The sequence below is a fragment of the Vigna unguiculata genome, chromosome 10 (genome assembly GCF_004118075.2).
Source record: "Vigna unguiculata cultivar IT97K-499-35 chromosome 10, ASM411807v1, whole genome shotgun sequence".
Taxonomy (NCBI): Eukaryota; Viridiplantae; Streptophyta; class Magnoliopsida; order Fabales; family Fabaceae; genus Vigna; species Vigna unguiculata.
This window is the reverse complement of record NC_040288.1, coordinates 15,675,234-15,747,322: the sequence shown is the minus strand read 5'-3', so window position 1 is coordinate 15,747,322 and position 72,089 is coordinate 15,675,234. Positions and strand designations below refer to the sequence as shown.

Below are 72,089 nucleotides of genomic sequence, written 5' to 3'. Positions count from 1 at the left end.
ATTCCTTTGCTTTCAAATAGTTTTGGGCCAAATACCCTGTCCACTTCAAATCAAGTATTGGCAATCATACCCCTTTTTTGTCTCATACCTTTACCAATTTTTTTTATTCAAAAGACTATGAAATTACCTTGAGAAAATCACATACGAGCCATGCATGAATTTCAAATGAATATTGGATACCCAGACCAACATGATATCCTTCTCCAAAGTAGAAATAAAATTTTCAATGAATTTCTATATAAATATGGTCAATCAAAACTCAGTCTCAACAAAGTAGTGTACTCCATCAACAATCACATTCCAATGCAAACTAAACTAAGTGATTATAAATAAATAGTCTTAGAAGCTTTGTAATCTCTTGTTCTAAATAAAACACATTTATCATCAACAACCAACATCAACACACAATCAGTAACATGAATTCTCAATCCAACTCTAAATTTCAATTCTTCATCCAATTTTATTTCCACTTTAAGTACTGCAAATGATTCAGAAAACTCAACACGACCAGAGCATTTCTTAAAGAAATAATCTACACCGGGCATGAATATTTTCATCCTTCATTCACGTTAACCCTTTTATTCTCCAACATTAGCATGCCTTAATAGTCAACAAATGATGAGATTGAGAACACTGCTTGAGATAAGTTTAAAAACATGTGCATATATAATAATATATACTGAAAACAATTACATAAATCACTTAAAGTTTTCTTATTTGTTACGAATTCGTGATTATTGAATTTTGTAACTCAATAGACATTCAAACTTTAATGATATTGAGTGGCATTGATATTAATTCACATCCACAAGACCCATCCCCAAACCAAATATGCCCATATTTTCTTGATATTAATTTTGTATAACTTTTCAAAACATTCAAGATACAAAAATCAATATGAAATTACAATGTTTAGAGAATTACCTCGAATTGTAGAAAATGTAGACTTTGGCAGCACCTATTACTTCTTGAATGCATCACAACCGTTAACTATGTCTTGTATTTCTTGCATCAAAAAGAGAATTTATGGTTATATAAGGCACCCTTTAACATTATCTGTAATTACCGACATCTTACCTCTCCCATGGATTGTCAAAAAGACTAGTGTTAATGAATTTTTTCCATTAAAAGAGTAAAAGAGAGGGACTCACATATTAAAAATCGAGAAAGGATTTCAAAGTATAAAAAAATTTATTGAAAAGTGACGATTTTAAATGGCATATTTTTCAATAATACTACGACATTTAATAATACAATAGTTAAAAATGCCATATTTTGCATGTAAAATATGATAGTTCTAAAAATGTCGTATTATACTGTAAAAAGTGACATTTTTAAAGAACCGCCATATTACAAACGTCGTTATATACACGTTTTTTTGTAGTGAGTCTTTCAAACCAAATTTGGGTTCAGGAGTCGGTTACATGTGGGAAAGGTATTAACACCCCACAACGTCCATCCTAAGACGATTCCCTTCAATTAAGTATGGAAGATAAAAAGTAAATGTTTCAAAATATTTGTTGTTCCCCAAAAATCAAACAAGATAAATACATATACAAAATAATAAAGATAAAAACAAAATTATTTTTTTTTAATTTTTTGGCCAGACAAGGATTGTACCTTGTTTCTACGCATTTTCATTTGGAAAATCAGGGATAACGTAGTTCTTTGAAAAAAAACTATTTGAGATGATGAGTTAAAATTTGAAATTTTAATATTTTTTTTAATTATCAAAGGAATCTGAGATTCAACATGATAAAAAATTTAAGTTATCAAGCAAATCCAAGACTTGACATGATATCCAAAAATCATATAAAAACCTATAATTTATATTTTATTTTTATTTTTTTAAAAAGGAGAATTAAAAGCTTACGAAGGAGTTTATAATGTTGTCATACGGCACATATCAATTATGAATTCAACCCCAGAATTACATAACATTAGACCCAAAACGTGTTTAGCAGCAATATATTAAGTCAATCAATACATTTGATATTGTAACAGAGTAAGGTCCAGATTCACAACCCATTGATTTTATTATGCTCACCAATACATGAATAACATTAGGAGAAAATAATAACCTACCTTTCAAGGCAACGAACTAAGCAAATCCTGACTAAGAGGACAACGAGGTGATATCCCTTGCGCGTGTGCTCTCGTAAAAGAAGAGAAGTATCAATTTTTTTGTGTGTCTTGCATTGGAGAGATTTTGTGCTTATATAGACACCTTGGGATACCACTGAAATCCTAGTCTTTAATTATAATAAAATATATGCGGAAGGAATTGGTCCCGATGAAACATATTATAGAAATTATATCGTTGCATAATATCCAGGTATTGATTATAATTATTAACAAAATATTTCCTGTAATTACTAGAATCATATATTTTCCGGTACATGAAGATCCTGATCAAATCATAACATATTATTCATATAATTGATTCTAATTATTATTATGAATATTTTCTTCCCATTATTAAAATCGTACCATTGTCTAAAAGGCATTATTATTAGGAATATTTGCTCTTATTATTAAAATAATATCTTGTCATTTTATTCTAATTATTAGGAAGAAAATTTCTCCTAATGTTATACCCTTCTTTAAAAAATAGAGATTATAAAATGTCCTTTTCTGACATGTCATGTGTGGAGTGTAAATAACAAACAATGGGGTGAAAGTATGTACAAAACATTTAGACTCATAGAAAATGGTGTGATAATTAAAAACAAATTAGATTCTCCCTTCTTTTTCTTTTTTTTTTCTCTTTTTCTTTCATGGTAGAATTAAATTTAAAAGCCTACCTACAATCAAAAACATATTTTTATTTATTTATTTTTTAACAAAACAAGTGCATTCACCCGGACGAAATTGGGTGTTGACAGATTGCATCAATAAATTCTTTGTCGTTTTGCCAATAATCCTAAAGCATAGCAAGCTTGTTGGTAGGTTTCAGAAAATTTGTCCATCAATTGTTTTTATGCTCTCATAAACAATACACCATTTTTGAATAGTCAATAATATCCTCAAATAATACATGTCTCCAAATTCTAGAGGAATATAAGTAAGTCTGCCAATGTTGTAGCCTTTCTTCCTTGGTTTCCATTCTCTTTCTTTAGCCATCCACACAAATTTGGTGGGAAATTCATAATAACTCAAATTTTGTCCTTCTATGTAACATCCCAGTTGGATATTACAAATTTAAATAATAAAATAAAGAATTATGAATAAAACCTCATTTATTATAACTTAATTTCCCAAAACACTAGAAAATTTAAACATTTATTTCATCATAAAATAACTCAAATCCATACTTTATAAATTCAAATACAATAGCCAAGTTCGATAATACAAATGATTACAAAGTCTTTAAAATCCATAAAAATAATAAAACTCTGTAGAAAATCCCCAAGATAGCCCATGCTCTGGCTCTATGCCTCACCAGATCCACCTGCAACATCATCTGCTCATGTGTAACGCAATACATGATCATCGCCAAACACAAGCAGATAGGGTGAGCTAACAGTATAAAACATATATGTAATTCAAATATATAAGCACACTCACATCAAAGGAACTCTATCCTTTGATTCCATACCACATCGCCACCACCATGTTACCCGTGTTCTACGTCTTTAGATGAATACCTCAAGATACACTTCCTGCCATACCTACAAGCCACAACTTGTAGAACAAGTGCGAGAAACCTGCTACGCAGCACACTCCATAATGGTAGATAGAGTTCCCAATACGAACATAGTTTGTAATGTCCCAAGACTACCAAACTTGTCGGCTAATACCGAGGAGGGACATCTTATGGACCCAACTGTATGAGCCACAACTCGTACACTCACACCGGTAACACTTGCCAATCTGAGCCACAACTCAAGGATTCCTCGTGTTCATCCACCATCCCGAGCCACAAATCAAGCAAAGTCATTTCGAGCCACAACATAAGGAATGCTACGTGTTTTCCCTCTATCCCAAGCCACAAGCCAAGGGATACCGTTCCAAGCCACCACTCAAGGAACACTCCACAAATCCATCTTTAATGTATAACCAAAGCATTGTAGACCACACACATCGAAAGCAAACATTCATTCTGCCTCTGCATTATCGTCAGACACTACTCTAAAGCCACTAGGAGAAATTTAGTTCCAAAACGCCTGGCAGAAGCCTCGTGTCGCCAAGCGCCACACGCCTTAAAACACTCTGCCTCTACAGGTATCACCTGGCAGGACGCAACTCACCGCCATGCGCCACACGTTAGATCAGCCCCTTGAATTGTAGTTATCGCCTTGCAGGACCTTCCCACCCGCCAGGCACTACACCAGTACAACATAATTTACTAGTTTTGGACAATCCTGAATAATTTGCTAAGACAACCAATCAATGCCAAATCCCATCCAAAATACTTCCAGCGTCACCAGCTAATTCCCAACATATACCAATTCACCATACTTCATCTCATATACCTCAATTCGCTAGATATTTAAATATAGGCTTAAAATCTCAAGTATTCACAACTTTTCCTAACTTATGGCAAAGCTAGTTAATCACTGTGTAATTCCTCATGTTCATGTTATAGAACATAATAGCCCTATTGTTATTTTCTTTAACACCCATAGGTACTCATAATAGTTATACTCTTTCACCCATGGATTTAGCGTTCTGCATTTCTAATATTAACCATCATCACTTACCCAAAGTTTCACACTACATTTTAATAAGGTATCCCAGCAGTGGATACCTAACTCTTAGGTCGCAAACTGCAATGGGTTATGTACCATTATTGGTTTCACAGCCTATCATGCAATACTTCCCATATCACAATTATTTCCATCAATAGTACCTCACAACTGTACCTAATAGCCATGCAGAACCACTTTTCCTACAATGGCGCCTAGCGGCACATAGCTTGTCGCTAGGCCGTGCATCCAGTTCTGGAAAACCCAGAATTCTGCCTTGCACCTGCGAGAACCCTAATTTTCCAATTCCATGCTAGTTTCTCTGTTTTCCACTCAATACACTTTCCGCATATGGAAATGTTTAATCTTATTACATTAGGTTTTCAAACACACCAGAACTGGGTTGGATTAACATGCATCGCCTGGCATCTTTGAATGCCCACCAGGCGGTTTCTAGAAATTTTCTAGAAACCCAGAAATTTGAGGTTGGCAGAATAGAAATCATACACCATATCTCATTCATAATGCAATTAAACAAAAATATCAAAATTTACTAGTTCAACTCCCTTAACCTAGATTCCTTTCTTAGAATTGAGTATGATATTGGTGCTCCTTGATTAACAATGGCTTCCCTTAGCTCTCTCCAGTTCATCTCCTCTGTTTCACTTAATAACCACATTTTTTCTCTGAAATTTCACTCTTCACAATGCTCGACAATGGCAGACACCAAAACCCTCTCTTCCACTCTTAATTGGACATTTAACTAAGCATTAATTGTGTTTAATGTCTAAAAAACGAAATTTACATTAAAATTTATTTTAATGGTTATTCAATAGCTATTTTTAGATGTGTAACTCGCGCTTGCAGCTGATCTCTCAAATGACTAGGATTTTCTGACCCTTCACATTAATGCCAAAAGAAATTTTTGCAAAAAGAAAACTTAATTCTTGTTTAGGAAGGTTTGAACACACAACCATCCTATTATATAGCAAATGCACAACCAATTCAACTAATTCATGTTTTATGATAATTCCTAAAAATCTAGGATTATATTATCATCCATCATGACCAATTATATTATCAAAAATAATATGATTAAAATAACACATAATTTGGCATACATAAGACTCGAATCCAAGTCCTCTCAACATGCCTAAGTACTCTCAACCATTTAAACTAGTATTATTCCACATCATACAAACTAGCATTAATTAATTATTTATTTAATTAATTAAATTTCTAGGGTCTTACAATCTACATAAATTTTATTAGCCTTAAACCAATCTAGAAACATTGTGTTACTATTTTTGTATCTGTTGAAGATAACATTAATATCATCATCATCTTTAAACAAAGTTGATTGTTCACTAGAAGTGGAATGTCAATCTTTGAACATGGTGATAATTAGGGAGGCGTCTTTGGTGGATGTCAAAACCAAATATTCTCCAAACTATTTCACATGGTGATAAATATCTACAATCATAATATTTCTTTATTTCATCAATAATGGTTGTTTTGTTACATTATGCAGAGGTGTTAGTTATTTTACCTATAGCTTTGTCAAGATCTTTGTTGACAAATTTGAACAAATACTTTATTGAATATGCCTTGTTACAATACTCTGTATTGACATGACCTTGGTACCTTATTAGAAGAGGAACAACACTAGTATTATCAAGTTTAATTCCATTTTTTTCAACAAATCTACCATTATCATCTGTTCTATAACATGGATATCCTTCTTCATCAATTGTAGTTGAAGATGTAAATTTCTTTGGATAAAATTTAGAATATCAACCTTCCTTCATGCATGGTGAATTAAATCTTGCAGGTCCAAATGGGCAATGAATCATGAAACTTGAAACAATTTTTTGCAATTTTGGGTATAAATCTGAATTAGGATTATACTGATGAAGGCTTGGTCCCTAACAAGGATGATGACCCATGACACATACCTAGTATAAAAAGGAGTTCCTTGATTCCTTTTCATTATTTTATTTCTTTAGTTTGAATTCCATGAAGTTGGTTTGCTTGAATATTTTAAGTTGACTTGTTGACCTTGATCTTAGGTTGACTAGTTGACCCAAAGATTAGCTCAATATAAAGCAACATGCTAATCTAACTTTATTTGTTTTGTAGGATAATTAAGGTGGTGGCGCACAAAGTGGACAAGTGGTGCATGAAGACAAGCCCGTGTGGAGGAGAAAGAGATGGTAAGGCTTTCTAGAAACATCTAGAAAGGATGATCACATGCCTTGGCCACCAAGAAGTCTAGAAAGAAGGAGCACCCACCTTGCCTTGGCCAAGAAGGCTTCTAGAATGTGTCCATGTGCTCCTTTGTTGACCTACTTTCTGGATACTAGTTTTGTTATTTATTAAGTAACCCTTTTGAGATTATTTATTTTTGCTAAGAGGCCCAGAGACTCTTATATTTAAATGACCTCTAACATTTGTACAAGGGGTTGAACATTTTGGAGAAATTAAAAACCTTTGTGTTTCAATCGTTTGTGAGAGTTTCCTCTTTAGGGAGTAAATAATTTAAAGTCTTATCTATCATAGTAAGTGGCGGTACACATCCACTCATCTTCAAGGTTTCCATGGCTTCTAGCCTAGCCTTGTAGTGGTGTGCTTCTCACATTTTTACCACTCCTTTCCTTTCCATTTTATGCTTTCTTTTTCCTTTCATTGTTCTCGGTTTTCTATGGTTTATGCACATTCCATTTCCTTTTTGTTTTGAATCAATCCATCATATTCTTCTCTTGAGCTTTGTGAAAGGAACGTTCACATCTAGATAGCAGGCTATCTTAATGTCTAGTGGGGATTTCACTTAGCTTTCTTAATCAACTCACACCATATTCAATAATCTTAAAAAAGGATCAAGATGATCCTACATCATTAACTAATATTACTTTCTTAATATTTGTTGGATTCTTCAGTTTGCTTTCTCTATCCAACCACAACAGTATACGAGCATGAGGTAACCCTCTTTTTTTAAATTCTACTATGTAAATTCCTGATTATATGAACAAAATAGTTGCAATTAGTTGTAGGTTTATAATTTTATAAATATGTATATGATTGTATACAAAACATACCTATAGTAGCTTTTCCAAGCAAATTCCTTTTTTTAGTTTGTCATCATTTCATCAAGTTTCATTTTGAAGACTTTACAAACAATATTAGGTTTGTCTGAAGTGGATAACCCTCTTGCCAAAACAAAATCACATATTTCACTTCAATTGACATTGCATGTTATAGTTATGAATAGATAAGGATATCCAAATTATTTACAAATCGCCATAGCATCTTGACAATTTTTGAACATGTACCTTGTTCCACCAGTAAATGAAACAGGCAAGACTATACGTCTTCCAATTAAAGAAGGATCGATCTCTCCTCTATTAACGACCGCTTGTAACCATTAAGAACATCACAACAAATTTACTTTTAATTTGCTTTGATGAAAGGTAATCATTGTGCTTCAATCATTGTTTAACAATTGACCAATTGTTGGAACAATCGACATGCATTGACAATGTTACCAAAATCCTTAGACCTTTCTTGGATTCTAAATGCAATAAATTCTCTCAAAGAAATATGAACTCTTATTCTTGTTTTACTTTTGGAATGAGATTCTCTTATTAGAATATTTTCTTGATAACCATCTTATCCATATGGAAACATTGCAATGGATTGAATGCAATATGAGTGTGATGCAATCTTGTCAATTCACCAGAACACTTATTGACAATTATATCTCTTCTTACATCCATATTAGAAAAATCACCAACTATTAGTGCAGTTATCTTGACACATGAATGTGTGTTGTAGACTCTAGGGTCTTTGTATCTACCTTTAAATAGTCTTAGTATGAAATCTAATTTTATATTGTCTTTTAATATATCATTAATATCTTATCTCTATCTTATTTTCTGTTTCTATTGTTATTATTCTTCATATGTATTTTAGGCTTAGCCTTTATTTTTTTTATTATAAATACAACCCCTATGTGTATTTTCTACATAAGGGAGATTAATCTTAAACCTAGTCTCACTATATTTAATATGGTATCAAAGCCATTGTGTAAAAAAAGTCTATCCTAGAAGGATTTTTTGGACATTATGTTCCACCCATTATTGGGCCACTATCGGACCACCTATTTCTAGTACCACGCACGAGATATATACACCTCGGTGTGAGGAGGGTGTGTTGGAAGTCTTACATCGACTAGAGATAAGGCAATTTCATAGTATATAAGTGAGGTGCAAACCTCACCTTACAAGCCTATTTTGAGGGGTTGAGTTAGGCTTAAAGTTCACTTCTGAACATGTTCTTACTACCTGTTATCTTATTAATCGCATGCCTTCAGTTTTAGATAATAAAATACCTTATTCCATTTTATTTTCTCATGAACCTTTTCATCCCTTACCTCTAAAGGTTTTTGGGTCTACATGTTTTGTGCACAATTTTAGTCCTAGTCTGGATGAATTGTCTCATTGATCACAAATGTGTTTTTTTAAGGTTTATGAGATCACAAAATGGATACAAGTGTTTTTCTCCTTCTCTTAACCACTATTTTGTTTCTGAAGATGTCATCTTCAGTGAGTCTTTCTTTTACTTGAAAAGTCCTTCTTATTCCATTGAGTCTCCATGGAATACAATCGATATTCCTAGTCCTGTCAATATTCTTGTGATTTGTGATCTTCTAGGTGTTCCTTGTACGCCATCAATTTCTACTCCACCATCGTTTCAAGTTTATAGTCGTTGCCATTCTCCTAAAAAACCATCGAGTGACTCAACTCAAGTGCCAACTACTGTGTCTCCTCCAGATCCGATAATTGAGTCTCATGTACCATAAAATGACGTTACAATTTCCCCCCAAAGAGGTATTCGTTCTACACACAATATTTGTCCTTATTGTATTGCTTTAAGTTACCATAGATTGTCTTCACCTTTGTATATGATGAGTCATTATTTTCCCTTATTTTGTTGTCTTTTTGTGCCATTCTTGAGGGTTGTTTAGTACTTAATTGTCTTTTATTAGTGCATTTTCCTCAATTGGGCTTCATTGGGCCATTATTCTGAATTTTGAGTAATTTGGCATTAATTGGTCTGATTATTATTTCTAACTATTTTTAGGTATTATGTGGAGCAAATTTTGGAGCTTGGACATTTATCTTAAGGTCAAGAAAGAATTACCACGTGATTTCGACATCATTGCCATGTTTGTGCCATGTTAGTCAGTTTGTCCATGTCATTGGGCCAACATTTTTAGCGTTTTTATGCACATTTGACAACATTCAATGTGAGTTTTACGTTTTGAACTCATTTTCTAGCTTGGGCATCTCGTTTTGTGAATTGTATTGACTTGGAACAATGCCCATGTATGGGGTTTTTGTTTTTTATATCACCGCAATCATTTTCGTTCTATTAAAGCTTTCGAATTCTCTTTTGCTCTTGAATTTGCGTTTGAATAATACCAAAGTTAGGGTTTGATGTTCTGTTTTGGTGAATTCCGTTTTGAAGTTTAATTGCTCCATTTCTATGTCTTGCTAAAGTCGTGTATTGACTCCTTGATGAAAAATACAATGAAGCTTTGAGGTTGTGCTTGTTTTTGTGAAATTTGTCATATCTTTGTCCTGAATTCGGGGAATGCATGTGGTTCATCTGTTTATGATTAATTTACAGATTAATTGCATATGTTTGGGTTAGGTTATGTTCATGCTTAATGTGTGTAGCTTGACTGACACCAATTCATGGATGTGTGCATTGCTTAATTGCATAATGAAGCTGGATTGTAACTTTCACTTAGTGGGTTATTATCTAGTGAATTGAGAGAAGGCAGAGGTGTTAATTTGGTGGCCTATGATAAGTGAAATTTTCTTTGAATCAAGGATGTCAATACGTTTTTAATCATTGTTGCATTTAATTTAATTTGTTGATTAACATTGTGAATCTGCCAACCCCCCTTTATGTGTTGAACTGCATTCGAAAAGCTTTTTGAATGAAATATTTGGTCATTGAGAGATGACCTTGGTTGAACTACCGAGTATACTGCATTTTCATGTTTTATTTGGTCGGGTACGACATCGATTAGTATACCTGTCTTTCGTCTATTTCTTCGGTGACCATTTCAAAATTTGTCTGTGACGCCTTAGCCCATCTTGGTTGGCATCAAGCCATACTCGGTGAACTAAGTGCTCTTAATAATAGTGGAACATGGGAGCTTGTCTCGTTACCGTTTGGGAAATCTTTTGTTAGGTGTAGGTTGGCTTTGCTCTCAAAGTGGGACTTAATGGTACTATCAATTGTCTCAAAGCACGTCTTATGGCCAAAGGTTACACACAAATCTTTAGGTTGGGTTATGGTGATACTTTTTCTTTCGTGGCGAATACGGCTTCTGTTTGTTTGTTTATTGCCATGGCGACTCTTCAACAATGACCTCTTTATCAACTAGATGTTAAAATGTGTTCCTCAATGGCGATTTGCAAGAAGAGATTTATATGGATCATTCAGCCTTTTATTGTCGCTCAAGTGTTGGATGTGTCTTGATAGTATATGTTGATGACATCGTTCTTATAGGCAGTGATAACCATGGCATCTCTCAGATGAAACAACAACTTTGTGATCATTTTCAGACCAAAGATCTTAGAAAACTTAGATATTTCTTGGGTATTGAGGTGCCACAATCCAACAAAGATAGAATTGTTATTTCCAAAAAGATGCATTGGATATTTTGGAAGAAACTAGGTGGATGAATTGAAAATCTGTTGACACACTCATGGATCCCAATACTAAACTTCTACCAAATCAAGGGTAGCCTATGTCAAATCTCGAACAATATACAAGATTAATTGGGAAATTGAATTATCTTACAATTACTCGTCCTAATATTTCCTTTGTAGTTAATATGGTAAGCTAATTTCTTAATTCTCCATGTGAAGATTATTGGAATGCAGTCATTCAATCAAACTAAGTCTTTTTTTAACCAATAATCTTCTCATGACATCCTAAATTTTGGGTGTTACATCTCACACTCACATTCTTTGTAACACGCCTCGATTTTGTCGTATACAAACCTAAACTAAAATAATAAAAACTTTATATCTAACAATTTTTATTATTACATTTGCATTAATGACCCATATGTTGATGCTTAAGAATGACCAATGACCACATCTATGTCTAGCATGTGAAATCAAAAGATGTTTTATTCTAGTCAGGTTTCCCAAACTATCTTTAATATCAACCGGTACTGCCACATATGCATCACATCTAGAACATGCAATTGAAGATCATAAGGTGGTTTTCCAAACTATCTTTTGGATCAGTGTGGACTCCCGCATGTGCAAAATTCATAGACTATGCAATTAAAACAAGAATAAAATATAAGAGATTATGGAAAAGAACTAAATTGAATGAAGAAGTCATAGAGAATTAAGAATACATTACACTTAACCCCTATGAATGGGGGAGTTAGCTACTCCTACGCATGTCGAATACTAAACTAATGTTGAATTTGAATGGCTTCATCCGTCAGTATTCCCTTCTACCTTTAAGTGTAAAGATATCAAGTTTCTTTATCTCCATGTGTGTGTTTGGCCTATGCCATATCCTCAATTTATAGACTTTTATAATTCGACTGGGCCTAAAATTTGGATTTGATTTGGTAATTGAATAAATTGAAAGAGATAATTCTTGATATATGTCTTTTAATCAATGGATATTCCATATGTTTGAATTATTCTTCAATTATTATAACTTGTAATTTGAGTAACCAATTTTGTGGATATTGATATTGTTGATAATCTTTGACTAGTTAATATTCCACTCACTATGTTGATAATCCTCCCAAATCTCTGAGATTTCCCTTTATTTGCAGAATATAATCCACACATTTATCTTTTCCACTTTCATTAAATAAAACATGAAATACCAAATAAAATCCTAATATAAAATAACAATTAAACATAAAAATAAATAAATAAAAAACATGATAAAGCTAATTATCAAAAATACCCAAACTTAAACATTTTCATGTCCTCATGAAAACTTAAAATTTTTGAATTTTGAAAACTTTCATCAATTGATTAAAACATTTGAAGAGCAACTAACTTTCAATCTTAATTATGTCATATCGAAGATTTTTCCTTGTTGCTAAAAGTTTGAGATAAAGTAGTATGATTTGCATGTATCCTCAATCATTTAAGAATTAAGAACCAGACTATTGAGATAACTCACATCAATTCAGTGGTTCACTCAACACTCAACATGTATAGTAAAAATAAATATTCACACTCAACATGTTATAAAATACTTCATCAACTTTTGCCCATCATCTTCGTTAAAATTCACATCATTGGTAAGATCAAAAGGTCTTTCATCAACTTTTGCCCATCATCTTCGTTAAAATTCACATCATTGGTAAGATCAAAAGGTCTTTCATAAGCTTGTAATGAGGCTTGGCTAGCAACAAAAATATTAGTTTTTCCCAGGAATTCAAAAGCACCAATAAGGGTATGAGCACAATCACATGTGAATGTTATTATAAGTATGTTCCACATTTTTCATATATTCCATGCAACCCTTTTTCATCACAAAAAACTGATATCTTTTTTCTTTTTTCCTGGGGTAGGGTTTTTAGAAAAGCCTACCCCGAACTTATTTGCTTCCCTAGGGTAGTGTTTGTTTACAAAAGCCTACTCCAAACTTATTCCATCTCATACCTTTATTTCACTCTACCCCAAACTGATCTCATCTCATACCTTTATTTCACTCAACATATTCTTGGTCGCTATGCTAAGGGGCGAGACAAGAAAATTTTTTTTCTTTAAAGGCTAAGGGTAAAAAATAAAATAGTTAGGCTCAAAGAGGGTAACAATAGACAATTAACTTTAAGGTTGGCTATTTGGCTCAATGATGAGTCATTATTTTCCCCTATTCCATTGCTTTTTTCTGCCCATCTTAATGGTTGTTTAAATCTTAATTGTCTATTGTTAGCGCAGTTTCATCTATTGGGTTTCATTGGGCCATTATTCTGAATTATTTTTAGGTAATTTTGTGAAGTTTTTGAGCTTGGCACTAATCTTAAGATGAAGAGAGAGTGGCCACATCATTCCCACATCATTGCCATGTTTGTGCCATGTCAATTCGCTTGTCCACGTCATTACGCTAACATTTTGGGCCCATAGGTGCATTTTTGTAATTTTGTTGACCACAAAGGCTTTTTGGTAAATATGTGGATTTGTGGTCATGTGACCACAAAATTTAGGTCTCATTTTTGTGTGGCATCCCCCTTCTTCTTCCTCATACTCCATTTTCACGTTTTTTTAGCTTTATATGGTGACTTTGAAGGTGGCCACCTAGTTTTCATGTTTTAGCACTCTTTATTCACGTTATATGCATTATTGACAACATCCATCATTGGGTTTTATGTTTTCTGCACATTTGGAAGCTTGGGCAATTTCGTTTTAACATTGGGACCTTGTTGAGTTCACATTTTCATCTCTTATTCACAGTTTCATCTTTTACTTTATTATTGTTTTACATTTTCTACACCATTTTACATTTTTTGCACCATTTTCTTATCATGTGAATGATTGTATTTCGTTCGAAATCCATAGAGAACTAATTCTATGTGTTGATTCCTTGTAGAGAATGAACTAAAACCTTGAGGTTAATGTTTCATTTGGTTGGGTTCTATCTTACTCTTCATTTAGATTTTTTTTTTGCCTAATGGATGAAGCATTTTGTTTATGCTTTTTTTGTAGAGTAGGTCATTGTGTTTTAGGGTTGTTATCATGCTTAATGATGCTATTATAGATGAGTGAATGTGTGTTTTGCTTAATTGCATATTGAACTAAGTTTTAATCTTTGCTTAGTTGATTACTTTATGAGTGATAAGTCATTATTTTTCCTTTATTCAATTGGCTTTTCGTGTTCATCTTGATGATTTTTTGGTGCTTAGTTGTCTATTTTAGTGCATATTCATCCATTGGACTTTATTGGGCCATTATTCTGAATTGTGATTAATTTGGGATTAATTGGTCTAATTTTTTCTTCTAATTATTTTTGGGTATTTTGTGAAGCAATTTTGGAGCTCGAACACGAATCTTAAGATGATTTTATCTCCTTTTTGCGTTCTTGGAGAGCATGGAAGAGCCATTGATGGTTGTCACCTATTTTCACGTTTTGGTGCATTTGCACAACACCCATGTTAGGGTTTCACATTCTAGTTTGATGATTTACATTGTAATTCAATTTCCTCTTGTTTATGAGGACTTTTGATTCTTGTTTATGCAATAACTCGAGTTTTATAATGAACTAATTTGGAGTATTGATTCTTTGATAGAATGTGATGAAATCTTGAGATTTTGTGCATATTTTTCGCTGTTTTGTGGTTTTTCATCATTTTAATATGTGGTTTGTTGTTGGTTACGAATTTTGGGAATGATTAATGTTTGGGTTTTCGTTCTTGCATTGAAACAGAATTGAATTCGTGCTTAATGACTGAGTGTTGTTTTTGGATGCTCTCATAAATGCTTAATCAGTGGATAAGGTTAAATGATGTGATGAAATCATGTTAATTATCACTTAGTGGTTTAATATGAGTTCACAAGAGTTTCTGGGCAGTGTATGTATTTTTGGTGATCTATGATAGATGAAATTACATTCGAATCAGAGAATCAGTGCGTTTTTTATCAAATCTACAATTACGTATTAATTTTGTGTTGAAATTGTGAATTTTCCAATTTCACCCCCTTTGTTGAATCTAGAAGGCTTTGATTGAAAATAATGGTTAGTGGGAGACGACCTTAGATTAATTCTTGAGTATTGCATTTATATGTTTATTTGGTTGGGTACGACCTCGATCAATGAGTTCATGAGAGTAGACAAAACTAATTAACTTTACGACCTGTGATTGATGGATTTTCATTTGAATCGAGGAATCAATCCATTTTTCGCTACTATTTTATTAAATTTACATTCACGATTTTTATTTTTGTGTTGAATTCCTAAAACTACCAACCCCTTGTTGTGTTTGCATCTAGAACCTTTGAATTAAAGTATTGGTCATTGAGAGACGACCTTGAGTTGATTCCTATGTATTGCATTTACACTATTTAATTTGGTCGGGTACAACCTCGATCACTCAACATATCAAACATTGTCTGATGAAGGCTTGATCCCTACCAAGGATAATGGCGCATGGCACATGGTTAGGAGAAAGGGACTTCCTTAATCCATTTTCATTACTTTTATTTACTTTAGTTTGACTTTCATGAAGTTGGCTTGGTTGACCATTTTAAGTTGACTTGTTGACCTTGACGTTAGGTTGACTAGTTGACTCAAAGATTAGCTTAACCTAAGTCAACATGCAAATTTAATTTTAACTTGTTTTGTAGGTTCATTAAGAGGTGGGACAAGGAAGGACAAATGGCGTATTTAGAGGGCTTTTTGGAGAGAACATATGGAGGAGAGAGAAGGAGTAAAGTTTTCTAGAAACATCTAGAAAGGATGATGACATGCCTTAGCCACCAAGAAGTCTAAAAACACCCAAAAGGAGCATCCACCTTGCCTTGGACAAGAAGGCTTCTAGAATGTGTCCATGTGCTCCTTTGTTGACCTACTATCTAGATTCTAGGTTTTGTTATTTGCATTGTAATCCTTTTTAGAATTTTATGCTTTTGCTTAGAGATCCCTAAATACTTCTATATAAGGGGTCCTCTAACACTTGTAAAAGGGTTGAACATCTTGGAGAATTTAAGACACATTTGTGTATCAACAATTTGTGAGAGTTTCCTCCCTAGGGAGTGAATACTTTTCAGCCTTATCTTGAACCTAGACTCAAGCGGCGACACCATCACTTCTCTCCAAAGGAATCCATGGCTTTGGCCTATCCTTTGTAATAGCGTGCTTCTCACATTCTACCATTTCTTTCCTTTCCATTTTATGATTTCTTTCTCCTTTTGTTGCTCTCAGATTCCTACAGCTTTTGGTCTTGGGTTTTCACATTTTTATGCGAGTTTCCTTTTCTTTCTTACTTTGAATCAATATATCATCTTCTTCTCTAGAGCTTTGTGAAATGAACCTTCACATCTAGATACCATGCTATCTTAATGTCTAGTGGAAATTTTTACTTAGCTTCCTTAAGAAATACTCACCATATTCATCAATGTTAAAAGGAACTAAGATAATCCTACATCACTTTGTACCTAGAGCTTTGGTTGCCTTGAATATGGTGTTTTCATGTTCTAACCTTCTCTTTTTGTAGTTATCTTTGAATGGTCCAAAATCAACTTCTCTTCCATACAAAAATAGTGTTGGCAGCAACGTGGGCATTTTTTTAAAAACAAATAATGCAGCTAGCTTAGTGGTCCAAAAATTATGTTCTTTATATCAAAAGAAATACATTTGAGTATAGTTTTTAACAAAAAAAATAATGAATGCATTTGGAGTTATGTGGAGAGAGTTATGATCGAAAAAGTGAACAAAGGTTAGAGTTGCCAAGAATACGTGAATCAACTTTTTTCCGGTTATGTGTGGCTGTTTTGGTGACAGTTTTTTGCCACTTTTTGCTCTTAAATGTTGTTAGATAACATGTCTTTGTATGCTTAATCATAGAGCTTCAAATCCATGAGTTTAAAGGCATGATAGCTACATGTTTGTGTCTTTGCGTGTCATGTTGAGTCCTTAAATGTGCCTAACTTTTACTTGAGTCATATGTCATATGTAACTTGAAGTTTTCTTATTCTTTTTATTCCAAGTATTTGAATATTGCATTCACTTTATGTCTTGCTTGATGTGTGTCCCATGAAATTATTTTTGGCCTAAATTTTTGGGAGCTAAGTGTCCAAGCCACCTAAAAACACCTTTCTCATCATCTTGTGAAACTAGTTTTGAAAGAAGAGATATTTTGTGCACTTTTCCCTAAAATATGAGAGCATTATTGCTCCTTGGTGAACAAAAATCGTGTTTTTCACTAGGTGTTATGGTACTAGTTTTCATACTTGGGTATTGGGTGATATTGGCTAATTAGTTCCATCTTTTGTCAACATTAACCAATTTGGTCTCTATCGAAGATGTGACAAAATTTAATTTTTATATCAAAGTTATAATGATGTAAATTTTAATATATTAAATAAAAATATTTAATAAAAATGTGAATTTTAATATAAAAATTAAATTTGATTTCAATTTGGAGAAGGACCAAATTGGTTAATGTTAACAAAAATTGGGACTAAATTGAACAAAAATAACAAATATAGGGACCAAATTCAATATAGAACATTGACTTTGACACGTTGTACGCTATTGAGTTGACATGTGGACATTTTAAAAAAAATAAAAAAAAATTCAAAAAACGATTCAAAAAAAAATAAAAAAAAATCCACGAAGTGACACATGGCACGTTACTGGGTTGACACGTGTACATTTAAAAAAATTTAAAAGAAATTCAAAAACAAATAAAATAAAATAAAATAAAAAATCAAAGAAACACAAAGTGAGACGTGGCAGTCATTGTTCATGGTTAATGATTTAAACGGTGTTAGCAAAAAAGGATCCAATTGAACAAAATTGACAAAAATTGGGTCCTATTTAAACACAAAATCAAAATTAGAACTTATTTGAAAAAGCTTGACGAAAATTGGGAACAAAAAGGTATTTTAACCTTTCTTTAATTGTATCAGCTATTGAGAACAAAACATTCTAACGAGGGAGATAATAATGGAAACCATGCAATCACAACCATTGGCTAAGAAGATAGAATGAAGATGGGACCTCGCAAAAGAGACTCAACACTTGAAGAGTAGAATACTAAGATTTTATTATTTCTTTTTAGTGTTTTACAAATTGTAAATGTGTGTTTTCTCTTGTATTCTTTGTAGCTTTTTTTAGAGACACATTAATTTAGCTTTATTTTGGATAGCCAAAAACCCTAGGAAAACTCAATTGTGTTGTTGAATAGAAGTCCTACAAAGTGCAATAGATCACTTTTAATGTAAAATAGAAAGGGTCTTGTTTGGTTGGATAGAGGTTGTGAATTGCTTTAGTTCAACTTCGTTTTTGTCTTTTTTTTATTTTTTTTAGTCCCACATTTTCTAGGATGTGAAGAGCAAAAAGCTTATGCATGTATATTCCATCTTGTATAAACAACTTTGAATAAGAATAGATTTGTTACTTTACTAATCTTCTTATCTAATAAAAGTCATTAAATAGAGTATTATTCTCTTCATTCTCTCTAAGGTATCTGTTTTGGTAGAGAAATATTTGAATTCCTCGAAAAACTTGAAAAGTTAAGATTTTTCTCCTTTGTTGTGTGGAAAAGAATATCTTTTCATCATCAACAATTATCGTTACAATCATTGTTGTATTGACAAGAAATTTAAATAAATAAAAAAAACTACCATAGTTTTTAAGAGAATTCTTATTGTATTTTGTACATATACGAGAACATTTAAAATTGTCATCATCGGATTACACGGACAACTCTCAACCATTGTTACGCGGCTATGTAGTTTATATATTTAGGAAAGATGTGAGTTGATGCACTATCCTAATTTATAGCCACGTACAGCAGCAAAACAAAAACAAAAACCGAATTAAAAGCTTCAAATGTATATAAAGACGCTACCAAAAGATAATACAGTAAAGTTCAATTGCAAAATATAGTCATCACAACCATGAGAATATTTTACAAAGTCCAAATTTTTTTACGTGGACTTAGTACATAATCTTGTTTAGTATGTATCTCGAAGAAATTGTACCTGTACACGGATTTTACAATAATAATGATTTTATTATTATTACGACAAAGAGGATTATAAGTAATGTAAGATAATATTTAAGTGTGTTCATTCAATTCAGTAAAGTAAAGGGACGAGGCTACGGTGTTATCCTAATAGTATAACATTATATTGAACCAAACACAGAAACTAATAGCCAACAAATCTAAACACATTTTAATAAGAAAATAACGAAAATGAACAGTGTTTGTTTCTTGACACAGTATTAATAATGTTGAAAAGGGGAAAAATTTTCAAAAATAACTAGTAAGGAAATACAATAAACAACTCAAGCAGAGCCAATGAGGTATAATGGAGTGAGAAACAGGGTAAAATAAACATTGAATTTCTTAACCATAAACAACTACTCAACAGAAACAAGAAAACGATGCAAAGAAAAGAAGTGTAAACAACGATACTAGGATTCAATTCCATAACTCAATGGATCCTGTTCTGTTCTCAAAAAGGAACATCAACTTACCAGACGTCACACATCACCATTTTCTTAATGAAATTATTTAAGGTATTTTCATTTGGCTCAGGACAAGACTCCATTTCCAAGTCATTTGATTCGCCACATATATAAGATAAACAGCTGTGTTATTGACCATCAATCCATGACCAAAAGTCAAAAAAATCTCCACTCTCTCTCCACATCCTAAATTTGATATTATAACATGCCAATCTATATCATTAAAGGAAATTAGTGTGTCATGGTTTTGTATCTACAATGTGCACTTTGTGTAATTAACAATTAAGACACTTCTAAGACATTCACACTACTACAAATTCTAATATTATATGAGAATTTTCTTGCAAATTTGTTAAAAAAATTTGAAAGAAAAGGTTTTTCCTACTATTTTTTCTAAGAATTTTAATTGGCAGGTAATTCTTTCGTGGATAATTATTTTCTACAAAATTATAAAATTCGCAAGTATTTCCTACAAAATTTATTGCGAAAAGTGTTTTATACAAAATATTTTACAAAAGAATTGACAGCAATTTCCTGCAATTTTTTTTTCATAAAAAAATTTATAACTATTTCCTAAAAAAAAAATTATAACAAAATTAACAAGAAATATGAGTTTTTTTTAGTAGTGTCAGCTGCCCCGATTATAGGGGTTGATAAATAAACAACACACAAAATCATTCCCTTCATGTCACAATCCTGAGGCACATTGAAATAAACTGAAGGTCCCTCACCCACATAAGCCAACCAATATGGATGATTGTCACCTGGAAGAGAAACTTCACAGCACTCACTGTTTGTCAATCCCTGTGCGAGTAGATCAAAGACTTACAGTCATTATTTTATTATTCCAAATTTGAAATATATGGGCACTTTTAATTCAAATTACAAAGTATTTCATAATACAAAAATAAACTTTTTAAACAAATTACAGTGTAATACACAGATCAAATTTAACGAAACTGTTAACAGTTTTTTGTACATTTCTGTTTAAGTATTGCAAGTGCTTGAACTAAGTGTAGCATGATTGTTTGGCTTGTCGATCACTAAAACCAGGTGCAAAAAGCTGAGTATTGTAGTTTCTTTTAAATACTGTATTAGGATCTGTTCACATTGTATTAACTAATGAATGGTGAAGATATGGACACAAAGGTAAGAGCTAGAGAACGAACCTTTGAAACGCCATCTCTGAGAGTGTTGAAGAATCCATTGTACCTTCCAAGACCAATCACAGAAAACCTCAAGCCATGATTTGACATTCTTGATTCTGTAAAATTTACTCCATATTCAACAAGAATTGTTTTTACTTGCTTAGATAGTTGAAACTCTGCATCACATTGAACCAAAATACTTGGAATATTTGCAAGGCAGTTATGCAATGGCGGAAGGTCAAAACTAGCCTGCAAATGGTATAGAACTTCATAATTAGGAATTATTTTTAGTTTTGAAAATACACTTTTTCAGTGTTCCTTTGTCCTACCACATAAATAGGAACCAAGAACCTCAAGAGCCAGTGGTAGTCCTCCACAATAAGCAACTATGTTTCTTGCAAATTCATCGAAGCCTTTTCTTGGTTTTGAATCTCTAAAGGCATGGCAACTAAAAAGCTCAAGGGAATCATTTTCGTTCATACCATTCATTTTATAAATGTAATTAACTTTGAGTCGGTTCAGCACGTGAACATCTCTACTTGTAATGATTATCACAGTTCCTTGACCGAACCAATCACGATTCCCACATAGGTTTTCTAATTGGCTAAACTCATTCACATCATCAAGCACAATTAGCAACTTTTTTCGAGAAAACTCATTCTCGATCATAGTTCTTCCCAACCCAACACTTTCCACCTCAAACTTGGATTTTAGGACATCATAAAGAAGATTTTCTTGCAAATGAACAGGGTTGTTATTCCAATCTTCTCTAATATTTCCAATAAAACTCTTACCAATGAATGGACGATAAATTCGATTGTAGATGGCTTTGGCTATGGTAGTCTTACCCGATCCTACCATCCCCCATATCCCTATCATACAGACTTTGCTGGAATGATTTTCAATACATTCAATTACCTTTCTCACATGAGGGTCTAATCCAACGGGAAATCGGGTAAGAGACAAGTCTGCATAATCCAGTATTGTCTGAACACGGCTAACAGTAACCTCCACAAGTTCAGCATCATGCCTTCAAGATGAATGGTAATGCATTACGAAAAATAAATCACATCCTTAAAATATGCTTCATTCACTCTCAAACAGAACAAAGTGCGAAGGATTCATTTGTTTACCTGAAATCTCTGACATTCCAACCAGTGATACCTGCAACCGTGGTGAGTGCATTGCTCCATCTAGAGAATGCATGTTCCACTTGTTCTCCTGAATAGCTTTTGTGTGCAGCTTCTTCCAACGCTTTCCTAAAATCACCTTTCTGATGACGTACATCGAATGGGTAAATCTCGTAAAATATTGGCAGAACTATTTGGCCAAAAGTTTCGCGGCATTCAACGATTTTTTCAAGCTCACGAAGACAGCATGTAGATTCAGTGTATGTTTGGGAGAAAACGATTATTGCGATCTTAGAGGCTGCTATTGCGCGCATGTGTTCTTCCAGCTTCTTTCCCTGCTGCAGATTTTCCTCATTAATCAAAGTTTTGACTTGAGCTTGTAAGAGCACAGAATGGAGATGAGAAACGAATTTTCTGCTCATGTTTTCTCCCCAAAAGTTGATGAACACATCGTATATGAATTGGGGTTCTGATTTTAAGAAGGAAGAAGATGATGACGATGAAGAAGAACCCAACTCCATCCAAGCAATTGAAGTCAAGTCTTCAAAGGTAAAAGCAGAAACAATTCTTTATGACCGATCCAATTGGGATTCAAAATAAAATTCAAAAGACTTTTCTATAGAAAAATATCGTGAAGTGATTTTTAAGAGGTCTCAATTGTTTTTTAAGAACGAGGAATAGTTGGTTAAAAGATAATAGACTCTGTATATTTAAAAAACCCAGGTTAGTGCTGCACATGAAGATTAATTTTTTATAAAATCGAACTTCGTTATTACTGACCCATATATGGTTTATATCCAGCTCTTTGCACACTTTTCTTTTAAGAAGCCTTCACGTTTTTAGAAACACTTTTAAGCGTCTTTTTTTTTTTTATTGGTTAAACGGATAGCAAGGTACTCTATTTCTGAAAATATGATTTACTTCATATGTACATTTCATATGAGCAAGACACTACAATTTATAAGACTTACATTTGGCTTTTTATCTGCAAGTCATAATGTCTCTAATTATTATAAAAACATAATGCTAATCACCGTTAACATCCGAAACATAACACATAAAACTTTTGACTTTTGCTCTCCTAAAACATCACAAATATAACCACTCATAAAGTCTGCTCAATAAATCCTAATTTAAGTTTACCCTAACAAAATTCCCCCATAAACTTAAATACTTCTTTCATCCTTCATTCCGATTAGATTTTTATAGTTATTGAACAACACAGTTGGCAATGGCTTTGTAAATAAGTCTACAATTTGATCTCTGCTTCCCACGTGCACCATTTCTACATTACCTTCCTTCACCTGTTCTCGGATGGAATGAAATTTCACATCAATGTCCTTAGTCCTTCCATGGTTGACTGAATTCTTTGCCAACACAATAGTCGACTTGTTATCTACTCGAATTACAGTCCCTCCTTTTTGTTTCATCTCCAGTTTGCTTAGAAGATTTCTAAGCCATATTGCATGACATACACTTAATGATGCTGCAACGTACTCAACTTCGCATGTAGACAACGTCACTATAGGTTGCTTCTTTGAGAGCCAGGTAAACGTCGTGTTGCTCATAAAGAATACATACCCAGATGTGCTTTTCTGGTCATCTACATCTCCACACCAATCACTGTCTGAGTACCCTACTAATCGGTAATCGTCTGACCTAGTGTAGTATAATCCGAGCAATGTTGTTCCCCGTACATACCTCAATATTCTTTTCAGTGTTTTCCAATGTGTGTAGCTCGGCTCCTCCATGTATTGACCTACTATTCCAAAGCTTAGTAACAAATCTGGCCTTGACCTCGTCAAGTAACGAAGACTTCCAACCAAGCTTATGTATTTGTTGGCATCTACGTGATCTCCTCCATCAAACTTTGAAAGTTTTGTACCTGGTTCAATTGGGGTTGAAATAGGGCTACAGCTCGCCATCTTGAATTTACTCAGAATGTCCTCGGCATACCTTTCTTGAGACATAAAGATGTTTGTCTCAAGTTGTTTGACTTCCAGCCCGAGAAAGTATCACATGTGTCCCAAGTCCGTCATTTCAAACTCTTTCTCCATGGTTCTTTTGAACTTCTTGATTAATTCTGCATTATTACCCATGAACACAAGGTCATCAACATAAAGAGCTATAAACATTATCCTACCTCCATGCTTCTTTATATATAGTGCGTGTTCAACCGGGCATTGTTCATATTTATTTTCCACGAAATAAGTGTGGATTCGTTCATTCCACGCCCTTAGAGCTTGTTTTAGGCCATAAAGAGCCTTTTTTAGCCTCAACACCTTCTTTTCTTCACCTCTCCTCATGTAGCCGAGTGGTTGCGCAATGTAGACCTCTTCCTTTAACACACCATTCAGAAAAGCTGACTTTACGTCCATTTGGAAAATGGGTCATTTGTTCTGAGCTGCTACAGAAATTAGTAGACGAATAGTCTCCATCCTAGTAACCGGTGCAAACACCTCGGCATAGTCAACTCTTTCCCTCTATTTATAGCCTTTTGCCACCAGTTGAGCTTTATATCACTTTATCTCACCTTGTACGTTCATTTTCTTCTTGAAAACCCACTTTACTCCAATGGGTCGAGCTCCTTGTGGTAACTCAGATAGTTCCCATGTGTTGTTACGTTCTATAGCAGCAATCTCTTCGTCCATTGCCTTCTTCCATTTCTCATCCACCATGGCTTCTTCAAAACTAACATCTTCCGATTCTGCCAAAAGACATAAAACATGTACCTCGTTAGTTGTATTATATATGTCTTGTAGGATCCAAGTTCTAGGCTGCAATGGTTCTTCTTCCTCATCAGAGACCTCCTATTGTCTTGCTGGTACATTGTCTAGATTTCTTCTTTCACTTGTTAGGCTTCCAAAGGTAGTTTCCGAGCTCCCACTTGTCGTTGCTAAGCTTTTAATTGTCACTGCCGAGTTGTTCCATTCGTTCTCCTAATATATTACAACATCTCGACTCACAAGAACTTTGTTTGTTATTGGATTAAACAATTTATAACCCTTTGTTTTTTCATCATATCCAATAAAAACAAGTTTCTTACTCATGTCCTCGAGCTTGGTTCTTTCTAGCGCTGGAACATGAGCATATGCTACACTGCCAAATACCTTCAAGTGAGATACACATGGTTTCTTTCCACTCCATGTTTCCTGTGGTGTCTGTCGATTGAGCTTTGCATGAGGAGACATGTTCTGCACATATACTGCATATTGCACTACTTCAGCCCAAAATTCTTTTGACATATTCTTACCTTTCAACATTACTCGAACCATGTTGAGAATTGTCTGATTCTTCCTTTCAGCAACTCCATTTTGCTGTGGTGAGTATGAAGCTATCAAAAATCTTCTAATGCCAAGCTCCTCACAGTACCTCATGAAATCGGCTAATGTGTATTCACCTCATCTATCTAACCGAACAACTTTAATTTTTGTGCCCGTTTCATTTTCAATCATTACTTTAAATTTCTTAAACACTTCAAATACTTCAGATTTCTCCTTCAAAAAATAAACCCATGACTTCTGAGAGAAATCATCAATAAATGTTCAAAAATACCTCTTACCACTTAAAGATACAAGAGTAATTGGTACATAAACATCTGTATGCACCAGGCCGAGCTGTTCCTTCACCTGATACTCAGTTGTCTTTGGCAACGAGGCTTTTTGGTGCTTGCTGAGTACACAATCTTCATAAAAATTCTTCTTAAATTCTATGTTTGGCAATCCACGCACCATTTCTTTTTGTACTAGCTCGGTCAACCCTCCAAAGTGCAAATGGTCGAATCGAAAATGCCATTTTATTGGTTCATCCTCGACATCGAGTTTCAAATACCTCAGCTGCAGTTTATACATTCTGTTTTGTTTCATTTCTACTCGGGTAATAAGTTGTCTGAGTTTATCCCTCAACTTCAACACTCGATCTTTCATGATGACTAAGTACCCCTTTTCCATTAACAGCCCCATACTTAATATGTTGGTTTTGAGGTCAAGTAGTAGTACAGATCTCGAATTGTCCCAATTTGTCCATTCTTTTGAGAAAAACATATCGTACCTCGTGCTATTACCATCATCTTGGAAGCGTCTCCAAATGACACATGTCCAGCTTCAATTTTGGAGAGCTCGTCAAACATAATTTCATCTCCATACATATGCATTACTAGCTTCAATGTCTAGATATCAGATCGAGTTATTTTCGACTCGCAAACCAAACTCGGTGTTTGTGCTAGAGTTCGGACCAAGCTCGATATTTGAGCTCCTTGTCAGCAACATCTCATCCTTATCAGTTTCCTCCTTGCCAAATTCTTCATATCATGTGCAAAGCTCTTCACATCATGTGCCGAGCTCGCTTCGCTACTGGTCATCAACAATATTCAAGCTTGTTCTTCAACCTCTTTTGTAAGAAGATTGGTTGATTCATTTCTCCTATTTTGAGATCGACAATCCTTTGCAAAATGATCGGTCTTACCATAGTTATAACACTTGACCGGTCTACACTCATTTGCATAGTGACCGGGCTTGCCGCACTTGTAGCACTCACCATTGTTGCCTAACCGACCTCTTCGGCCTCGACCTCGACCTCGCCAATTTTGCAGGCTAGGAGTGTCATCTTCGTAATCATCTCGACCTTGACCACTATGTCCTCGACCTTTGTTTCCAGGACCTCGGTTTTGACTCCCGTGATCTCTTCCTCCTCTACCCCGAGTGTTCTGAGTTTCAAACGCCTTTTTCTCCTTGAAATTTGTCCTTGCTTGGAGAGCTTGGCCAAAGTAGTCCTCCTTCATCTTTCTTCTTCTTTGCTCATAGGCTTCTAGAGACCCAGCAAGCTCCTCCACCGTGAGCTTTGAGAGGTCTTTGGATTCCTATATAGCACACACAATGTTGTTGAAGTCAATTGTCAATGACCTCAAAATTTTCTCCATAACTCGGTTTGCAGGCAACGACTCCCCATTCTTGGCAAGTTGGTTTGCCACAGTCTCCACCCAATATATGAACTCAGTTACCCCTTCGTTCTCCTTCATTTGCAACCTTTCAAACTCTCTTCTGAGAGCTTGAAGACAAACCTGTTTCACACGGTCATCTCCCTTATATGTTTTCTCCAAGAACTTAACCTTCACTTGTTGATTAACTAGCATGTTCTCATCATCATTAATCCATTGAAGTTTATAAGGGTTAAAACATGCTACACCTATTGGTAGTGAGTTTTGGAGTTTAAATTTGAACCTAATTTTTGAGTTGCTCATGGAATAGAATTGTGAAAAGGACAGGATGGCACCTCCTAAACTAAAAATAAAAAAGTGAAATATGAAAAAAAAAAATCATATTTTTCAGGGCATGTAAAAACAAAAGAGGAGAAACTAAAACAATCCACATGTAGTATAACTTCTTGATGAATTTGCTTGCTATTTTAGTTTTTTACATATCTTGAAATGTATACTTAGCATATCTAAGTGTGAAATTCTTTAAAATCCACATTGAAGATACAATGCTCCATTTTCATAGTTCTTGGTTCAACAAATTTCATTTTTTGTACTTAAATTCTAAACTAAATCACTTGGATTACTTTTGTGTTTTTACTTTTAAATTTTCTATAATTTTATTGTTTGTCATTTCATTGAAATTATTTTAGTTTGCCATCTTCATTATTTCATTTAAAAGTAGTGTAGTTTTCAAATTATTTTTTCTTGATTTTTGTTTATTACTCTTGATTGCTTCGAAAATAATTGACTTTTTCTTGAATCTTGAAAGAAGTCGCCTCTTGCTAAGGTATCCTTTTAGGTGTTGTAGATAGAACAAGAATGAAACTACTTATGAAGAGACGTTCGAAGGAAAAGACTTTTTGGAAGAAAAAACATGGAAAGAGGCATAATTGAGACCTGGACTAAAATCTACCTTCAAAATATATCAAACAGTTGAAAGTCAAGCTTGTGACAAACATTTGTCACTAAAACATAAAATCCATAGCATAATTTGAGGGTAGTTTGTACCCGTTGCTAAGTTATTTTGTCATGGAATTTCTTTTAAGTCTGTTATATTTTTCTTAGTTTTTAGTTTTCATTTTTTTTTCTTTAGAAAATATCTTTAGTACAATCTCATCTTCCACTCTAAAATATGTAATAGTTTAACCTTAGACTTTTGAAAGTGTTCCAAGAGACTCTAAGTGTCACTTGGACTTTCACCTTAGGAACTTGTCTAGTTTACTTTTAAACTTTTCTATGCTTTTAAATCTTCTAATTTTTACTATAGGTCTCCAAGGCAAATTAGGTTTTATCTCTCAAGTATTTAGAGATTTTCCTTTGGTTCTTAGGGGTGTGCACACACACACATAGATGAATATACTTTTAATTTTTTCTTACAAAATTTGTCAAAATAAATGTCTAGGAAATGTTTTTTCTAGGAAAGATTTGGTACTGAAACAAGTTTATATGTGAGCCACCTCTCGTTCTTGAGAATTTAGATATGTACTTTTACTTGTTAAAATCGTCTCCAAAAACTTTTTTTTAAAATCTCTATCTCTCAATTTTTTTAAAATCTTATTAAAACTTTGTGAAAATAATTTTGATAAAAAAATGAGTGATCATAATCATCATTCTAGTGTGCATGGTAGTTTTAGGGATTATCATGAAGAGGAGACCTTAAAAGGTTGAATGAAAAATACAAAAAGGAGATATATAAGATCTTAAGAACATTTGTGCTAGTTTATGAAAACCTAAGAAAAATCCAAGAGAAAACATAGGAAGGGCCAAGTAGAAGAGGACGATATTAAATGCATAAATTTACTTAGACATTTTATGTAGATTTTGTGCAAAAATTTAAGGCTTAGAGATTAAGTTTTTAGAATACTAGATTTAGATAAACTATGTTATCTCCAAGATATATCTTTAAGATTATCTACACGGTGTATCTTTAAGGTTGTCTAAAATTGTAATGTCTCTTGAATCTTGTGCAGAATAACCTTAATAAACATCTTTTATCTTGTAGAAAGCACAATTCAATAGATGATCTAATGGGCCTCAACATTCGGCTACACAAAGCATAGTTAAAATGCTCAAGGACATGTATACATTTTATTAAATAATGAAAACTCAATTCCGGGATGAATGTATGTATTTAAAGCTCATTTTATCCGATTTAAACAAAAGTAAATTAAAACAATAGATTTAAACATATTTATCCTTTAAGAAAGCTTATATTAGATTACGTATGAGTGCATATAAACATACTCATCACTGACCTTTATCTTTTCATATAAAAACGTTTTCAAAGTTAGTAAAGGGCATTGTTTATTTACCTTTCCCATTAGAAACATTTTTCTTAGCTTTATTTTAATAAAGAAACTTATATCACTTTCTTTTAATGTTTATTGTAGATTAATATTTGACCCTAGAGGAAAATAATGAAACAAATAATCAAGGTTGTTGTCACTAAGCATCAATCTGATCTTAGGAAAAATCCTTTTGAAGAGGGGATAATAATGGAAACCATGCAATCACAATCATTAGCTAAGAAGATAGAAAAAGATGAGACCTCACAAAGGAGACTCTACATTTGAAGAGTAGAATACTAAGATTTTATTATTTCTTCTCAGTGTTCTACAAAATTGTAGAGGTGTGTTTATCTTGTATTCTTTGTAGGTTTTTCTAGAGACACATTAACTGAGCTTTATTTTGGATAGCTAAAAACCTACGAAAACTCAATTGTTTTCTATCAAACATAAAAGATATTGTAGAATAGAAGTCCCACCAAGTGGAATGTATCACTGTTAATGTAAAATAGAAAGAATCTTTGTTTGGTTGGATAGGGGTTGTTAATTGCCTTTGTTCAACTTGGTTTTTGTCTTATTTTTTAGTCCCACATTTTCTAGGATATGAACAGTAAGAGACTTATGCATGCATAAATAAATTCATTGTCACCTTGTATAGAAAACTTTGAATAAGAATTGATTTGTTATTTTACTAATCTTATCCAATAAATGTCATTAAATGTTAGTAGTATTCTCTTCATTCTCTCTAAGGTACCTTTTTTGGTACAGAAAAATTTGAATTCCTCCAAATTTGAAAAGTTAAGATTTTTTTTTCTTTTGTTGTGTAGAGAGAATACCATTTTATCATCAACAATTATCATTATAATCATTGTCATATATTGACAAGAAAAAAAAACTGAAGTGGTAGTTTTTTAAAGAGTTCTTATTGTATTTTGTACATATACGAGGACATTTAAAATTGTCATAATCAGGTTACATTGATAACTCTCAACCATGGTTATGCCTATTTACACTAGTGCAAGAATGGCTTATAACATCACCCATTCCATGTCTGCCTAAGAAAAACCCAACGTTGAAAATGATCGGCGGTATTTTTGTAAATAAACACTAAAATTGACGTCAGAGCGCGAGAGTCAAACATCAAATGACATCGGTGCGACCACCTCCGACGTCAAGTAACGTCAGTGCACCCAATGTTAGACATCTAAAAATGTCGGGGCTCCTATGATTCGACGTCAAACTCATTTCCAGTTTAAAAAATACGCAAAACCCTTTTCTGTTTCCCTGTTCCTTTGCGCTCTCCTTCTTTCATAGCGACCCAATGGTTGCGACAAGTTTTCCACCACCATGAAAGGTGATTTTTATCTCATTTAACTCGAATGGAAGTTGATTGGCACCCTTGGTTTACATTTTTTAAGGTTTTCACTAATTGATTTGACCAGGATTCACGTGGCAGCATCGGCGAGGTTGTGCAACTCCTCCGGTGACGTTCAACAATGCCAGCGAAGTCCAGTAGCGGTGGCAACCCATTATGTACCATCCAGTAGCGACAACCACGCGGTCTCCCCTCTCTCTTGTTGGCAACGACTCCCCTCCACTCCACATCGACATTTTGGGACCCTCTAAGGTTAGTTTCTTGGTTTTGATATACACTACATTGACTTCATTGATTAGGATGTGATTTTGATTATGTTTCCTTATTATTAGGTAAATATTTTTACAAATTTGAGCAACTTATGTTGAAGAATGTTATTTTGATAAACTTTTTTAGATTGTATTTTTAGTTTCTATTAGATATTTGATTAATTTTAATTTTTTTTATATATTTGATTGATTTACTAGCTATATTTTAACTTTGTTTGTGTAATTTAATTTTAGTTTTATTGAGATTTGTTGTAATTTTAGTTAAACATTGAGCGAACCTTATTAGTTCTCGTTTTAGATTTCATAGAAATTATTAAATTTTTAATCGTTTGTATTAAATCTTGAATTGTTCGATCGAACAATTTGAAAAATATATTTTTCATAATCGGCAATAACATGTACATTGAGGTTTATGCATAAATTTGATAAAATTTTGAATGAGGAAATTTTGTGTTGTTTTGATGCATACTTGATTTTGATCATTAGTAATCACTATCCTTTTATGTGCTTCAGAGACCAATGCGAAATGTTGTCAAAATTTTGTCAAATTTATGATGTTTGACTTCTTTGTATATATGTTAGCAAATTATGAAAAATATTTTTTTTAAATGGGTAGGCCTCACCTTGTGAGAGTTAAAAGTTTGAGATTGATGAAGTTTTTTACGAACATAGTAAGGATCGAAGCTGGATGAGTGAATGTTGTGTCCTTGTGTCTGTTGTCTTTGTTAACAAGACATATTTTGGTCCTTGTGTCCATTGTCTTAATCAAATACGTCAAGACTTGGGCACAATGCGTGATCATTTATTCATCTTTAGTTTAGTCAAGAGTTATACACTTTGGACTTGGAATGGAGAAGTATTAGATAAGCCTACGACGTCACAAGGAACATATTATGTAAATGAATTGATGAGTAATCACTTAGAAGACATGGTACTTGATGTTGGGAGGGAAATTTTGGAAAAACTCATTTATATGATTCTCTTAAGTTTGATTCAAAGGAAGAGTTGTACCTAGGATGCAATAACTTTACGTGACTTTGATGAGTCATTATTTTCCCCTATTCCATTGCATTTTTTGTGTTCATCTTTATGCTTGTTTAGTGCTTAATTGTCTATATTTAGTGCATTTTCGTCTAGTGGGCTTTATTGGACCATTATTCTGAATTTTGATTAATTTAGCATTAATTGGTCTAATTTTCGTTTCTAATTAGTTTTAGGTATTTTGTGAAGCAATTTTAGAGCTTGGATTCTAATCATAAGGTGAAGAGAGAGTTGTCACGTCATTTCCACATCATTGCCATGTCTGCACCATGTCTATTAGCCTATCCACGTCATTAGGCCAACATTTTCAATCCATAGTGGCATTTTTGTAAATATGTGGATCTATGGTGATGTGACCACGAGTTGGAATAGGTTTTAGGGTTCAAAGACAGCCATCTTCTTCCCCCATTCAATTCTGACGTTTTTTAGGGAGCACCCACTTGGGGTTTTCATTTTCCTCTCATTATCCACATGTTTTGGAGCATTTTTGAGCATTTTGCACATTTTTCAGTCCATTTTCTTCATGGTGGTAATGTATTTTCGTTTACCTTTAATTTATAATTTCAATTCCATGGCTTTCTAATCTAGTACATTGACTACTTGAAGGAGATGCAATTAAGCTTTGAGGTTTTGTGTTTTGCATTTGCATTTTGCCTCTCTTCATCTTTATTTTGTGATAAATGGATAATCTTATTCTATTAATGCTTAATTTACATATTGGGTAATGTGTTCTTGGTTGATTTTGTTCTTGCTTAAGGAATTAGGTTGGCTGCCATAAATGAATAGATGTATGCATTGCTTAATTGCATATTGAAACATGTTTTTGACCCTCACTTAATGGGTTTGAACGAGTGGATTGGGTGAGACTAGAACCCTAATTATGTGACCAATGATAAGGGAAATTGCATTCGAATTTAAGGAAGTCAATATTGTTTTTAATCTATTATTTTTTTAACATTTGCAAAACCATTTTATTTATTTTCATAATTCTGAAATTTCAATATGAATCTGCCAAACCCCCTACCCCCTCCCTTTGTGTCAAATTGTATGTGGAACCTTTGATTGAAAACAATGGTCATTGGAAGACGACCTTGGGTTAACTCTTGAGTATTGCATTTAATTGTTTATTTGGTTGGGTACGACCTCAATCACACTTGCAATTCCTAGGTACGAGTTGTTGAAGACTGCTCAGACTAAGTTTGATGGGCAAATGAGATCACAATAAACTCAAATCATATATCAAAAAATAATAAGTACAAATCCTATTCGACTATCATAGTTCATATGTTTCACCTTTTTTATTAAACTTGCTTACGTGGTGCAGGATGAGTTAGTTGAGCAAGAGACTCAAGGTTCGTTTGTTGGCCATGGTCGGGACGATATAGTCACAATGAGAACTGGAAGGCCAGAGCACCCAGGTCGTGTGCATGGTCTAGGAGTTGTCATTGGTTTTCGAGATTACTTTGGTCAACCCCAAAGAAGTAACAAATCCCTGATCAAGAGACCTTGAGGAGGATGAAGCAACAAAGGGAGGAAAGATTCAACCAACGCATAAGAGTTATGGAACAATGTTTCATGGAATAACTTCAATAACAACAAAAATACAAAGAACACTTGAAGAAAACATTTAGTCCATCCAGTAACAAAATATGGAGTTACCAGCTCAAGCTCCAACAAGACAACGTGTCAGCACTAAAGGCTCATGCTCTGGTGCAGATCATACTACCTACATAAGTTAGTATGAGCTATTTGTTGATAGAGATCCCCCGCGCGTACTGGCCATAGGACGACAACTCCAAGGTAGGGAGACTATCCATGGTGCTCCTCTATTGTCCTAGTACGCGCGTGTCATGATTGATGAAGTTTGAGATCCCCATGCTTAAGTGCTTGTGCCAACTTTAGCAATCTAATTTGTTGGGGAGGCTTTAGGCACATTTATAGCTTGGCCTAAAGCATTGATCATGCCATACTTTAGCCCACCAAAGGTATTACGACATCACATTCCTAATAATTCAATCTTACAATTTATAAAGTTTTTTATGTCATACCTTTCCAAATCTTTATTTCAGTTATCCCGTTCTGAAAAGCAGCAGGTTTGGCATCCACGTATTATATGTGAAGATGATGACATGGCAGAAGTAGAAGATGATCATCTGAGAAAGCTGCTGACAAAATTACACAAGTTAAAGAGGGGACCAGTACAAGAAGAGTGGGAGTTAAGAGTATTTGGCCTTCATTGCCATATCCCATTGTACATAAACCTGAACAATGCACTAGAGATCATTGCGGGAGACAAAATGTTGAATATTTTAATCATACAACTATGGTGCATGTAAGATTTTTTATTGTATTCCATATTTAAAACATGGAATTGGTACCTTTTAATTTATACTTAACTGTCTTCCTATAGGTACATGGACAAAGTCATTGTAGACCAAGGTCGATCATTCGTCTACAGATTCATTGAACCTCAGACCATTAAACCTTCTAGAAACACACATGACCACATCAAACTTTATTTGCAAACATGGATGGCTGAGTAAAATAGAGAGATCTACTTTGCGCAATACATTGATGAGTAGGTGTTATTGCTTGTAATATTTTATGAAGTATTATTAATTATTTGACTAACTACTTGTTTTTTATGGTAGATCCTATTGGCAACTACTGGTCATCATTCCAAGACAATGCATAGTTTTGTTCATGTCATTAGAAGATTAAACCTACTTTGAAAAACATGTTACAAGAGTAAGTGTTACTTTTTTTCATATCATCTACTCTATTATATTAAAACTAACTTATGTATCTACTTAGTTACATTAAACTAACCTATGTTTTATGTTTCCACAATTTCATTAGAATTATGGGTAAGCCTAGATGCCAACAACTTAAAGTATTATATCCAAAGGTTGGAACTCATTCATTTTAAAGTTATTAATTTCGGCATGTCAACTTATGACTTTGATATGTGATTATTTTCTTTGTAATGTTTAGTGTAACAAGAAAGAAGATTCATGGGAATGTGACTATTATGTCATGTCTTGTTTAAGAACCATCACCCGAGTTGCAATTAAAGATGATTGGATATAGGTAATAATATATATACCTTTCCCATATGATAAATCATATCAAACTTTAAACAATGATATTCATACATAATGAAGTTGTATTATTTTTTCACCGATTCAAGAATTCATCACCTTTGTCAAATGACATTATCCAAATAATACGACAGGAGTGAGCAACATATTTATTTGAAAGATGAAGTTAAGACCACCAGCATTAGAACTTTTTTCAAAAAATTTGTTAGACAACAATTTCATGATGAAACTTTTAGTTTGGTGTTAATTATATTACTTTAGAATACTTTAGTGTTATTAGATATAACTATAAGTCCAAAAATGTATAAGAAATATTTAAAAATTGTTTTGGAATTTTTCTGGTTTTCAGGTATGGGAAAATTGTAAATACAACAAAAATTAAAAAAAAAATAGCACCGTTTGACGTCTGGCAAGACACCACCAAACATCAAACGGTGTTGTTTTTTGCCTCCTTTTAGCGCGAAAATGGATATCAGACCCTGCTAGCCCTGATTTCAACTAACGTCGACCCTCTAAGCCCCCGACATTAATGGACGTTGGTGTATGGTTCCGACGTTAATTTTGACATCACCCAATACGACGTCGGTGTTTGGGCATATGTCAAAGACCAAAAATATCGGACATTAAAAGTTTTTTTATGTTAGTGTTAGTTTATATATTTAGGTTTGTAATTTAGGAAAGATGTGAGTTGATGCACTATCCTCAAATAATTATAAAATGTTTCCTTAAACATTTAAAGCAACATAATATGCTCCTCCAAAAAATACATCAACTAACTCTTGAACACACCACTCCAAATATTAATTGAGGTGGTAGGTATTGTTTATTGATTTTAATCTCTTTTTTATTCTTAAAGCACACTAGAAGTATTTTTCTTTTCAACCGCATAGAAATTTTCGATCTTCATGTTACTTTTCCTTGGATTTTATTTTCTAAATGCTTCTTTCTAGAAACTTTATGTCTTTCTCTTTCTTGATCATCCCGTAACTTCTTATCCGACTATTTTTCGGTATTATATACAATCATCCCTTCATTAATCTTTCCTTCAATTCCTTCATTACCTTTGATTTCTTTACTTCCTTAGATTCCTTTATATCAATAATTTATTCTTGATACTATATTCTTAACAAAATGCCCAATAAGATTATCATTCATGACTCTAATGAAGGATATTCTCTTGATCTTCATCGAAATCTTGAAAATTGGCTAACCGTATGTATTTTGTAAACCTACACAAACGAAAGCATTGCTTAAACATAAAGGCCACATGGACTATCTTCTCACTAACCCTTCATTAAAAGGCACTTAACATGTGTACTTGAGTGTAACCACCATTGCAGAAGAAATATTCATTCTGTCAGCTTGCCATTTTAGGCCAAATATCATTTTGAATTTCTCAAGAGACTTTAAAACCCTTTAATTTTCTCTACCACACTTTACGCCCTCTTTTCTCTTTCAAAATCATTGCTTTACTTATGTTCTTTCCTGAGATTTCCCCATTTCCTCTTTGTCTCAAAGAATCATTTGTCCTCTTTTTTACTAATTGAATGGGTTCTGATTTAATGAGGAGGATCCTTTTCCTTTTCTTTGGTTGTTGTGGAGAAAAGCAACTGAATATTTTTCTAACAACCTTGACATATGTCATGGCTTACCCGTCATAGATAGGACTTCATTAATAACACTAATATCCTTCGGCTTTGTATTATCCAGTGCTTCTAACACATGGAAGTTCACCTCCTCGTCTTGATCTCGAACTTTTAGCTTGCCCATCTATGATAACTTTGGTAGTTTTCACTAATGGTCCTCCAAGGATGAGAGGGACCTTAGTATCTTCCTCTACATCAAGTATGACAAATTTACTAGAAAAGTGAACTTGTCCACCTGTATAAGTACATCCTCCACAACTCCATAAGGGCATTTGGTTGATCGATTCGCAAGTTGTAAAGTCATCCTTATTAGTTTGAATTCAAGGCCTTCAATTCTCTTAAGCATAAATAAGGGCATGAAATTGATGCTTGCTCTCAAGTCAATCAACGCCTTCCAAATAGCCAAATATCCAATTATGCAAGGAATAATAAATATATGAGGATCCTTGAACTTCGGAGGGAGAGCATTCTGAATGATCGCATTGTAGTTTCCTTGGACCTCAACGGTGTCTTCCTCTTATGTACTTTCTCTTCCTTGTCAACAAATATTTCAAGAATTTTGCATATGCATGCATTTATTTTATTGCTTCCAACTATTTAAAGATCTTTATGAATCGCTCAAATTGCTTCTTTTTATCTTTCTTGGATGGTACTAAAGGAAGAATTTTCTCCACATTTCCTTCTTTTCTTCTCTCGATTTTCTCCTCTTTTTTATTTTCTATTTTTTTCTTCTTTCCATTGTCCTTCTCTATCTCCCTTTTTTCTCTTTTTCTTCATACACATTCCCACTTTGCGTTATAATTGCATTACAATGCTCTTTGGGTTCACCTTTGTGTTGGCTATAATTTTTTTTCGAAACTTTCTTCCACGTTCTTTGCTAATTGAACCAATTGTGTTTCCAAATTATGAATAGAGGCTTTTGTGCACTTATGATTTAAAAAAGACACTTGCATGAATTGTTGAAATATCTCCTCCAATTTTGTTTGTCTCTCATGCAAGGAAGGTTCTTGTTATTGTTGCTTATTGGATGGTCCAACTTGTCCCATGCTTGGATGAGATTTCCATCCTTGATTGAAATTCCCACAGTTTCCTTATCGACCTTGATTTCCTATGTAATTGGCTTCCTCTTGTGACTGACTTAGCATGGCGCATTGCCCATTAGCATGTTGTTGGTGTTGTACTTCGGAAGTAAGAATTTCAAATAAATAACTATATATAGATTAGAATGCTATAAATAAATATAATAACAAAATTATAAATTAATATAAAGGATAAATACATAAACGAAGATAAATGAAATGAAATAAATAAATAGATCAGTGCGTAACTAAAGATAAATAAAATAAAACAAATAAATAAATAAATAGAATCAATACTTAACTGGAGATAAATTAAATAAAATAATTAAACATGATCAATCTGTAATCGGAGATAGATTAAATTGTTGAAAGGGAGAGCCTGTTCAATCCAACAAAGATGATTTTGATGATGTCCAAAGTCATACAAACACCTTGTATCACTGTTTTAGGCTTAGTCCTGAACTTATCATTTGTATAGGTGTTGTATATCTAGGATTACATGTAAGCCAAACTTGAACTGTATAGATTAGCTGTCAAACTCTTGAATATGTCAAATGCAGAAGTTGTTAATGGATTGGATATTTAACTAATGGATTATCAAAAGGTACTGCACTAATGTAGTGAAAATTCACCCACGATAATCGATTAGGTAAATTCCCTAATCCATTAATCTCATCAAGGTGCAATTGTGTGGAGGCATTGCATCTAGGAGGAGTTCTTGATTTGTGGATCAAGCTCCTTAGCCTTTAGGGTCTGAATTATATAGATGTTCTTGTAATTCTTGTAACTCTATTGATTTAGTGGAATCCTCCTAAGCTCGAGTTGCTTAGGAGAAGACTGAACATAGATTCATTTTGAATTGAACCAATATAAAAATTGTTGTGTTCTTTTGCTTCTTTCATCTTTTATTCATTTCCTAATTGATTAAATCAGTTTATCAAACACAAAGTTGGAAAATTGGTTATTGGGGTTATAAATATTAACCTTGTGTTTGGATGAAGATTTGAACAATTCTAAAAAATTGAAATGCATTGCATTTAAATTCCTTACAATTGAATTCCATTCATTTTCTAAATAATTTATTTGGATAGAGTAATTAAAATATTTATATTTCAATTTCTTGTTTGGATAAATTAATTGAATTTTTCTTATGAAATAAACTTTCCTTTTAAAAATATTTATTTTGATATATATATAACGTTGGTATTTGTTTAAAAATCATTTTTTTTATCAAATCATGCTTCCTTGATTTTCAGCTTGTTATCCTCTACCATAATTATTTTCTAATGACTTATTTCACACATTCAAAATAGATATTAAATGTAAACAAGCATAAAGCAACTAAAATAGAAAAGAAAATCCAAAAACAAGATCAAGTTCATGATTAAACAAAACAAAAGTTATGGAGTAGTTGATTTTATTCACAAAACTTAATACTAATAAAAGGTAGAAAATAATGTTATCAAGAGGTAACTTGGTTGAAAACTTTGTTTGTCCTCAAGTAAGAGGTAACTTGGCTTAGGAAGACAACAACTCAACAAAGGTCAAATAACTAAGATGCAAGTTCACACAACCAATTCAGATAACATTTATGAATGCTCTCATTTCAACACAAATCCAAAGTGAATATGTGAAACCTTGTAAATTGTAAGGCCCACTTATTATTCTGCCCTAATTTTAAGGGCTACCTGATGAGTTCAAATTTTTGCCCTCATTTAATATTTAAATTTGGGGATTTAATTGAATTTTCTGTGCTCAAAGATTGATTTAATTAGGATTTGTGATTATTGGATTTATTGAGTAAGTTTGGTAAAAGTGGCGTAAAAATTGATTTTAGTTGCACAAAATATTATTGGATATTCTAACGTTTGTTAATGCAGCTGGAATTTATTTTTGGTCATTAATAGTGTGATTTTGAAATATTCAAAGTTACAAAATAAGTCCAAAATTAAGAAATTCTGGAAAAGAATAAATCAGGAGCTAAATGCACCCCCAGATTTTATTTGCACACTCCTTCTAAAGTGGACCACCAAAAACCCTGTTCTGCCCCCCAGTTTTCACTAAGTTGCACCCCTCCTACCACTTAAACTCCACTCAACCAGATCATGCCATGTGGCAATCCCCACCTTTTAAAATTAGCCAACCAGAACAAGCCACGTGTCACAATCCTTGCACTAACAAGCTGTCCAATGGAAGGGTGCCACGTCATCATCTTCATCTCCAAAACAGAAACCCTAATTTTCCTCCTCACCTACCATCACAATGGCAGCCGCCGGCCACCATTCACGGACCTCTTCGTCAGCCGCGCCGCCACTTCCATCGTCAATCTCCACCGCACCTGCAACCTCCACCATCTTCGTCCGCAACAGCAGTCACAACAGTCATGGCAGCTCCCCTCCATTCTTCATCATCAACGCGCAGGTTTCAACCTCCATCTCCTTCATCTCGCCGGCCACCACTGCATCACCATCACCATCACAGCGCCTGTAGGTTTGCACACGGCCACCACAGTTCCATCAACCATGCTGCAGCGAGTGCAACCACCATGCCTCTCCGTCTCCATTGCAAATCGGCAGCAAGTTTTTCCGACCACCGCGAGCCACCATCGCACTCCACGCTCAACAGCAGCCAGATCGCGAACCATGGTGAATTCAAAACGCAACAGCGGGAGCTTCGTCGGAGCAGACAACAACGAACCACCAACGCGAGGCACCTTGCACAGTTGTGAACGCAAGCTTCATGCACCAGCAGCGGCGACACGACCATCCTCCATCAGTTTTAACGTAGATCTGCCTCACCGCACCACCATCTTCTCGCCATCGTCATCCATTGACGCAGCAGCAGCGAGGAGCAAAACCTGAATGGCAGCGTCCACAAACCTCCACCACCGCGCCTTCGTCGTCGGAAAACGGTAGTCGCAACCGTCATTCACAACCACAAGCATCTGTGAAACCCTAATTTTAAGAGAAGGAGATGGCTGCCATGTGTCAGCGTCTCAATGGACACTGAAATGGTCAAAACTGGTCAACACTGGTCAACTGGTTAAAGTCAACAGTCAACTCTGGTCAAAACTGCAAAAATGGTTAAATAAGAGGGGTAGAATTGTAAATTTGGCAGAAATTAAGTTGCTAATTAATTAAATAAAAATAAAAGATTTTAGCAACCGACAGATAAAGCCCGAAGTCCAGTTGAAACCTATATAAAGAGACTTAAGGGAGCAGAGAAGGACACAACTTTGACACTTAGAACTCTCTGGTTTTGGCAGACACTGTCACCCATCACATCTCTCATTCTCTCTTTTCTTTTATTTTCTTTCCTTCATCATATATTATCATGTATTCCATCAAAGCCATGGAGGGCTAAGCTTTAAGGGTTGATTCCACTGTAATTTCTTAACTGGATTCTAAGATTAGATGAATTTATGTGTTTGTTATTTTGATTATTGTTGTGGTTTTTGTTTATCTATGTCCTTTGCTTCTTAATCGAATAGAAAATAATGATTTTAAATCTACATGCATGCTAATCATATGAGTTAAAAGGTTTTTAAATTAAATTGAGACTTTACTTTAATTTTATTTAGAAACTTTCATTTGATTAAATAAGTTTTTGCCAATAATTGAGACTTTACTTTGATTAGAGGTAATTAATTTAACTAAAATTAGTCAAGACTTTACTTTGATTAATTAAGTTTTCTATTTGGTGAAGAAACAAAGGAATAGACATGATTAGGCATAGTAAAATTAATTGAGACTGTACTTTGATTGAATTTACTATGGACAATCTAACAATTCTCACTTTTAATTGAGACTTTACTTTGATTAAAAGTGAGAATGCCAACAAATGAATTGAGTCTTTACATTGATTGATTTGTAAATCAACAACAATAATTAATTTAACAATAATCTCTAGATAACCAATGAAGAATCTTATTTAGAAAAAGCAGTGGAATTGGCCTATTTACTATTACTGTGTTTACAATCTTCCGTGTCATTTTCTTTGCATATCAAAACCCCCTATTTTTATAGTTGCTAGTTTTAATTACAGTTTTAAGAATCAAATATTTGAGATCAATTCCGTATTCGTTGTGAGACGACTCAGGGTTATCTTAACCCTAACTATTTTGTTCACTACTAACTTGGCAATACTGAAGTTGCTAAAGTTAAGTAGTGGTAATTTGATCGCCTAACGACAGCGATATCACTACCCCAAGTTAGTTGGGTCTAGGGCTGGGCCGTGGGGTGTCCAAAGCCCTAAAGCAGCCTAACCCCCTCATTTCTGCCACTTTATAGAAAAATAGCCACCTTACTCCTCTCAATCTCTCCCAATAGTGCTCTGCTAGGGTTTTGGATCCCGTTTGTTCTCAAGTTCACACAACCATTTTCTGCTCCGTGTAAGTTGTTCCAACCCATACTCTCTACTTTTCAGTTGAGTTTCACAGTTCCAACTAGGGCTAACCGTAGTAATCTATCTTTGCTCCACTGTCCTTGTTTTCAGCTCACTTTGCAAAAATCAGTGACTTTGCTCTCTTTTCTTCTCTCAACATAAACTCTGCTAGGGTTTGGTCCCCCTTGGTCACGCTAGCTCAAAACCCATTTCCTTCTCACGTAAGTTGATTCTCTAATTGTACCTTCTTTGTTTATGGCCCTAGTGTCATGATTCTAGCTAAGGTTCACATTGGTAACCTGTATTGAATTTGTGCTACCATTTTTCCAGTTTGTGAGTCTGCTCTGGGAGCTTTCGGGCTCATTCGCTTAGGTGTCGAAGTGGTCTGTTAGCATTTTCCAGGTAAGGGAAGCCAAGGTTTTTTGTTCTTGTGTTTTCCCGTTCATTTCACCTCTGTTTCATGTTTGTATAGATTTGTTGTTGTCATATGTGATTTGGGATATGTGAAATTATGTTTTGGTTCGAATACCTGTTGCTGCATGCGTGAACAATGGAGAACCCTGGTATTTTCGCCCAGGCGAGCCAGTCTCGCCCAAGCGAGAGCACCAAAGGTTGCTCCCTGGAACTTGCACAAGCTGTCGCTCAGGCGACGAGCTCCTATTTTGAGCGAGAGTTCATCTCGCTCAAGCGAAGAGGTCTCGCCTAAGCAAGAGAACGTGAATGCTCTTTGTTCCTCTCTTCGAGCTCTCGCCTAAAAGAAAGGAGCTCGCTTGAGCGAGAGAACTCTCTCGCCTGAGCAAGACCTTTCTGCCTGAGCGAGAAGCTGGGCGAGAATGTCTTTTGCTTTATGATTTCCCTTTGTTCTTGGATGAATGACATATGCTTGGTTGGTTTACTATATTAATGCATGATTTGAGTGATGTTGCTTGTATGGAATGGTTCATGGGCTGAATATGATGAGTTTAGTATGGTTCTGGTATGGAATATGAATGAGGGTTGGCTATAAATGTTGGCATGAGATTGGTATGCATGACAAGTATATACTTGATTGATGGAACATGTTGTTGGTATGGTTAGGACGTAATTCCACGATAGTTTCGTGGGGTGCCTCATTGGTTAGGGCGTAATTCCATGAATCTCTAGGTGAGATCTCATGGTGGCGCCTCAATTAGTCAGGACGTAATTCTATGACCCCTGTTAGTGGGAGTTCATAGTGGTGCCTCATTTATATAATTTAGTAAGGATTTAAGGTAAGGATTGCATCTTGACACTCTAAAGAGTCAGTTAATCTCACATAGAGCGTACTGAATCACTGGAACAATTAGCTCGGTAGAGCAGTAAAGGCCACCACAAGTGCAAGGATCCGAATTCGACTAATTATATGTATCCAACTAATTATATGTATCCGGATGAGTCGTGTCCTGAGTCTTAGTATATTGTTTGCAAGTCATAGTATGATTGGTTGACGTGTGTATCTTGGACTATGAGACTATGAAATTGTAAGTAACTGTATGATAAAATCATGTTTTACTATAACTTACCATTTTGCTTGTTTGATGGTTATGTGTGTGGTTTTCGCTGCGTAGCCTATCTAGGTTAGACTCTAGGCTATGGCCCCATGTATTGCCTTATCCTAGAATTTTATTTTGAATACTTTAGATCTGTTACTCTATTTTGTTACTGGCATCGTGGTGTTACATAAATCCCTAGTTATGGTGCCCACAATGTTCCATTGATCAACTTAAGAAATCAATCCTCACTAAAAAAATATTTCACTCAAACACACTAGTGTATAAGTGTGTGTCATTTTGACATCTTCTATCATCCATTTGGTCAACATCTAATTTCCTTGGAGTAAATAATTTTTTTTCAAAAATAGCAAAAAAGAAAAGTTTAAACGAAGAGGATAAAAATAAATTATTTTAAAATATAATAAAAATTAATTAAAACAATTTTCTTTAAATTTAGTTTTAAAAAAAATATTTTAAGTAAATGTTTAAGTAATTTTTAGAAATAGAGTCAACAATAAAAATTCAAAACAAAAATATAAAAATATAAAATATTAATTAAAAAATAAAAAATTATATTTATTTTATTTTATTTTAATTAAGCTAAAAATTAAAAAAAGCAGTTTTAACGTAAACGTGGGGAACAGTTTTTATCAGCTTGATATAAGTATGTATTAAAAAAGATAAAATATATATAGAAAAAAAAAACTTCCATTACAGTTTTCTTAATAGTTTTTTTTTTTCAAAAGTTGATCGAGCATCAATCTCCATAACCATTTCAGACTTCCAACACTATCCATTCTTCCACACGCTCATACATCTTCAGATTCTATCAATCTTCATCTTCCTAATATTTTAAACAAAAACAACTCAATCTCCAATTCAGAACGGGTAACCCGAGAAGCACTCAGGCACATGGCATCACAACATCCATTACACTAAGGTTTTCTCAATCTCCTAATCAGAAACAGAGGACGTTTCCAAAGAAAATCATCACGTTCAAAGAAAAGAGGCAGATGCACACTATGAATACAACATTTCCGGATAGCAATGAACCATAAAGAATCAAACTCGATAGAATTTGAACTTGAAGATACGCTTTTAATTGTGTTCTTATTACCTCTATTTTCTTCCTCTACCCTCTGAAACATCTATTCACAAACTGAGAACCAAAATAACAAATGAAAATAAGAAATTTTGGTTGAGAAAAAAAAAAAAGGAGAACGGAGGTCGTGCTACCGCCCCTGTTGTTAACAGCGACTCCGGCATGGTGCGACGGCATTGGTGGCGAACGAGGGTGATTGACATAGGAGATGTGGCAAGGCTCCCTCTCGTGCGGACAAATGAATAACGATGCTGGAGTTGAATGATGGTGTCGGCGTGGCTTTCTAGGACTTGGATGGAGCCGCAACCGTGGGAGAAAGACTATAACAGTAAATGAGGCTAGCAGAAATAAAGAGAAAGAAGTTGTTATTTGTAATGGCCATTTGTTACTGGTTGTGCTTTGAATTGTTGAATTCTGAGACATTTTGAAACGTTGATTGCAGAAATAAAATTTAGAGTTACCCTGACTCTCTACCCCAGTCTGGTTTATTGTTTGAAGTTACTGTTTCATTGAAATTTTATTTGTGATTGAGATCGGCCGTTGCATTTGGTGCTTCCATTGACTTCCATGGTGGAAAACACCGGAATAAAGGATATGCAGGCCGAAATTCATATCGATGCAGAAGATATTCGTCGTTTAAGGGTAACGGTGGACCAATTTCAAAAATTAATAGAGGCGAAGACTGAAGCACAAGAATCGACGACGAAAGAAATTAAAGCATTTTTGCAACAATTGTTATTGAGTTCTGCGCACAATCATGGAAGTACAACGAACTTAGGTCCACCATGAGGGTTTCTCCAATTACGACAATTTCACCGAGCAGAAATATTTTTTTGGGGTTTTCTCATTTCGATGGAACTTCGTCCGTGTTAGAATGGATATTCAAATCTGACAAATTTTTCAATTAATTCTTCCAAGACTAATTTGAAATATTTTGGCGTGCACCCCCAAAACTAATTCTCACACCATCATCTTAATTGGTTACTAATTCCAAATACTTGGATCACACTTCCATGATTCATCTTTGCACTCCTACTCTATTTATTTCATTTTGGGCTTTTCATTTTGTTATTCTTTCATGCATCCTCCAATAATAATCTCCAATCCATGCATTTAATTAATTTACTTTCTATACTTATGTTTTCGCTAAGCACTCACTCCACTATTTTATTTTTTGCATTTGTTTATAATTTATGTTGTGTTTTACTTCCTGTACCACGCCTTTCTCCTGTATGCACCCCACTCCCAAATATTTAATTTTTTTTTCTTTTTACATTCATATACTCATTCATGCACTGCTTTTCTAATTCTACCCTTTTCTTCAAATTAAATTTTCCCTTTCCCACATTTTCATTTTGTAATATTTTCAATTTTATTTTTACCCCATCAAATTTTTTGTATATCTCACTTTTTCTAAAATAAAAATTATTGTTCAAAAATAATAAAAATTAAAATAAATAAAATAAAAAGTTTATTTTCTGTATTTTCTCTTTTGGTGTCTATCTAACCATTGTATGACATCCATTTTCAAAATATAAAATATATAAAGATTTTTTGTGTCTATCTGATCGCTCGTATCGAACGACATTCATTTTCAAAATATAAAATATATAAAGATTTGTGGTGTCTACCCGATCACTCATGTCACATTACACCCATTTTTAAATATTAAAATGTAATAGACTTTTCGTGTCTACTCGACTATTGGCGTCGCATGACACTTATTTAAAAAAAAAAACATAAAAACTAAATCAAATCAATATACCAATCAATTTTTTTTTATGAAAAGCTATGTGATCCTTGATTCTCTATTGTGAATGGAGATACGTAACAGGACAAGTCCTTGTATACAAAAAATCAAAAGGTTTTCCAAATAATTTTCAAATAGATTTTTCATAAAGAATTACGTAGTCCTGATTTATCATGTTTAAAATAAGTAGGACTTAGGTTAAACCTTGTTGGGTCCTTTTTACTCAAAAAATATATTTATTCAATTTATTTTGGGAAAAATAAATATTATAAAGTAACATATCTTTTTTACAAATTTAATTAAACGTACCGCCTTTGGGCATATGCGGTAGGGTGCTAATACTTTTCCTATGGGTAACTGACTCGTAGACCCAAAATCTGATTTTCGCAGACTTTGTTTTATCTTTATGATTTTCCATAACTTTTCAAAATAAACTATGATGGTGACTTCAAATCTCTATTTCAAACCAATTTCTTTTTGTTTCACCGTCCTATCACGATTTAGATTGCCAAAATTTTAATAGTTGCTTGGGGAAATTGCTTTTCTTTCTTTAATATATTTAATATATTGGATATTGGATTTCTGCAAAAAATTTCCACATTTAAAAAACACCTGCTTTTCATTTTAATAATAAGTCGGTGTAGAAAATAGTGTACATTTTTGTTTAATAGTTTAACTTTTACATGGTAGTTTTCTTTGATAGGTTAAATTAGGGTTTCAATAAAATATTCACTGTAATTTTCTATCTTTATTTTAACACTTTTACTTTTGAGTCCCGAAAAGACCTGCTACAAAGTAGTAAAGAATGCAACTATGTACTTTATTTTGCGCATGAGTGGTGGCTATATATTTGTTCACGTTTGAAATTTTCTAAAGGTTAAATTATTTTATTGGTCTCCATTTTCGTAGGAAAATCTTAAGTTATTATTTTTAAACTAACTTTAATATTTCTTTATAAATTATTAATATATAAATATTTAAAATAATATTTAAATAAAGTTTAATGTAGAATAAAAATTTAATCTTGTTAAAAATATCATTGTGACATTTATATAAAGCTTAAATTTTGTCTCAATTTGAAATGAAATTGCTTGAGTTTTAAAAAAAATGGATCAAATTGAGACAAAATAACAATACAGAGACTGACTTGAGAATTTTCACATTCAATAGTGACACATGACACTGTCATTACCACATCACATTGTCTTTGCCATGTGGCACAACATCAGCTTGATACGTGACAATATTTTTTAAATTACAAAAAAAATAAATAAAAATTAAAAAAAAAATCACGTGTTGACATGTGACACATAGTTAACGTTGTTAGTGCCCTACTAACGAAAATGACCTAATTGCAATAATATTTCCAAAATAGGGACTTAATTGAGATAAAAGAAAAAGAAGGGGACCTACTTGAAATTTCCTTACGAAAATAGGGACCAATGGAATAATTTAACCTTTTCTAAAAAATAGTTCTTTCACCTCACACACGTTTTTTCAATGCACTTGTCTCTAAAAACAAATTTTTTAGCATGGACAATGAATAATTATTCTAAAACTTGTGTTAAATTTTTTTAAATGTTGTTAGTGGTTTAATAATATTTATTATACATATTATTATGAATTGTTTATGTCACTTATTTTCAAATGTGTAGTCCTTTTGTTGTTATATTGAATTGTTTGACAAATTTAGAAATTGATTAACAATTTTGAACATTTAACATTAAATTTTTGAACTTAGTTTTTTATGGAAGAAGACTCCACGGTCGAACCCCTAATGGATGGATCTCCATGGTGAAGCCTCCAAACTTGTGGATCTATGCAACATAAGACTCGAATCTTTAGAATTTTGCGACGAAATACGCGAACTCGTACTCGTAGGAAAGACTTGAATCGTAGGTTTCTGTAACTTTATTGATGGACTTGGATGCTCACTAATAAGGCAACTCTAGGTTGAACTCTTAATGAAGAAGTGAACTCTAAAGGGAGCGAAGAAGACGCAACCCTAAAAGGAGAACAAACTTTAAATGAAAATGTTAAGTTAACCCTAATCCTAACGACCCCAACCACAAAGGATCGTTATCCTATGGAAAAAAAAAAGATCCTAGCGTTTAAAAGACGGGGGAAAGAGAAAACCCTATAACAAAAATGGGTGAGGCGCAAGGAAGGAAGAACGAATCCTAACTCTTTCTAATGTAAAGATTCTCCACATAAACATGTGGGCTTGGTTTAGTTGGGCTTAAATCCTCACTCATGAACAGGCTGAACACTTCGTGTTATGTTGAAGGAACATGGTTGCACATAAATGTTGGTGTTGAACCGTGGTAGGCACTTGTTTTGATCCAAAATAGAAGAGTCATGACAAAGGTGAAATGGGATGCAACTTCCATTGGATGGCCTAAGCAAAATGTATGGTGTGTTGGTTGTCTTCATAATTAGTGATTCAAGATGATGGGTTGTTGGATCCAGGCAGGCCCAATATGCTGGTTCTCATCAATTGAATAACGCTTGGCCCAAACAGATATAAGGAAAAGAATGAAACAACACTTAAAATTTGGGCCTAAAATACAAACCTCAAACTTTCTAATTATACCAAACAAAACACTAATCCTATACAATTCTACATTTATTGAATTATTTAAAAATAACAAATAAATGTTCCCTAATCCTTGGCCATGAGGTAGATTCTTGATAAGTGCCAAAAATGAGTAATTTTCATATGAAATGAGGGCACTATGTTCTTAATTTGTATTTATATCATGATTAATTCTCCCTAAATCTAGAACAGAATGAGCTTCCAAGTTTTTGATCCCTGTTTTGGTAAATTTCAGGTACAATAGAGTAGAGAAAGGAAAGAACTTAGGAGGAGCAAAGGAGAAAGCAAGAAAGGAAGAAAATAGGGAAGAAATGTTGTCAAGGTCGCTCAATTTTAGGCATGCTCGCTTAAGCTAAAACCACTGAATATCAAAAAGACATGAAATGCCACTGAATATCATTTTAGAGGTTGAGGCTTTTGATTGTTGGGGAATCGACTTTGTGGGACCACTGCCATCTTCTTTCTCAAATGAATACATTTTGGTGGCATAAATGATTTTGATTGAGGCTTTTGATTGTTAGGGCACTTATGTTCTTAATTTGTATTTATATCATGATTAATTCTCCCTAAATCTAGAACAAAATGAGCTTCCAAGTTTTTGATCCCTATTTTGGTAAATTTCAGGTACAATAGAGTAGAGAAAGGAAAGAACTTAGGAGGAGCAAAGGAGAAAGCAAGAAAGGAAGAAAATAGGGAAGAAATGTTGTCAAGGTCGCTCAATTTTAGGCATGCTCGCTTAAGCTAAAACCACTGAATATCAAAAAGACATGAAATTCCACTGAATATCATTTTGAGGTTGAGGCTTTTGATTGTTGGGGAATCAACCGTAATGCTGGATAGCTTGTTGAATATGTGAGGAATCAATATTCAGGGAACTAATCTTATGAATTTTATACGCGAGGGATCGGTATAAATGATTTTTGAGTGTGCATCAATATTGGTATTTTCAGATGTTATATATTATATTCATCCAGAACAGACAAGGGAGATAGATGAAATTCAATCCCAGTTTCTTTTATTGATCTTTTAACTAATTTTTTGTTTTACTGTATTTTATTTATGCAATTTAGTTTAACTGCTGATAATCCATCGAATTAAAATTTCTGCATATATATGCTGATTGAGATAATTAATTATTTTCACTGAATCCGTTCCTCGTGGGTTCGACACTCCTACTTTAAATCATTATACTACAGTTGACTTTTGGTACGCTTGCCAAGAGATCAACAAGTATTTTTGGCGCCATTGTCGGGAAACGGTGTTCTTTTGAAATTTCTAGTTATCTCATCCAACTTTGTGTATATTTTTCTTTATTAGATAGCTTATTAAACTTTCCCTTTGTACTAATCCTTGCTTGAGCTGTTTGATTTATGCTCTTAAGAGGTCAGGTTCCTGAAGATCGATTAGCATTTGACCCAGAGATAGAAAAGACAGCTAGAAAGAACAGAGGAAAAAGCAAAAAGAAGCAAGGAAAGGCAAGGGAAAAATCTTCTAGTACTTTCATCACATCTCAATCAGAAAACATGGAGAATCAAAGACCAACTCCAGCCAGAAAGACACTTGGAGACTATGCTATGCAGCAAGGGCCGAGATATTTTTCTAGCATAGCAATACCATCCACCACCAAAACTTTGGAGATGAAGCCAGCTTTCCTCAGTTTGATTAGTTCTCATCAATTCACTGGAATGGATAACGAAGATCCATATACTCACCTTTCTACATTCTATGAATTGATAGGAACCATAGGCTTTCAAGAAGGAGATCTTGAGCATGTATACATGCGTTTGTTTCCTTTTTCTTTGGCAGGTAAAGCAAAGGAATGGCTTAAGTATCCAAATCAGAGTTTGAACAGCTGGAAGGATGTTGAGGAGAAATTCTTGAACAGATTCTTTCCACCATCTCGCTACATCAAAGCCAAAGCTGATATTTCGACGTTTAGGCAAGGACCAGATGAGCCATTCTGTGAAGCTTGGGAGCGGTTCAATTCTTTATTGAGGAAATGCCCAAATCACGGATTTGAGGATATTGCTCAGCTGAACATATTCTGTAATGGTCTGAGGCCTGACACCAAGATGATATTATATGCAGCAACAGGTGGAACAATGATGAGTGTAGATGCGGAGCAAGCAACAAGAATCATTGAGGCATTAGCATCCCCAGATCATCAAGCTCAGCATAATAGGCAAACTGTTCAGAGGAAAGGAGTGCTTGATCTTAGTACTACAGATGCGATCTTAGCTCAGAATAAAATTCTGACTCAATAGATTGAAGCACTGAAGAAGCAGATGTCTAAATTGCCAGAGCAGTTGCAAGTTGTGCAAACTTCTCCCAGTCAACAACCCATGAGATATGACTTCTGTGGAGGAGATCATCCAAATGGTCATTGTTCTTATCAGAGTAGCTCACAAGGAGAAGTTCAATATGTGAGCAACCAAGGAAGGCCAGGAAATTTCTCCAACAATAACAACTTTTCACAAGGGTGGAGAAACAATCCAAATCAGAATTTTGGATGGAAGGAAGATGCTGGTCCTTCAAACAGACAACCTCCTTATCAACAACAACATTATCCTTCTGTGCATGACAGAACATCTAAACTGGAGGATACTTTAGAAAAGTTTATGCAAGCTTCTTTGACCAATCAGAAAAATACAGAAGCTTCAATCAGAAATCTTGAAACACAGGTTGGATAGTTGGCGAAACAATTATCAGATCAGCAGACAGGTCAATTTTCAGCCAAAACACAGACCAATCCCAAGGAGCATTGTAAATCTATTACCACCCGAAGTGGTAAAGTTGTGGGAAGAGGGATTAGAGACAACCTGGGTGTAGAGGAGGAGGTGTTGGAGGAAAAAGAGAGAGAGAATGAAAAAAATGAGCGTGAGGGAGAGGAAGAACAAAATAAAAGAGAGTTTGTAAATAAAAGAGAAGAAAAAGAAGAAAAAAATAAAAGTGAGGAGAAAAAGAGGGAGAAGGGTGAGAAACAGGTGCCTTAGTTGAAGAGCCTACCATACCCTCAAAATCCCTCCAAAAAAGACAAGGAAAGGCAGTTTGCAAGATTCATGGACATTTTCAAGTGACTGCAGATTAACATCCCTTTTGTGGAGGCTATGAAGCAGATGCCGACATATGCAAAATTCATGAAAGAGCTCCTAACAAAAAAGAGAAGATTCTCTGAAGAGACAGTGGAGCTTGAAACAGGGTGTAGTGCTATAATTCAGAAATCATTACCTTAGAAATCCAAAGACCCTGGGAGCTTCACTATTCCAGTTACAATCGGAACATTACCAGTGGGAAAAGCATTGCTTGATTTGGGTGCCAGTATAAATTTGACGCCTTTGTCTATGCTAAAGAGAATAGGAGATCTGGAAGTCAGGCCAACATGGATGACATTACAACTAGCTGACAGATCCATGAAGTATCCCTATGGTGTGGCAGAGGATGTCTTGGTTAAGGTTGACAAATTCATGTTCCCAGTTGATTTTGTAGTAATGGATATTGAGGAAGACATTGAAGTTCCTCTAATATTGGGAAGACCTTTCATAAAGACGGCCAAGGTCATTATTGACGTTGATGATGGAAAATTGAAGGTCAGGGTGCAAGATGATGAAGTCAACTTTAATGTATTTGAAGCAATGCAGCACCCGAAGGACAAGCAACAATGCTTCAGGATGGATGTGATAGATGAAATTTTTCTGTCATCCAGGAAGAAATTGACAAAGGCAAGCCCATTAGGAAAAGCTTTGATTGGTGCTTGTGATGATTTGGAGGAAGATGAAGAAAAGAAAGTTGATGAATACCTAACACATCTGAATTCAGCAAAAGAAATTGCATCAAATGAAATACAGCTTGAGAAATTGCAACAAGAAAATAGAACTGAAAGTCAGAAGCTGGAGCTAAAAGTATTACCTCCTCATTTAAAATATGTTTTTCTTGCAGATGGAGGTAACAAACCAGTGGTGATCAGTAGTACTTTAACGGCTTCTGAAGAGGAAAAGTTGATTTCAGTTCTTAAGGCCAATGAGGGTGCAATAGGTTGGACTTTATCTGATCTTAAAGGAATTAGTCCATCCTACTGTATGCACAAAATTCACATGGAGCAAGATTACAAGCCTGTAGCACAGCCTCAACGGTGATTGAATCCAACCATGAAAGAGGTGGTCAAGAAAGAAGTAATGAAGTTACTTGATGCAGGTATGATCTATCCAATCTCCGACAGTGCCTAGGTCAACCCGATCCAGGTAGTTCCAAAAAAGGGAGGTATGATTGTTATTTGTAATGATAAAAATGAACTAATTCCTACTAGAACAGTCACAGGTTGGAGAATGTGTATAGATTATAGAAAATTAAATCAGGCCACTAGGAAAGATCATTTTCCTTTGCCTTTCATGGATCAAATGCTAGAAAGGTTAGCAGGGCAAGCATTCTATTATTTTCTGGATGGATATTCTGGTTATAATCAAATTACAGTGGATCCAAAAGACCAAGAAAAAACTGCTTTTACTTGTTCCTTTGGTGTGTTTGCTTATAGAAAAATGCCGTTTGGATTGTGTAACGCACCAGCAACTTTTCAACGATGCATGCTTGCAATTTTCTCGGACTTGGTGGAAAAATGCATAGAAGTCTTTATGGATGACTTCTCTGTATTTGGGGCTTCATTTGATCAATGCCTGGAAAACTTAAACACCGTACTGAAGCGGTGTGTTGATACTAATCTGGTTTTGAATTGGGAAAAGTGCCATTTTATGGTAACTGAAGGTGTGGTGCTGGGCCATAAAATCTCTGCTAAAGGTATTGAAGTCGAAAAAGCTAAAGTGGAGATCATTGAAAAGCTGTCACCACCCAAAAATATGTAGGGTATCAGGAGTTTTCTAGGCCATGTTGGGTTCTACAAACGATTCATCAAAGATTTCTCCAGAATTGCCAAACCACTCAGCAATCTTCTCAACAAGGATACACCCTTTAATTTTGATGTTGAATGTTTGCATGCATTTGAATTGTTAAAACAGAAATTGGTTTCAGCTCCTGTGATAATTGCTCCTGATTGGAATTTAGGCTTTGAGTTAATGTGTGTAGCAAGTCACTATGCCATAGGAGCAGTTTTAGGACAGAGGAAATCCAAAGTTTTTCATGCTATACACTATGCTAGCAAAGTCCTTAATGAAGCTCAAATTAATTATGCAACAACTGAAAAGGAATTGTTAGCTATAGTTTATGCATTGGAAAAATTTAGAGGTTGAGGCTTTTGATTGTTGGGGAATCGACTTTGTGGGACCACTGCCATCTTCTTTCTCAAATGAATACATTTTGATGGCAGTTGATTATGTGACAAAGTGGGTTGAAGCAGTAACAGCTCCTAAGCCCGATGCCAAAACTGTAATCAAATTTCTCAAGCGAAACATCTTTTGCAGGTTTGGTACTCCAAGAGTGTTGATTAGTGATGATGGTTCACATTTTTGCAATGCTCAACTTCAGAAATGTTTAGAACATTATGGAGTGCGGCATAAAATTGCATCACCTTATCATCCACACACCAATGGACAAGCGGAGGTGTCAAACAGGGAAATCAAGCGTATTCTAGAGAAGATAGTGGCATCTTCAAGAAAAGATTGGTCAATGAAGTTGGATGACGTACTCTAGGCCTACAGAACTGCTTATAAATCTTCCACAGGTTTATCCCCATTCCAGCTGGTATATGGTAAGTCATGTCACTTACTGGTTGAACTGGAACACAAGGCATTCTGGGCCTTGAAATTCTTGAATTTTGATTCAAAGGCAGCAGGAGAAAAGAGAACATTACAATTGCAAGAATTGGAGGAAAGGAGACTCAGCGCTTATGAGTCCTCTAAGCTCTACAAGGAAAAGATGAAAGCTTATCATGACAAGAAAATTCTCAAAAGAGAATTTTATCCTGGCCAATCAGTGTTATTGTTCAACTCCAGGTTGAGGCTATTCCCTGGAAAGCTAAAATCAAAGTGGTCAGGACCATTTCTTGTCAAAAATGTGAGACCTTATGGAGCCATTGAACTAGAGGATCCTGAATCTAAAAGGAGCTGGGTTGTAAACGGGCAAAGGTTTAAGCCCTATCTTGGTGGTAAGATTGATAGGCTCGCCACAATCATTCAACTGGATGAACCTTAAATGAAACAGGCGTCAGGCTCGTGACGTTAAACAAGCGCTTCCTGGGAGGCAACCTAGTGTTTTAATTATGTTTTTGCACTTTAATTTCATCTTGTGTGATTAAATGTATTTGTGTATGTAATTATGTGTTTGTGTTTATAGCTCTATGTTTGTGTGTAAAAAGGTGAATTTTAGCATCCAATCATCTCAATAAGGCAAACCATGCGATTTTGGTTGTTTTCAAACAAAACTGGTATTTTAAGCATGGGAATGAGTTTTGGTGCCAGAATTGAGATCATCAAATGCTAAAAATTGCCTTGTTTTGGCCAAATTGTGAAATTTGAGTTTGATAGCTTGATTTTTAGTTTAATGATATGAAACCTTTTGGAATGATAGAGAATTGATTGAAGTATGGTTTGGTATGTGTTTCTGAGTTATTTGAACTCAAAGGATCATGAATTAAGTGTGTGAAAGTTGAACCAAAAATTGAAAAGTGGCAAAATCAGGGTGTTCCAAAACTGCACGAAATCTCGCCCAAGCTAAACATGTCTCGCCTGGGCGAGATATGCAGAACCTGAGCCAACCAATTTTGCTGATATACTCGCTTAGACGAGTAGTGGCTCGCTTGGGCGAGAATGCCCTGTACCAGGGGTGTTTTGGGCGAAACAGTCTCGCCTGCGCGAGACTCTTTAATGTTTATGCACATGCTCATCTCGCTTAAGCGAGACTGCGTCGCTTAAGCGAGAAATCGCGCTTAAGTGAGGGACAGGGGCAGAACTCACTCACTTTTCTTTCCCCAAACCCTCGCTCACAACTCTCGCTCACATTCTCTCTTTCTCATTCTGGGCGCACCTTCACTCACTCAATTCTCTGAATTTAACTCACAAATTTCGTCTCCCTTTGCTAATTTCTGTACAAAGGTCCATGGCTAGAACAAAGACAACATCTAGACTTCCCACTACTGAACCCAGCAAAGGGAAGAGGAGAAGACGTGCAAGTAGCTCTTCTCCTGAAAGGCCAATAAGCAACTGTTTTAGGGACCCCGAAAGAGAAGAACGGTATGAGAAGATAAAGAATTGGGTCTTTATCAAAGAAAGAAAGGTGGTCCTACTTCCGGATGAATATGATCCATTCTTGAATGGCCTTATCAGGAGGAATTGGATGAAGTTGGCTGACCCGCTTCCCAAATTTGATCCAGAGATTGTGAGAGAGTTCTGTGCAAATGCTTATTCTGAGGACAATCCTGGTGAAAAGAGATCTAAAGTTAGGGGGAGGTGGGTAAATTATGATCGAGCAGCCATCAGTGAATTCCTTGGTAATCCACTACCTCTAGAACCAGGACTTGGAGCAGCTAGAAGAGCCCCAGCTGGACCAACAAGCTGAAGACCAACCAGCAATGGAAGAACAACAAACAGGGCCCACACAGCAACCTCAACTCAACATGAATAATGAATTGCTTGAGCAGATGAGATATCTGAGGTTGCAGATGGAGCACACTCACCAGCAAAATGCTTCCATTCATAGAGGACAACTTCACCTTCAGGAGTACCTCTATCAGAATATCCGCAGACCATACCCAGGCATGACTCCACCAGAATTCTTCACTTATCTACAGTGGCCTCGGGACAGTCCAATTTTCCCAGGGGGGAAGTGGACCTGCTGCAGGTGAGCGACCATCAGGAGCTGCTGACACAGATGGAGCAGACATTGAGGATGAGATTGATTTTGGAGGAGACTGATCGACAACACCATTCCACCCTTCAAAACTCTATAAATATGGTTTCATTGTTCTTTTTCTTTTAGTATTTTGCAGTATTTATGTAATTACTACTATTTTGCTTTAGTTGTTTTGGCTAGAATGTTATATTATCTAGTTAATTAACTGTTTAACTTTAGTTTTTGGCTTAGTATTTTGTGCATAATACTTAGAGACAGCTAAATTTTTTTGGGAATCATTTTGAAAATCTTTCTTGAGGAAATTGGTTAAAGAGAAATCTGATTTCAGTAAGTATCCTGAGTCTAGAACAACTGAGTGAACTGAACACAGAGGTGAAAAAGGAAAATTTTGGTTGAATTCATAATTAAACAGGATTAGGATATTAGTGTTGCATAGTTAGTCAAGATAATCAGTTGTAACAACAAGTGAGATACCAAGGAAATAAACCAGAAAACCCAGTGAGTGTGTGAATCCTTAAACAGTTTGAGTGTTTCCACTGTTTGTTGACAAATTGATATTGCTTGAGTTTTCATTTGATAACATCACATTTGAAGCATGGAAATGATTAAGGCAATTTTGTTGAATTTATAACTCAGTGCCAAATAGCCAACCTGTAAATAATCATCCTTTGTTGATAGCCCATTTGAGCCTAATTGTTTGAATTATGCACCTTAACCTTAACTTGAATTATTATCCTTTCCCTTTGCACACTTAGGGATAGAGAGCATAGGTGCATTTTTCAATTGTAAGGATAATTGGTTGGTAGAATTGAACTTGAGGAAGAAAATGGCTCAGTATCATAATTCACTCTTTAGTATTATGTAGGAATGTATATATTTACACAAAAAAAAGAAAAGAAAAGAAAAGAACAAAAAGAGATAAGAGTGAATTATGAATGAAAAAGAAACTTGGTGTATTGAGGTCTAAATTGTGAGGAATGGAGAGTAGAATTGGGTTTGAATTGTAGCTATGCTCTCTTTTCTTAAGTTGTGCTTTTGGTAATCTTGAAAAACCATTATTCTTGAAAGCCTAGCCTCATTACAACCTTGAAAAGACCTTAAGATCCATGCTGATTGTGTGTTTGTGGTTGGATTGAAAATGACTAGCAATTTTGATTTGTTGAAATTCAGTGGAAAATGAGAGAGACACATGCTTGTGAGATTTAAGAGAGAATTTCCCTGCTTAGCATCACTTGTTCTTACAATTAGTTTTCCTGAAAAATTGGCTGCACTCTTATCCTAGTGTTGTTTGATAATTGGATTCACCATTTGCTTCTGATTTTGAATCTGTGGTTGGGAATGCAAAAGTTGTCTGGTCAGGAACTGTGAAAATGATTTCTCAATAACCAATTTCAGAATTAGAGTTTTGATTGGCTGTTACATCATATTACTTTGCTTGAGGACAAGCAAGATGCTAGGTTGGGGGGAGTTGATAAGTGCCAAAAATGAGTAATTTTCATATGAAATGGGGGCACTTATGTTCTTAATTTGTATTTATATAATGATTAATTCTCCCTAAATCTAGAACAGAATGAGCTTCCAAGTTTTTGTTAAAAAGAAGTCACTTGATCCTTGTTTTGGTAAATTTCAGGTACAATAGAGTAGAGAAAGGAAAGAACTCAGGAGGAGCAAAGGAGAAAGCAAGAAAGGAAGAAAATAGGGAAGAAATGTTGTCAAGGTCGCTCAATTTTAGGCATGCTCGCTTAAGCTAAAACCACTGCCGCCATTTTCGCTCAAGCGACACAGGAGCTCGCTTAAGCGAGAGCTCGTGCAGTGGAGACCCTCCCTTGCCGCCATACTCGCCCAAGCGAGTTCAGATGCTGCCAATCTCGCCTAAGCGAGATCCTTTCTTCAGCTTGAACTACTCTTGCTCGCCTAAGCGAGATGTTGGCTTCAGCACATCTCGCCCAAGCGAGAGGCTTTCTTTGGGATGAAGAATGCTGTCTCGCTCAAGCGAGACTTAGGTAGCTTGAGCGAGACTTCGTGGGTATATATTCTCAATGCATCAGAAAGTGAAAGGAGCTTGGAATTTTGGAGAAGAAGGCATCCATGCTGCAGAGCTGCTACCAGGAGCATCACACAGATCTTATTTCTTCTTCTTCTTCTTCTTAGTTCTTAGGATTTGATGGCTGCCATGAGTGGCTAATCTTCTCCTTTGGGATTGAATGTAATCTACTCGAACTTGGATGTAATCTGGTGATATTTATATATAGCATTTCTGTTTTACTCAGTATTTGTATTATTGTTCTGCTCTTAATGCTTACTTCTATCTGATCAATAGATGTTTTGATTTTGATTTTTAGATCTGACTGGAAAGTATTTCTAAAAATCTGATTTGAACAATGATACTTGATATACTGTGATGCTAGGAATAGATCTCAATATATCATTTGCTTTTAACACTCGACCGTAATGCTGGATAGTTTGTTGAATATGTGAGGAATCAATATTCAGGGAACTAATCTTATGAATTTTATACGCGAGGGATCGGTATAAATGATTTTTGAGTGTGCATCAGTATTGGTATTTTCAGATGTTATATATTATATTCATCCAGAACAGACAAGGGAGATAGATGAAATTCAATCCCAGTTTCTTTTATTGATCTTTTAACTAATTCTCTGTTTTACTGTATTTTATTTATGCAATTTAGTTTAACTGCTGATAATCCATCGAATTAAAATTTCTGCATATATATGCTGATTGAGATAATTAATTATTTTCACTGAATCCGTTCCTCGTGGGTTCGACACTCCTACTTTAAATCATTATACTACAGTTGACTTTTGGTACGCTTGCCAAGAGATCAACAATTCTTGGGAAGAAAAAGTTTTTATATTGCTAAATTAAAGACATTTTAATTTTTAATTTAATATAGCAATACTTAATGTGAATATATTTTATTTACATATTTCATATATAAAATATAAGTAATTTAGTAATTCTTATTATATATTAATTAGTGAAACACATGTGCAACCTGTGAGAATATGAAAAATGACTTAAGAGCAATGATAGTTTCTAATAACTGAAGTTCATTTTTATAAAATCATTATCTCTTTAAAAACTCCTTCTAAGTTTTTCTTTGTCGTCTTTCTAGGTTCTTGATCTCTTCCTTTATTCTTTTGAAGATCAAGGACCGTAGAATTCATCGTGGTGAGGAGCTCTACCAGTTCATTCAATCCAAAAGTCAAACAAAGTAATTTTTCTTTCTGCCCATTTTGAGGTAATTTCGTTCTTTGAGTTGCATGTGGGCTTTAGGGCTATGCATGTCCTCTTAGTGAATATTTGTTGCTTTATGGTCTAGATGATATGCTTAGGTCTCTAATTGGGGTATTTGTGTCAAGTTAGGTTTTCTTGTGTGAAATAAAGCTCTAAGGAGCATCTTTGAGAGCAAAGACAATTTAACCAAGGTAAGGGAAGTTAGTTATTTAAAACTTGTTGTGTGTTGGTTTATGACTATGGATAAATTGTAATTTGTTCAATTGAATATGTTGTATGATGTGAATTAGCTAATTGAAACCTTGTATATTATGCCTAGATTAATTGATTATGTTAATTGAGTTGTATATGTGAAAACATGAATTGATGGTGCTGGTCTCGATGAATTATAATTGGGTCTTCATTGGGTTCAAGTGGTATATGTAACGTTCTAGCCGGAAATTACTTATTTAAAAATAAAAATCAAGTAAAATATAATAACAACAACCTCATTTATTTGCAAAGTCTTTCCCAAAACGCGAGAAAATTTAAAAGATTTAATATAGCGTAATAAACCAAATACAACTGTGATGTTCAAGTATTACAACCTTAAATAGTTATGAAATCAATATAGATAGTTCATAAACTTCCAAATAAAATCCAGTGAAATTCCCATAGTGATTCCCCACTCCGTCTCTACTCATCCACACGCTCACTTACATCAACCTCTGCTCCCATGTAACAATTACATGATCATCGCCAAACACACAGATAGGGTGAGCTCATTTAAAAAGAACAAATGTAACATATCATAAATAAAACATCTCAAAAACAATATAATTCATGTTAGCATTCCCCCTTTCCTCAGTCTCTCAACTTTCAACCCTTATGATAATCGTCTCTTGATTCTACACCCTTTAGTGAGTTCATTTATGGATCTTTGTCGCACGAGTGTCTACTCGCCCCTCCGACTATAGGCCAGCATCTAATAGTCCATAAACGAGAATGAATTTGCCACGACCTCTCACCGTGACACCAAGTGGATTTCCCCAAAATGAACAGAAGTATGTAGTTGTCCCTAGACTACCAAAACTCTATCAGTTGCACTAAAGAGGACAATCATCCAAAACCTCGCCACAATCTCGCACACTCCACTGGACTTCGTAAACCACCAGGCTACAACCTAGAGTGGCCGCGTGTTACCCCAATACAAGTTACACTCGTAACTGGGCCCCTAGCCAAAACATCGCATCATGACACTCATCCAAAGCTGTATAGAAAACCTCCTCACGAGCCAACACTACCCTCAAAACCGCCTAGCGCGCCTCTCACGCCGCTAGGCGGAACCTGGTTCCAGACCGCCTAGCAGGCATCTCACACCGCCAGGCGCCACGCATCATACAGTAGCCCTTTCGCACCGTCATCGCTTGGCGAACACAACCCTGTCGCCAAGCACCACACGAAATCAGTGGCCACTGTCACTATTTTGATGAGACTGTATCGCTTGGAATCTTGCCTTGTGTCACCAGGCACCATATCAGTAGCGCATTGCTACTGATTTTTGGCACATTGAACAAATCCCAAAGGACCCCAAATACACAATACGTAAATCAAAACGCACTTACAATCATCCAACCATAATTGCATAACTGATTCTCAATGCACACATTCATTCATGCCACAATATGCTACAAACAATGTATGGTGCACATATGCTACAAAGCTACACATATAATGAATCATACATTCTCACCACCTCAAACACCAATCTCAATCTTATAGGCATATTTAAAAAAATGATTTGCACTTTCACCTATTTCACTTAGCATATTTCTCAATTGATAACATACATCTCCTTAACAACAATGATACATTCTACTTCACATTCATCCTTTTACCAATCAACCAACCCATAATCATTTAATCACTTCACATAGTGTCCTAATTACATATTCCAAGCATTACAGTCCCAATTATGTTCAACATGCACCTTATTTAGTTTAACCCGATTATCTCAATTATTACCTACTCATACATCATCAGTTTATATTCCATGCATGAGTTTCCTTCCACCCCAATGCCAAACTAGTCCATACAATCTGTCCTAAGTTGGTAACATAACTCACAATCAAGTACAACCCAGACAAAACCCATATTCCTGTTGAACTGAGGTGGTGCCTAGCAGCAACTCCTGAGCCGCCAGGTGGTACGCATATTTATGGGTTCTTTCCAGACTCTTCCTGCAACGATATGAACCCTAACTTCCCCAATTACCACCTCTTTTACGCGTTTTGACACATTTGTAATAGCGATCAAGTTATTCAGTTCAATCTTAACAAACGTCGCATTCTTGACACGCCACAGAGTACCGATCAAACATAATTTATACATATCACATCGTCCCTCATCCCAACATGATCTCTCATACCCAATTATACAAGGTTCATGCAATTTTCCTTAATTACACAATTATAACTAATAATTCATCGTGCCAATTATTCGTGTACAATAGAAATTCAATCCCAAAACATCATCACACCACTGAAACACCAAAAGCCAGGGAAAACTGGCAATACAATTTGTTTTGCCTGGCGGGTCGCCTTCAACTGCCAGGCAGTTCATAGTGAAAACCAATAATTTGGGTTTTAGAGCATGCGTCGCCTGGCAGGTCATTCAATGCCACCAGGCGATTTCTGGAAATTTCTAGAAACGCGACATAATTAAGATAAATTGGCATACTTTGCATTTACAAGTCTCAAGCACACTACGAAAACAGACAATCACGATTAAATCAAGGTAAGGAACTCCCCTAACCTGGATATTCCTTGCTCAATTGAGAATTGCTTAAAATTCCTTTCTTTTGGTTATTGAAAATGTGCCTCCCTTAGATTAACTTCCATACACTGCAAGAGTCTCCCCAATTCAGCCCACACGCTCATAATTCTTATCTCTTCAATGCAATGCTCACACCTTGCTAGACTCCTCATCACTCTCTCTCCCTCCAAATTTCCTCTTAAAGTCAGCCATAAGTAGACTTAATGGAGAAAAATGAATTTGGCATTAAGGAAGAATAATTTAGCTAGTACTTTTCCACATCACACAAGTCCGAATTAATTGCCATAAAGGCTTCCACCACAAGCATTTATTAAATAATTATTTATTTAATTATTTAAATTTAGTGGGTCTTACAGTATATTTGACAATTGGATGTAGGGTCTTTTGACCCGAACCAATATAAATACTTGTGTTCATCTTCTTCCATATTCTCTTTATTAAACTTTACTTGCTTTAAAAGAATTGAATCTTTCATTTAAATGGTAGATTTTGGACAAAAAAATTTAAAGTCTTAAATTTTATTAATAAACCAATTCATCCGCCTCTTGATTTTTGTCCACACACGCTAATCATTTTGCTGCACGATTCTAATAGACTTGGTTAAGTGTTTTCTTCAACTTGTTCAATATAACTTTGCTCGCTACTTCAATTTGACCGTCGATGCATGGATGCTCTACCGAACTCCATAAATTGTTTGAAACCTTTGTTAATGAATTGTCAACCATTATCAATGACAAAAAAGTGGGATAAAACTATGCCTGTATATAACATTATTCCAAAATAATGTTTGAACTTGTTGTGTAGTGTTAGTTGATAAAGGTTGTGCCTTGATCAATTTAGTAAAATAATCGATCACCATTATTAAAAATTTTACTTTCGCACAGGCCTTTAAAAGTATTGTGAACTTAGGCCTCTTTCCGCAGTTCTCATATAAAATTCAACTCTGTCGCATATCTTACTTTTGAATGCATTCTTTCACATAGCTCGACCAACACATTGAATTTTGTCGGACTCAAGCACCTTTCATTATTCTTTATCATGCAAAAGGATGGTTGTCCACATATTCTTCATGCTTTGAATTGATGATTTGATGAAACATCCTGCATTAAATAATTACCAGTGGAAATCATCCAATTTGGACTTATATAGTATAGTTGCCTATCATTTATCTGATCATTTTCACATTTTAAGTGTGAGAGGAAATGGTGATATGCATTGCGGGATGCATGGGCGACCGAGTAGTTGCAAAACTATTTCACCTCCAACCTTTGGAACAATATGTTCTTGGGCTCGCTTCTTCTTAGTGTGACCACCATTAGAACTTGAAGCACGAATTGAGACAGGTGTTATCAAAGCAAAAGGGGGAAATTGTTTTGACATTATTCTCCACAAATATTCAATAACATATTATGTCATAATAAAATATTCATGTAGAAAACAAATGGAGTGTTAAGATAACACTCCACAAAGGCATTGCAAAATATTTTGCTCATAAATGTTCATGATAAAACGGGTGAGATGATTTTTAGTAGTAATGGATTATCTTTACATAAGGTGATAATAATATAAAATGTGGAGGTAGGGCAAAGTTTTACCTTAGCCCTACGATGGGCGTCAAATGTTCTTACCGAATTTGGTTGAGTAGTCTCTAAGGTGGGTTGACTTAATTGTTGACATGTAATCAAGAATCTCCACGAGGAGGAGGTCCACCTAAGACTCTCCAACGCTCAAGTTAGTAAGAGAAGATAAATAGTTAATTGAGAGTATAAATTATTATCATCTTATTATACTTCCTATGGTGATATATATTTATAGGTTTCCATGCTATAAGTAAACAAATTTATTAACCAGATTCTATTTGTAACGTCTTAATTTACTAGAATAATTCTAATAAATAAAATGTCGCATGTTTATAGTATATAAGAAAAATAGAGAATCGACAAAGCATATTAGAATTAACCTTTTATAGTTATCCATAATATACTGAAGAATAGGAGCTAAGGCACAAAACAATGCCAACAACAGAACTAAAAAGAGTAACAGTTTAGCAAAAGACTGATCACAAAGCAAGGAATTACAAAGACAACAATGCCACAAAAGATGCCCAAAAAAAAAGTATAGCAATAACTAAACACATAAACTAGACAGTAGCATCACCATTCATACCACTCTCACCACATAACTCATTCTACTCTATCTGAGTGTGAATGATTTTCAAAGTTAAGAATACCTTTCTTTATCTAAGCATTTGTTATATCAAGGCATACACTAACAAAACCATCACCAAGAATTTCCCTTGAAACGCTTTTATCATCAACATTCCACATGTTATCTTAGAATAATTATCATCCCAAGCTAAACACATCAAGTACATGTCAAAAAACAAAATTTTTAACATCATATTTTTAACATCAAATAATTATCATTCACGCATAGCTTTATACATCATATTTTTAACATTAACTCAAGTTAAAACAAGGAATTAAAATTTTGCAGCAAGTCTCGCTTAAGCTAGAAATTATCACTTAAGCTAGAAATTATCGCTTAAGCTAGTCTGATATCGCTTAAGCTAAAATTCAAACAGAGAGCAAAGTGAAATTATGTTATTCTTGCTTAAGCTAGAAATTCTCGCTTAAGCTAGACTGATCTTACTTAAGCTAAAAATTCTCTCTTAAGTTAGAATAACATATTTTCACTGGTTTCAGTATGCAAAAATCTAAAATCCCAAAAAAAAAAAACAAAAAAACACAACCATGAAGATCGAACCAACATTTGAATCACAATTCAAAACCAAAAACATGCAAGACACTAAAAAAAATAAAAAGGGTTTTAAAGCCCTAACTTCCCTTACCTAGACAGATGCTAAGTTAAGGAACCCTTAGAGGGAGGAGCACCAGGACCTAGAGCAGCTTAAGGAGTTGAAAGCAGAAACAAAGGTACACAAAATAAGGCTCTAAGGGCGACCCCAAAGTTGAACTAACACTACAAAACTAAAAATGATGTGAAAACACAAAGTTTGAGTGTTTAACTTACGTAGAGGAAGCTTTCGACTAGCTCGTAGAGGAGTTTCACAGTGCCCTAGGGGAGCTTCTGTTTCAAAAAAGGGAGAAGGTGAGTGAACTGTTTTGGATGGATGAGACAGAATGGGAAGCACGTGGGAAGCTGAAGGGATTTGGGAAAAGAAGATGGGCTACCCTTGGGCCCTTTTTACCAAAGCTGGCCCAACTCTTTATCATAGAAAATGGGGTCTTATAATCTTCCCAACAACAAAAATTTTCGACCTCGAAAATTCACTCATCAAGTAGAAAGGAAACCATGTTTTCCTCATTTTCTCTAACAACCACCACCTAGACATGACTGATCTAATGACTCCAACACCTATACTCATTGGAAACTCGACCTTTGTGTTAAGAAATATATGTTCAACAATGTAGATTGGTTTAGCCATTATTCTCCAAGCAAGTCCCAACCTCCAACCTTAAAATTGGAATGATCCTTCATACCTGACCAACCAACTTGTATCTGATATACTAACTCACCTTCCATATGCTCTCCACTACCTCTTGTAGGCTTTTACCAAAATCTCAGATTACTTAGGTCTCAAACTAAAACATGTTAGTTATTACTTAACACCTCCTTGTTCTCTCCTTGAACCATCACTCCATTGACTTTATCAGATAATTCTTGTTCACATGACATTCTGCCCCCACCTTTCAGCTTGATCCTCACTTGATACGCCACCACGAACTTATCTCTTTGAATCAAAGGACACTACTTCGTTAGGGATCACATCTCCTAAGGATGAGATTAAGGAAACAACCAATTCACCCTTGAGATTATATCCCAACCTTGCAAAGGAAACAATTTAAATTGGCTTTGAATTTAAATCCTATGATCACCAAGAAACATGTGACACACCCGAGAAAACTTCTCTTGATCGCAATTGTAGCAAACCATCATCTCAACTTCAACTCCCTCTCGCAGGCAACCATGACTCCTTCACCATACTAGCGACACCAAGAAGTATATGATCCCAAACAAAACCAAAACCATATCCCAAGCACCAATTTTATACCTTGTATCCTTGAATTTGATCATTTGTGCTAACCGCTCCAACACCAACTATCACAAACACCACTTTAACCACTTCAGACTGTTCTTCTCCTTTCATTCTTTAGTGTACTTTTCCTCCACTAGCTTTTGTCATTCCCACAAGATCAAACTTAATGATACGCTTCTTCTTCCAACAGTTAAATTCCTTTATCTTAGCCTAAGGTCAATTGTTATGCTCATGTGAACTACTTTTCCTTGAAACATCCTACTATCAACTGAAAAGACCAATAATCTCCTTCTGACTATTGAACCAAGTATGAAACCTTTGTGCCACTTCATTCTTATCCACAAATTGTTTTCCCTCTACTTAGGAAACATCATCTTACCTAACAAATCTGTAAACTCTGCTTCATCTTAGCCTCCTACTAGAGATTTGTCATCTTTTTACACTTCACGGTCTTTATCTTTCTTAACTTGCTCGATGCCAAGCATTCTCTTTATTTTTTGCAACCTAGGATCTACTAATTGCTCCTCTTCCACCAATCCAAGAAAGCACTAGATATCTCCATATGACTATATCCAATGACACTTATCCTAACACTACATGTATATGCATAACTCTAAACCTCATTATCGGGATGAACCAAGTTGATTTCCTAAAACGTTGTTACACTTGCTTGCACCGAAATCTTCCATTGTTCTAACCTCTAGGTTCAACTCCTTTTGGAAAACTTGTGGTATCTGATTCCAAGGACTTGTCCTTGAAGCTTTCCTCGCTAATCGATACACATCATACAATAACTCCCTATCTTTGAGGCAAGAAGTTGTCTCAAAGGCCTCATCCAACCCTCCTAACGATAAGCAAGCCAAGTTGACCTTGAATCTGCATTCATATACCACCATAGACACCAAATGCAAACCACAGAGGCGCAAACAAGACAAACTAGTACATACAAAGCCAAACTCCATCATCTATTAACAACTAAACCTTTTGTCTGTCACCTTTCTTTCCCCAAACCATTAGAATTAAGAAAGGAAAACAACCTTTTATCTAGTCATGAGTGTGCACCCTTATTACTTTATCAAGAAGTTTTCCATTCCTAATACTTTTGGTTCCATAAACAAATTTGACTAAACTTTAAAACTTAAGCTTGTGAGACATGATAAACCCACAACTCTAAAGTCATCCTAATGATGAACTACTCTGATACCATAAATGTAACGTCCCAATTTAATAGAATAATTCTAATAAATAAAACATTGCATATTTATAGTATATAAAAAAAATAGAGCACCAACAAAGCATATCAGAATTAACCTTTTACAGTTATCCACAATATATTGAAGAATAGGAGCTAAGGCACAAAACAATGCCAAAAATAGAACTAAAAAGAGCAACAATTTAGCAAAAGATTGCTCATAGAGCAAGGAATTACAAAGGCAACAATGCCCCAAAAGATGCCCAAAAAAAGTATAGCAATAACTAAACACATAAATAGACAGTAGCATCACCACTCATGCACGATCACCAAGAACTTCCACATTTGCTCACACCAAGGATTTGGTGATCATCGCAAAAAGAAAAAATAAACAGAACATAGACATAAAGAGAAAGGGTAAGCTAGAGATAAAAATAATTTTCATCATATATGTATACAAGCAGATTTTTTAAACAGGCATTTCAGTAAGCACACAAGGTAGGTGAAGGCAAAGAATGCAAAACCCTCAAACTCAGTTATCCAGATTATGCGCTTGATATAGAATTCTAAAGGAAGTATGCACCTGTGCTGGTTTCTAAACTCTACAAAGTCTAGACACAAGGGGTTATCACCCAACCACACACAAGGTTAATCCAATTATGCCTTGGGCCCAAACATATTCCAAGACTAGGATTTCTTACCACTCTCACCACATAATTCATTCTACTCTATATAAGTGTGAACGATCATCAGAGTTAAGAATACTTTCCTTTATCTAGACATCTACTATATCAAGGCATACACTAATCAAACCATCACCAAGAATTTCCCTTGAAACTCTTTTATCATCAACATTCCACATGTTATATCAGAATAATTATCATCCCAAGCTAAACACATCAAGTACATGCCAAAAAAATGACACATCATTCATGCATAGTTTCATACATCATATTTTTAACATTAACTCAAGTTAAAGCAAGGAATTAAAATTCTGCAACAATTCTCGTTTAAGTTAGACTGATCTTGCTTAAGCTAAAAATTTTCACTTAAGCTAGACTGGTCTCGCTTAAGATAGACTAGTCTCGCTTAAGCTAAAATTCAAACAGAGAGCAAAGTGAAATTATGTTATTCTCGCTTAAGCTAGAAATTTTCGCTTAAACTAGACTAATCTCGCTTAAGGTAGAATAACATATTTTCACTAGTTTCAGCATGCAATAACCTAAAATCCCAAACAAAAAACAAAAAAACACAACCATGAACATCAAACCAACATTTTAATCACGATTCAAAACTAAAAACATGCAAGACACTAAAAAAATAAACATGGTTTTAAAGCCTTAGCTTCTCACAGATGCTAACTTAAGGAACCCTTAGAGGGAGGAGCACCAGGACCTAGAGTAGCTTAAGGAGCTGAAAACAGAAGCAAAGGTACACGAAATGAGGCTCTAAGGACGACCTCGAAGTTGAACTAACACTACCAAACTGAAAAGGATGTGAAAACACGAAGTTTGAGTGTTCAACTTACGTGGAGGGAGCTTTCGACTAGCTCGGAGGGGAGTTTCGCAAAGCCCTAGTGAAGTTGTTATTTCAGAAAAGAAAAAAAGTGAGTGAACTGTTTTGGGTGGATGAGACAAAATGGGAAGCACGTGGAAAGCTGAAGGGTTCGTGGAAAACAAGATGGGTTTCCCTTGGGCCATTTTTACCAAAGTTGACCCAACTCTTTAATATTGAAAATGAGATCTTACACTATTACGTTCAGATAATTAAATATTATATTTTGAAGATATTATATAATCAATTATTATATCATAATATATTAATTATAAATATTTGTAAAATATTTATAATTAATATATTATGATATAATAATATATTAATTATAAATATTTGGGGTACGTACATTATTCAAAACAAAAACAATAGTATTTGTTTATTTAAATAATGTTATTGCTTGTTTATATTATTTTTAGTTATTATATTATTTAAAAACTCTAAAAGAAAATCATATTACATGTACGTCATTATTTTTTCTAATATTTACTATTTCTTTATTTAATCTCATCTTTTTTTGAAATTTTGAAAAAGAATGAAAAATGTAGTTTGAATACTATTTTCTAACAACCGAGTTTGGACCATCTTTATATATCGGGACATTATTCATGGTTTAGAATTCAACACAAGAACCCTATTTATGGTTTAGAATTGGGTTCTGTACCTCAAATGTTTTTCTGTAAACATTAAAAGAGTTTATTTTAGTAAATAAAATATTGGGAGTTCTTTTGTAGTTTTTTTAAAGAGTTTGTTTGGAAAAACAATTTCGAGGACATACTATGAATTTGAATGATTAAAAATAAGTGCTTAAACGACCGTTTTTTATTTCTTTAAAAAATCATTGTGAAAATAGAAAATAATATTCAAATGTAAAATTCACAATTTTTATAAGCAAATTTGACGCAAATTTGACTTAAAATTTTTTTATAATCCAACAAAGTTCACCTAAAATTTTTTCGACCACAGTATTGAAAGGTGTCTGGGGTTGGTTGGTTTGAAAAACCTTCCACTCTTACCAACCCATTACAATCGTGTGCCAACCAACCAACCACATTTTAAAATTCATTTCTCACCAACCACGTTTTTTCAATTCATTTCTCACCAACTACCTCCATTCTGCTCTTATTCAAATCCACTCAACTCTACCTTTTGGATTTGCTGAGACAATTAACATCGAGAGCTGCTATTTTCTGCTCAACAATGGGAGGGGAGAGCAACAAGGTCTTCACTTTGTCTGAGGTTTCTCAGCACAATAATGCCAAAGATTGTTGGCTTGTTATTCATGGCAAGGTATTTTGCTTTCTGCTTTGTGGGTTCCGATTTTAGATTCAGTTGGGTTAGCTGATGCTGTTTCAAAATTTTACTTTGCCAGCTTTCTTTTATCTGTCCAAACTAACGGGAGGACTAGGATGTGTTAGATCTGTCAAAATGCTTAGATTTGTTTCGATTTGAAGCATGTAAAGTGTTTCGTCTAAAGTTTTTTTTTTCTTTTTTCGGTTCTATGATGTAAGAAACCTATAAATTGTTCTGAATCTGGTAGTGATCGATTACATTTCTATGATGTAAGAAACCTATAAATTTTTCTGAATCTGGTAGTGATCGATTACATTAATTGTCTTAAGGATATATTTGTGTTTTTGAAGTTCAGTTTCTGAAATCCTGTTGGTATTTCACTATATATTCAGGTTGCGCATTTCTTTTTCTGGATCATGATTGGATGATGAAATGTTTGGTAGTTTTTTGTTATGATTAATGGTGCTTTTAGTCCAATCTCTAAATTTTGGTTATAGTTCCCAAATTTTTAAAACATTGGTTGTAGCCTTGATACTTTTTGAAATACCCGAACTTTGGTCCCTGTACAGGGAAAAATGTGGCCGCTCTAGTGACTGTAAACGTTAAACCAAGATATGGTGATTTTCGAAGATTTAAAATTACCTTTAACCGTTAGTTATTATGATTTTACTGAAAATGAGCTGAATTTGGACGGAATATCTGGCAAATGAAATGTCCTTCATATTTAGGTAGTAGGTTATTTATGCCATGGTTGGGATTCAATTCCACATTCTCGTAGATCACA

At 34.6% G+C, this 72,089-nt stretch overlaps 2 protein-coding genes and 1 non-coding gene across 3 annotated transcripts in view; 1 reads left to right on the top strand and 2 right to left on the bottom strand.

The window, feature by feature from the left end:
- Positions 1–20,581: 20,581 nt before the first annotated feature.
- On the bottom strand, positions 20,582–22,852 carry LOC114166577 (TMV resistance protein N-like). Its single transcript, XM_028051325.1, has 3 exons — positions 22,228–22,852; positions 21,116–22,124; positions 20,582–20,750 (listed from the first exon to the last, which is right to left on the bottom strand). The coding sequence occupies exons 1-2, from the start codon at positions 22,743–22,745 to the stop codon at positions 21,404–21,406; spliced, it is 1,239 nt and encodes a 412-aa protein (XP_027907126.1). The 5' UTR covers positions 22,746–22,852; the 3' UTR covers positions 20,582–20,750; positions 21,116–21,403.
- A 28,395-nt stretch (positions 22,853–51,247) lies between these two features.
- Positions 51,248–51,354, bottom strand: LOC114167967. Its single transcript, XR_003600566.1, has one exon. It is a non-coding gene; the product is annotated as a small nucleolar RNA R71 (small nucleolar RNA).
- Positions 51,355–70,998: 19,644 nt separating this feature from the next.
- Positions 70,999–72,089, top strand: part of LOC114165829 (cytochrome b5, seed isoform-like) — a 2,609-nt gene continuing 1,518 nt past the window's right edge. The window contains exon 1 of the mRNA XM_028050425.1: positions 70,999–71,302. Coding sequence (XP_027906226.1) covers positions 71,213–71,302 — 90 coding nt within the window. The 5' untranslated portion in view covers positions 70,999–71,212. The remainder of the gene's footprint in view (positions 71,303–72,089) is intronic.

Excerpts from the sequence above, each read along its gene's own strand:
- LOC114166577 (XM_028051325.1), bottom strand. The coding sequence starts at position 22,745 with ATGGAGTTGGGTTCTTCTTCATCGTCATCATCTTCTTCCTTCTTAAAA. Across the intron at positions 22,125-22,227 it reads TGGAATGTCAGAGATTTCAG|GCATGATGCTGAACTTGTGG; the intron begins GTAAACAAATGA and ends TTCATCTTGAAG.